At 32.5% G+C, this 70,012-nt stretch overlaps 1 protein-coding gene across 3 annotated transcripts; it reads left to right on the plus strand.

Annotated features, from left to right (window-relative positions):
- Positions 1 to 2,616: 2,616 nt before the first annotated feature.
- LOC142319380 (polypeptide N-acetylgalactosaminyltransferase 35A-like) lies at positions 2,617 to 53,881 on the plus strand. 3 transcript variants are annotated; one of them, XM_075356607.1, is made up of 12 exons: positions 2,617 to 2,691; positions 5,697 to 5,908; positions 13,037 to 13,256; positions 18,424 to 18,562; positions 22,826 to 22,998; positions 25,163 to 25,541; positions 28,309 to 28,426; positions 35,308 to 35,460; positions 37,856 to 38,098; positions 38,688 to 38,789; positions 42,014 to 42,145; positions 49,859 to 53,881. In XM_075356607.1, exons 2-12 carry the CDS (start codon positions 5,804 to 5,806, stop codon positions 50,003 to 50,005), a joined length of 1,911 nt encoding a protein of 636 aa, XP_075212722.1. In that variant the 5' UTR covers positions 2,617 to 2,691; positions 5,697 to 5,803; the 3' UTR covers positions 50,006 to 53,881. The 3 variants fall into 3 exon arrangements, with proteins under 3 accessions (XP_075212722.1, XP_075212720.1, XP_075212719.1); XM_075356605.1 differs by having other exon boundaries at positions 2,621 to 2,699; XM_075356604.1 differs by having other exon boundaries at positions 2,641 to 2,833.
- The last annotated feature ends 16,131 nt before the right edge of the window (positions 53,882 to 70,012 follow it).

The following is a 70,012-nucleotide window of genomic DNA, read 5'->3' on the forward strand; positions in this document are numbered from 1 at the left end:
TTTAGCTGAACCATTAAAAACTACCCAAAGTTTAGTTTGGGTACTATTTTGCTTAAAAACCGCATGATGAGGAAGGTAGAACTGTTGTTTACAATCATTACCTTGAAGAGGCACTGGCTTCATGTGATCGAGTTCCTTATATTCTTGAAGAAATTTTGAGTATTCCAGACGAAGTGAATGATTCCTTTGAAGCCTTTTCTCTAACGTTTGAAATCGCAAACTTGCTTGACCGAATGAGTCACCTAAAGGTAAATGATCTGGCTTTAGAGGAAGTCTGACGATAAGACGACCTGAAGAATCTCAGTTGTTGTGTTCCGATAATAATGTTCACACTGGTCTTGTTCCTTAGCCTTGAGTAGAACAACCAACTCTTCTAATTCCCAAAATTGTTTGAGCTGTTGTTGAAGCTGATCATTTGTTAATGTTAAACATGTGGTTTGAGGACTTGAAGAGGTATTTTCCTGATAGAACCCATCCTAATTCATTTTCAACGATAACTGGAAACCCACCTGGTCTTACCCTTTTATCACATTTCATAATTTCGAAATATAGCTCAGCGCCTATTAACATGTCAATATTTCCTGGTTTATAAAATTCTGGATCAGATAATTTTAAATTTGAAGGCAGATTCCATGATTTGTAGTTGATAACATCGCATGGCATATTGCTAGTTATTTGTGGTAACATTAAGCAAGAAATATTTGACTAAAAGCGTTATAAGTAGAAAATAATTTTATGTCTACAATATAATTTGTTTTAGTAGGAGTATTATTTATACCCATAATTGGAACTAACTGATGATTTTTTCTTAAACCTAAACGTTCAACACAGTTTTCAGTAATGAAGTTTGATTGGGTAGCTGAATCTAATAACAATCTACATGGTTGTAATCTTCCTTGACTATCTTGGACCTTAACAATTGCTGTAGAAAGAAGAATATTCGATTGCACTCTTGATTTGAGCGAACAATATGTGTTAGAAGAGCAATGATGTGAAGCTGGACTGTGTTGCGAACAACTAGAAATTTTCTGGTTTGAATCTGAATCATTATTGCTATTAGATTTAAACGAATTATTTTGTGAACTTATATGTCATGAGGTGTGATGTTTGCCCTTGCAAATTCGACAGCCTCTAGAGGAACAATTCCTTACTAAATAACCTAATCTAAGACAATTGTAACATAAATCCTTATCCTTAACAAACTTAGATTTATCAGAAACACTTAAATTACTAAACTTCAAACACTTGTATAAAGTGTGAGGTTGATTGCAACATTCACATACTTTGGACTCAGCAGCAACATACGAGTTAGAATGTCGAACAGGTTTATATTTTTGCCGTTCATCCACTGTTTTTTGTTTATTACTGCTTGAAGAGGCTAAAGCCTCCAAGGCTTGATATCTATTTTCCAAAAATATCTTTGAGAGATGGAAAATCGTGTGTAGAATTTTTTAATTCCCATTCTCGTTTGGTTTTTGCATCTAATCTATCTATATACAGTTGACTTAAAATTATTTCATGAATTGGTGTTTGAATATTTAAAACATTGAGAGCATTAAAATTACTAATCGCTGTATTGATGAACTGACGCAATTCGTTGGAGTCTTCCTTACTAACTAACTTAATATTAATTATTTCTCTAACATGAGCGGATGCAATCAATCTCTTGTTTTCGTATCGGTCTTGTAACAATTTCCAAGCAACGGGGTAATTAGCATCAGTAACAGCTAAGTTTTTTATTAATTGAGCTGCTTTATGTGTCAGTGTAGATTCAGATAGTAGAATTTCTGAATTGGACTAACGTCTTTATTGTCATGAACCAATACCTTGAATTATGCCTTATGCATCTGCATAAGGCATCCAATTTTCGTACGTACCGTTAAAACGAGGTAAATTGATCGTCGGTAATTTCACTGAAGGTGTTTCCCTTTTGCACAGGACTACTCAGTTGCATGTAGCTTTCCCCTAACTTCTAGCAAAATCCTGAATAGCTTTCCAGTCTTCCTCACCCTTCATCAGGATCTGCAGTTTCATCCAGTTTAAAGATGCAGCGGACTGACTGAAGGGGCATTACGCCGGGAGTACGAGGCTCAAAAAGCTTAGTCTCTCACGATCAGCTCTGATAAATCATTTCACGCTGGTCTAAAGGATAGGAACTCAAATCACCAAATCCGTCCATAAATAAAACATGAAAAATGTATAACCGCCACTAAATAACCAATAACCCAACCAATAAAAGAAAGACACGACAGAAACGGACTTTGTCCAGGTTCTGCAGTCTGTAGGGAGAAATAATAAACTCCTTCCACCCTTGCGTTCCGTTCCATTCGGAGTCATATTCAAGTCCTGTTCCAGTCTCCGACGATCATTAATTCAATAACGTATCATAACAGTTATGGATACAATAACTTATATAAAGATTCACATGCATATTAATAATATTTACAATTCACAATAAAAATAATTGCAATCGCAACTACATAAGAGTTAATTTATTTAAATGAATCGGCACCAATTTTCTACATAATGTTCTAAATGGTCGATAGTTACAATCGCGGAAAGCAGCAGAGGAAAATTCGATACTTATCGAAAAGTTAAATGATCGTAAAGAAACAATATCAACAGACGAGCGATTCGATACCTCAGGTTGTCACTTACAAAAAATTGCAAGGAGAAAGTGTAAATTACGAGGTTATAATGTAATAAGTTTAAAAAAATTTATTTAATTACTATTAACAGAAATATAGTTTTAGTTAAACAATACGTGATGTTGCTGTAGTTTATTGAAATCTGAAATTGATATTCTGATTTGTTCGTATTTGTGTAGACGGCGGTAATATTGCAATCCGTAATTTTAATTTAGAATATATTTTTAAGTTTTAGAAAAGGCCTAATATTTCTAAACTACGTTACAACAATTTACATACATAATTTTTCAATTTTTTATATCTGTCTTATTTATTTGGTTTAGTTTAATCAGGAGTATGTTATTTAGAATTTATTCATGTGTGGCTGAGTGTATCTTAGGGTTGGGCTTATTTAGGTTTCCATAAACTTTTCTTGGATTATGACAGTTTTAATTATCACATAAATGAGCTATTACCAAAAAGAAAAACAAATTGTATTTTTTTCGTTAAATTTTTTGCATAGCATGTTTTTTTAAACACAGTTTTTGTTTTAATTATAATTGATAGTTATTCATTTCTTTCGTTAGATTCACTTAAAATAAGTTGTGAAATATTGTGTTGAATAAATATTAGTGATATTGGTGAAAATAAGTAATGGTAATAAGTAAGTAAAAGCCATTTCTTTGCTGTTTTCACATAGATACTGACAAAGTTGGGATAAAATACAGGTGTTTATTATTGTTGGTGAATGCTGTCTGTTTCCTTAGATATTTATTTATTATTCCAGTAACTAATTTTAATTAATAGTGGATATCTAACATATTCAGTATATTTTAAGTAGATAAAACAAAATACTCACTTGTGAATACTTGTATGTTTTCAGTCTGTGTTGTCTACCTTTAAATTTCTTGTGTATCTGTTATGAATATTCATATAAAAATGTGTGTGCGAGGAATAAGTGCTGATTGATTATAATAAATGTAAGGGATTATTTGATTTTGAAAACAGTTTGTTGGATGATAGCACAGAATTTTTTCATGGTGGTAGTGAAATGAAGAGTGGTGAGTTTAAAATATAAATTTATACATACCTCAATGATTCAGGATTCTAAACTAGTATGGCCAAAAATTTTGAAGAAGACAGAATAACTTATTGTATGTAGAATTTTTTATTATGCATTATAGAAAATTAGTGAATGGTTTCAGATCAAAGACTTTTTCTTGAAAATAGGGAATAAATTATAGAATCACTAGTGAAATGATTGACATGTTTTAAAATCCTTTTTTTATTGGGACAATGGATAGTACACTTGGAAAAACTAAAACGATTTGGGGATTGTTATGTAAATGGAGAGGGGTATCCGATCACCACTAGTTATGCATTTTCCATGCTCTTAGGTAAAAATTCACGAGTGTCTCTATTGGCCTGGTAATCTGATCACAGTGATTGTATATAATTATAGTGTTATCAAACATCAATACATAAGAGATAATTAATTGCCCCTCTTAGGTAATAGCTGATATGGGATCACACCACTTTTCGTGTGCTCAATTGAATTTTTCCTTACATTCAGATAATAAATTCAAATCATTCCATTTCCAATTAATTAGAATATGAATATGGACAGAAACAAGAAGCATTGTATATTTTGTAAGAGTGTTTCTTGATATGTATTTCGTCTCATGATGTACCTATACAACTGTTGTTAATTTAGAAGATGAGTTTTTTGAAACTGCATCATCCAACAATTCATTTTCCTAATTCTGTAATTTAGCTGTTTTTGATGCCGTTGTACTTTTATTGTTTTCTGACTTAATTTATATCTTCGAAAGTGTGTATTATTAACATTTTTTTAAAGTTTCCATTACTTTTCTGCCTTGAAAAAAGACTTTTCAAACCTTAATTGAAGTTAAATTTTTTTCTTCAGTTGACGTGATTCTGGGTACCAATGATTGACCAAAATCATGCTGTAATCCTTTGGTCAGCCAAACATGATAAGCTGGTTTTTTTTTTAACCTCCGAGTCCACCGTTAGGTATTGCTTCAGAGGATGAGATGAATGATTTGTAGCATGTGCCATGCCCAATTGGGATTTGAACCTGAACCTCGGACCTCCAAATGAAAGGCCGAGGCGCTACCACTTGCATCACGGAGGCCGGCTTATTAAACCTATCCCATGGGAACTATTCACGCAAGCTTTTGAGAGCACCTAAAATTGAGTTTCTTCAACATTAGATATATCCCATTTATGTATGTTTACATTTTATGTAGTGGTTTGTGAGAACTGTAATATTTGAAATTTATTTTTAAATGTTCATAACATATATATTTCAGTTTATGAAAGAAATAATATTCATAAACTATATTAAGAAAACTTATTTAGATTCATCCAATGTAATAAATAAAAGTGTTAAGTGCTACTCTATGCTAAAACAATTAAGAACTGAATATAATTAGCATTTATGTAGTTCACTGTTATCTTGGTACAGTCACTCAGTTTCAGATTACCTAAAGATAGTTGCTGGTACTTGTATTATTGTTTGTCACAGACTCTTATTGCATCTAGAGAGTTGAAGACAGGAGCTATTTAATTTTTAATTTTACCCACCGGGTTGGTCAAGTGGTGAACTCGTCATTGCAAATCAGCTGATTTTGAAGTCGAGAGTTCTAAGGTTCAAATCCTAGTAAAGGCAATTACTTTTATACAGATTTGAATACTAGATCGTGGATATTGGTGTTCTTTGGTGATTGGGTTTTAATTAACCACACATCTCAGGAATGGTCAACCCCTGAGACTGTACAAGACTACACTTCATTTACTATATATATATATATACATATCAACCTCTGAAGTAATAGCTTAACAGTAGTTCCAGAGGCTAAACAGAAAAAGAACAAAAAATTAATTTGCTAGCAGTAGTTTGTGTGAATGATTTTCCCGTTCTGTTAAACATTATCAGTTATTAGAAAAAAAAAGTCAAAGTTTAAAATTTAAATAAAATGATTTGATGGTGTGGTCTTTGTTAGATTCAACAATATTATTTAACTAATATTTCAATTCTTGTTTTAGGATCATCTAATTTGTGCTGTCACAATGGTTTCTAAGAGGCTGCATTTAATATCTGTTTCATATTTCTAAAGTATCGATGTGTCATATACACTTTTGTATATCTGAATATGCTTCTATTATCGAATGTGCGTTATAAATCTTTTTTGTGGGGGATTGTATTTTCATCGCTAACGTGGGCTGTAAGCCTTTATTTGTACTGGCTACTGACACAGGTATTTATTTATCCATTTATTAAAACATTAAATCATTTTTATTTGTGTCTAATCATTTCAGTTACTAATAGATAATTGATGGTTATTCAATTTGACCATATTAATTTATGAACCCATAGCAAAAATGTCAGTTGTAGCTATTAATAATATTTTATACTAATCATATAATTAAAACCTTCCTTAACTATGTCTTTTTTTGGTTTTTTATGTTTACAAATTATTATTACCAAAGAAAAAGAAATCCTGAATTTACAGTTTTCATTGTCAGATATCATAACACCCAAAAAAATAAAAACATAATTTTTTATTAATCAGTGTTAAAATAGTAAGTATATCAGGTTATTGGTTACATGTCTTTGATTTAGTTAGATTTGAAGTCATAGTACAATTTTATTAGTTCTTCTCAGTAATTTGTTAAAAAAATAAGCGAAGAAGTTTCTCTAATGTTACGTTTTATATATTCATATGTATTTTTAAAAAATAGATGCAACCATATTAAATATGATAGAAGATCTGTTCCAAATGATGATTGCTAATTTTTATTATTAGCAAAAGAGAAATAGTTAAATGAACATTTCAGAATGAAAGATATTTGTATGATTACTAATTTCTTAGGTATAAATGTCAGACAAAATGTAGTGGAAGGTTAGTTAAGGAAATGTAAGGAAGGTCAGTTATTGAGTAAAGGAGTAAAGGCAATACTTGAAAAAGTTATTTCAAAAGTTAAATGTTGTAGGTTAATACTCCAGTTGATAAAAATGTTAAATATACAGTTTTTAATAATTTCATTGAAGGGGTGTGTTAAAAGTTGGCAGTAAAATTATGAATGACAAGGTTGTCAAGATCGTGATATATTGTTTGTTAAGGGTTGTTTGAGTTTATTATTGATATGTACAGTCAGTGCTTAACTCAGACCCAGGATGGGTCAAAAGTAACTTCTCAACTATTTTTTAAAATAAAATATTACAAATTCACTCAAAACTAATTTTTTGTCTTTAAATTAAATTTCAGTCAAAACATGATTTATTGAATTAGATTTTGAAAATAATGTCTTTTAAATGCTGACCTCTGAATTGTTCACAAATCTGGCCTCATTTTTAACATTTTGCACAGTTAAAACCTATGTTTCTCCCAGTTTTGCTATTTTGACTCAAATGTTGCTTATTAGCTCTTCCAAATTTTGTGGCTTATTGACATGAACTTTTTCTTTCAAATTATTAGAATTAAATTATCTTTCAAATTATTTAAAAAGTTAAAGAATTAAAAGATAATATTTTTTCATTATCTTTTTTAATTTATTTGTTAATCAGTTGAGTTGAGTTGAGTCCTTGTTTAATAACAATTTAATAAATATTGTTATACTAGTTTTGGTTTATTCTCAAAATATTCTTATAAATTAGCTTATTTATTTATTTAAAATTCATTATTTTATGTTTATTTTTAAAACTTAAATTATTTAGAAAAATAAATTATTATTTCCCTATCACAGGATCCCAAGAAGATTTTAAGAAATAGTTAACTTATTCATAAAGTAGTTAAAAATTTAAACAAGAGAGATAATAAGGAAGGAGATTTAGTCAAACTGCAATATTTGCTTCCTTTATAATGCAAAATACTTAACAACTAAAACTACTTCAAGAAGAAAATAAAATGCTAAAAGCCCTAATAAAATAAGTCAAGTAGCTGGAAACAGAATTCAACAAACTTTGACATAAATTTTAGAAAGATTTGGTAAAATTAAGGAATTGTTTAGGATTTTAAAAGGATTTAGAAAATCATCAATTACTTCTGCCAGAAGTTGTTGCAGTGGTTGAAGATAACCTGAAAATGCAGCTGCACAGTCATGATGTAAATTACATCTTCAAATTTGGTAAAGCAAAAATGGAAAATGCTAGGCAGTTTTGTTGTCCCTTACCTCATGCACCACTGAAAGGGAAATATTAAATAACTATTCAGGCTTTAAGAAGAGAGAGCTTTTTATAAGAGAGGACCTAGTCAGAGTAAAAAAAATACCACTACTACTAATACTGCTACTGCCGTTAATATACTGCTATTTATTAACACCATTTATTAAATACCTGTACCTAAAATAAAGAGGAATAATAGTTAAAGGGAAAGTTAAGGTAGATTGAAATTACTTTAAATTAAAAATGAATAAAAATGGTCAGAAGCTGTCAGTGTTAATGCAGTCACTTAATTCTATTAAATTATTTTGTAATAAAAATAAGAATTCTAATTCTAAAATAAAGCAACCTTACAAAAAAAGTAAAATGTGTACTTTTCGGGAAATTGCCTTTGATAAGTTTTTAGGTCTATGCTCCTGTGTTTTTTAACAGAATTACCTCAGAAGAATTAAATGGTAATGTAGAGAAGGAAATCAATATTAATTGCTCAAAAATTGTAATACTTACATTCATACCATAAGTATTATATGCTGGAATGTAAATAAGGACAGAAATAAAACTTTTTTGTATGATCTGCAAATCAGTTTATATGACAGCATGTTATTGTCTATCTTTGGAAATATTTGTTGAAAATATTAATGCATATTCAACTTCATTTCCAGTTTACTGAAAAAAAAAAAAGAAGTAGAACTAGCAAGGGCTTGTTTGCAAGAAAGAATAAGTATGTTTTAGCTAAGCTGTAAATAGTTTAAATTTGTGATTTCTAGTAAGAAGTAGTATAAATTGAGTCACCATTGTTGTTTGTAATAGTTTTTGGAAACCAAAGAAGTTGGTAGGTTGTTCTTTACTTTTGGGGAAACTTGTTAGCAGAATTAAATAAATTATCTCTTCTCGGCTGGCTCATTGTTGGAGATTTTAGTACTATAATTGGAAAACTTGAAAGTTGAGTGATCCCTTTAAGTAATGGTTGTTTTATTAGGGGAAAGAACCTTATATGAGAAACTTAAAATGAAATTGATGTGAGAGGGTGGTGGAGACAAGTAGACAATGTATGGAAAATAATATAAAACAATACACGTAGAGAATAATGTAGAAATATATAATAATGTGTTGAATGTCCGAACTGAAGGAGGCTGTTCAGTACAATATTCTAGCTTCAGACTGACTAGAAAAAAACAAAGTAAATGTAGTTTGGATCATTAAGTCAGTGGTGGAACTTGTAGCTAATATGGATTTGCTGCCAATTGTGGAGTTTTCAAATCACTTTGCCTGCGATTTGTAAATTTTTTACTTTATAGATTAGTACCAAACAGTAGAATAATAAACACCTAAAAAATTAAAAAAACACATATTTAGTTTGGACAGAGTTAAATTGTTTAAAGTGAAATTAATCCAGATGGCTGGTTTTTATTTCAGCAATGAAAATGTAAGTGATTTGTGGATAAATTAATTAATTATTTGCTGTGTCAACTGGCATTATAAAATTAAATATTTTCGAAAGGAAAATAAGTATCTAATGCAACAGTGATGCCTAGTAAAGGATATATTGTAGGAACAACATTTTTTCAGGAAATTAAGTTAAAATCTTTTCGAAGAAAATTTAATATCATTTGTGAATGGAAAAAATGATTACAAAAGAATGTTTTGAGAAGTAAAGAAAGAATGGATTCAAACTCCTTTGGATGGATTACCTAATGTAAAAAATTCAAAGCATTTTGGGAAGAAATCCTTTATCTATGAGGGTAAATCAAATATAAATGGGATTTTTGTTCCTGAGCATTTACGGTTGGTAGGATTGGGCTTGCTCTTCTAGTTCGCTTGGGTGGGGTCATTAGAAGTGTTGAGACCGGCCATTCCATACTCCCAACCAATTCGTCAGTAATGCTCACGATGTCAGAGCAACAGGTGCACCCCCTCCACTGCACAACGCATAATTATAAATTTCCTGCTCGTGAAGGAGTTCAAGCAACAGAAATTTTCTGGAGATTGACTGCACAGTTTGGGGACCAAACATTGTCATTATACTTGTGTGTTTGCGTGTCATAAAGAGTTCAAGGAAGGACGAGAACGAGTGGAAAATCAGGAACATGATCACCGTCCTGTGACCACTATTACAGACAAAAACATTCGCACAGTTCGAGACATTCTTGAAGACAAGATCAATGGGTGAGTATCCAGAATAGCACAACAGGTCAGAATAAGTTATGGGAGCTGTCAAGCAATCATCACAAATGATCTACAATTCCATAACGTGTGTGCCAGATGGGTCCCTCGCCTTTTGACCACAGATCAGAAGTTGAGACATTTGGAGGTCTGTCAGAGGCTTACAGCAAGGTTTGCAAAAGAAGGTGATGGATTTTTGAGTTGGATCATCACCTGTGATGAAACATGGGTCAACTATTACACTCCCCAGTCAAAACAAGTCAGTATGGAGTGGCGGGGGAAAGAGGAGGCAGCCTCTGTGAAAGCCAAGACTTGACTCTCAGCTGGCAAGGTTCTTTCAACTGTTTTTTTTTTTGGCCAGTGAGGCATTTTTCTCATTGATTTATTGCATGAGCAATGCACAATCAGTGCTGCATATCACCACAAAAGATGAGATCAACTGATTTGAGAGGCTATCCTCCACCATGACAACGCCAGGCCCTATACTGCAGCTCTAACGGTCTCAAAACTAGAAGAAATACACTGGACTCAATTTGATCATCCTCCCTACAGCCGGACCTATCGCCCTGCGATTTTCATTTATTTGGGCGCTTAAAGAAGTCCTAGGAGGGCAACGATTTGAAGATGATGAGGGCATGGAGGGATTCGTGCGCAATTGACTCCTGATGCAACGAGTTTCATTCTACGATACTGCAATGAAAAACCTTCCTGCTCACTGGAAAAAATGTATTTCTAAAGCAGGAAACTATGTAGAAAAATAAATTATATTTGCCTTTTATTTTTCAATAAATAGATTTTTTTTAAAAATTAAATCCCATTAATTTTTTATTTACGCTCATAGATCAAATACCAGTAGAGACGTATTAATTCTATTAAGTTAAGATTTTTCAAAGCATAGTAGGATAGAGTTAACATATTCAAGGTAGTAGGTGGAATGAGATTGTTTTTGTTTCAGTATACAATAGTTTTCTAGGCGAAATTGTAAGCAGCAATTAAAATGTGTAAGTAAAAATGCTGCAGGATTTGATAGAAATATGTATGCATTGTTCAAACTTGTGTTGGCAGAATAGTGAGAACATTATCTTTTACATATGTTAAACAAAGTTTTTACAACTAAAATGTTTACAATTATTTCAGCTACTATTTTTATAAATCCATAGCTCAAAAAAGATTACAAAAGGTTGAATTTAGATTTAAAAAGTGATAAACTTGATCCTTCAAACTACAGAAGAATGTGCTTATAAACATCATGGCCAGATTATTTTACTTTGATATTTATTAATGATTAGTTAACAAAGTGGGCAGAAGACTGTAGATTGATTTCAGATGAGCAAGCTTACTTTAGATTAAGTAAAAGAACAAGTCATCTTGTGCTCAGTTATAAACTCGTATATTAGATGAAAAATTACCTATCTATTTGCTGACTTCAGTCACATAATTGTTTTACATAATCAAGATAAAATATGGTAGAAACTTTATGAACTTGGAGTAAATGGAAAAGAATGGTAATAGGAAATTTAAAAGTTAGCAAAACAATATTAAATATTAAGAGGAAATGAAAGGGAATTATCAAGTGAAATTCCAGTTTTAGTCAGTTGCTTATTTTAAAGTAATTGAAATCTTAAAGTATTTAATGACATGGTTTACAAAAAGTGAAATTAATGACTGGGTAATTTTATTATTAGCAGATGGTGATATAAAATATTTACACATTTTTTTCTATGGGAACCACATTATTAAAATGCAAATTGGATATTTGTATCATGGAGTTTTGTCTAGTTCATCTAGCAAGTTTCACAAGGTTACATAACAGTTAATTCCAAAAACTTCTGTTAGAAGCAAGTTGTATAAAATATACTCATCAGAGCAAAATCAGATGCTTAAGAGATAGAATTTTTATTGTATAGAACCTAGATTGAAATTCTGTAATGTATAGAAATCTGGGCACCACACTTTAAAAAATATTAAATTCATAATATTGCATCACTCTAAAAAACTGTTCCATTTCCTACAAATACTCCCAGGCCCCTTTTGTAAGAACAGAAGTAGGAAGCTTTGGAATAAGATTGTTTAAAAGTGGTTGGTGTTACTAAAAATGTTGGACAGTGGGAGCCTTCCAAGAATTTACTTGTAAATGCTTATGTAATTAGGTCTGGCTAAAAAGGATGAGAAAGATGTAATATTAACTCAGTTTAAAGGTGTGGTTAAAACAGTCTCATCAGAATATATTTTGCAATTGGAGGCCCAGGAACTGATGGGAGTCTAAAATACCACTTGCAGAGTGAGCTGGAAGTTGGATACATTTCGAAGTCCTAATTGATAATCAATGATATATTGATCAGCTGAGAGTTTCAGATGAAAGGTTTCCAAAAATTTATTTCGAGAGAACAGAATTAGCTGGAAGGTGGAGAAAATTGCACAATCTGTAGTCTACAGGAACCAGAGAACATCAAGTATTTTATGCTGAATTGTTGACTGTATAGCCCTCTAAGAAACATCTCTTGTTTATAACAGGGCTAGTGCTGATGTGAACACCCTAGCTTAAGTCATTGAAATTAAAAGTCAAGAATATTTGGTTAAGTATAAAACTTTATTAAAGAAGCACCTAGACTGAGAAATCTTATAATGAATATTTGATTGCTATTAAGAAGAATTTGGATTTTGAGAACTAATTCAAGTGATTTCAAAAGAGGATTTATGTAAAATGAAGGAAGTGTATAATTTTTTTTTCTTAATATTGGAAAATGACCGTAGTTTGAACTCATTTTAAGTTCTAACCATTTATTCAATTTATATATATTTTTTTTATGTTGAGTTTAGATAAAGTAGTAATAATGACAATATAATTCCATAATATACTGTTATGTATTATACCAAAAAGAAAATAATGATTTATATAAATGTTATACGTGTTAATTATAAATTATTATATTCTATTTTTCCTTTTGCATTACTCTTCTTACTTAGTTCACCCAAGCGTTTTTCTGTTTGTAACAGCTTTCTGTATAGTGAAATTTACTGTGATATAATATTTTTAATTTTAATTTTTTTTAATCTACAGGATGACTCAATTCAAAATCCAACCAGAAGATCATTTACTCCTAGTAAGTTGAGTAAATCATTCAATAAGTTTGATTCAGTGAATGAAGTAGTAGTATTACCATATGAAGATAATGATTTACAAAGGATGCGTGCCAAGAGTAAATATTATAAAAATAGTAATTCTGTTATCAATCAATTGAAACCAAAATTAATAAAACCAAATGTACCACTTCCACAAGGTGAAATTTTTAAACTTTTTTATCAGTTTGTATTATTACTAATTTCTATATTACTACATTTATTTTTGAACTAGCTGTTGAAAAAATTAAGAATTATTATTTCTTTATATAGGGTAGCATGTTAAAAAAATTGACTTGTTAGATTGAAGTTTAACTAAATTTTATTAGGCTTTAATATTGTTAGTTTTCCAAAGAATATTTATTTAAATGGTATTTGATGAACAATGTCAATTGTTCATCAATTGACATTGTCAACAGTTCATTAAACTGTTTTATAAAAATAGTGGTTATATACTCAGAAGAACAGTGAATGTAAATTATAGCATTCCTTTTGACTTCATTGTCATAATCTGGTTTTGTCACCTTACATCATTAAGATGGAGAATTATTTTTCAATAAATTCAGCATTAAAGTTTTAACAAAAATTACTGCTAACCTAATATACATTAAGATCTATGGAAGATATTGGAGAAATTTTAATGCAGATTTTGTAGTGTTCTGTTAATGCATATCATGTGATGTTAAGATTTATATTGCTGCATTTAGAATAAAGTGTAAAATAAGTATATTGTTATACAATATTTATTTAAAAAACCTAAGTCATATCAACATGTGTTGTATTAAGTGTGCTGCTGCATTGCATTGGGTTTTAAGGAATTAACTTTTGTTTATTGTACGATTCTAATTCCCCTTATATTGAAGCCTGTTGATGTAAACTGTATTATCATCTTTACTTACAATTTTTGATGCATAATGATTGAAGACAATCTTTCTTTTGATGCATGAACCACATCCCAGTTTCAGTTTCTCGGAAATATTTATCAACATTGCCACTGTTAGTTAATTGGCAAAGGAAGAACCTGACCTGTTACATTAGTGACTATTGTTTACCAAAAAAGTACAAATATCATAAGTACAAAAGTACAATATCATTGGAGAGAGTCTCTAGATTATTTGAAGATATGGGTATGTTTGTGATAATTTTTACATTTGACAGATTTTAAAATCATTACTAAAATATTTTTTGTGATCAACTTCAGAGATCCTTTCCTTGCAGGAAGTAAGTTGACTTGGGGTAACTGCTTAAACCTTTTGGTGAATGATGTTTTTAATGGATGATTTCTCTGTTGTCAAGTTTTTCATCAACCAAACATAATTAATGAACTGAAGGAAAGGATTCACAAAGAAATTTGTGTGATTTATCTTGAAACTTTGCAAGATATTGGAAATTCATGTTAATTATTACCATAAACCTCCACATATATGAGAGTGGATAATTATTGCCATGAACCTCCACATATATGAGGGTGGATAAGCAAGTACCCATGTTAGGAATGAAAATGCAAGTTTTCCCAACATCCCTATCATTTTTTTAATCTCTCTAAATACGATTTGTCAAACTCTTCAAAATAGGTTTCTTTTTCGAAGTTGACCTCGTCGTTTGAGAAGATTTGGCTGAATTCATGCAATTTGGCTGCAATAATTCCAGATGAGTGAACCGATGCATTGTCGTGATGAAACGACAAGCATTTTTTCTTTGCCAAGTGGGGCCATGTCTGTTTCAATTTCTTGGTGAGTCAGTCGCGTAATTCACTGTAGTACTGCCCCATGATTGTGCTTCCCCTTTCTAGAAAGTCTATGAGGATTATTCCCTTCGCATCCCAAAAATCCTAGCCATGAATTTTTCTGACCAACAAGACCATCTTGGCCTTCTTTGGAACCGATTCACCTGGAAAAGCCCATTGCTCTGGTTGTCGTTTGTTCTCTGGCTTATAGTAATGGATCCAGATTTCATCAACAGTGATGACTTGATGTAAAAAACTTGCGAATTTCACTTAAAAACACTACTTCAAAAAAAAAATTGACAGCTGTGTCCACTTGTCCAAAGTGAGCAATCATGGCACCCATCGGGCCAACAGCTTTCTTCTTCTTTTCTTATGAAAAATGTTTATTGCCATTCCGTACGACACACCTACGGCCTCTTCTACTTTGTGCACTTTTGTACGGCGATCAGCAAGAATCACATCATGAACCTTTTCAAAAATTCCTCAGTTACCACATTTGCTGGGTGATCTGGGCGCTACTCACCAAAAACAGATGTATGGCCACGTTTAAATTCATTAAATCAATATCTCACAGTTGTCATAGATGGTGAAGAGTCGTTATAGACAGAATGCAATTTCACTTTTATTTCTTTGCACATCTTTCCATCCAAAAATAAAAAGCAGATTACAGATCGATATTGTTCTTTTTCCATTGTATTGAAAAACACCAAATACATTTAATACAAATGGCTGTCAAATAAAAACTAACCTATGAATCAGTGTAAATGTTTGTATGGCTTGTTTGATACATGGTAATATACTACATTAATGCCAACTTTCCTGAGCAACACCACCTGTCTTCAAACACAGGTACTTATTGATCCACCCTTGTACATTACATATATGTGGAAGGAAGTCCATCTTCAGGTTCTCTGTATAAAGAATTTATTGTATTTAATTCATAAATTGAATACTTTAAGCTTAAAAATGCTCAGTTTATTAATTTATTGCAAATAGTTTTTATTACTATTGCTTTGTAATTCTTTTGGAATTTAATATTCAATAAACAATTTTTTTGTTAAATCTTCTGTTCTATTTCACTATTGTGTATTATAAATCTGTTGTTGGCCACTTGTAGTTATTGTAAAAACTAACTGCTTAGCAGGGTAATTAAAGGAATGAATGGAGTACTATTAGTGTGAAATATACCAGTAATAAATATACATATATATATATATATATATATATATATATATATATATATAAATAAATATTTTATTACAATTCTTCAGATCTTGCTTTGATAGGTCAGTGAATAATCCTTATATTAGTCATAGTTTAAATCATAGTCTATACCCTTCTAAGGTATAAAAATTATAATATGTTTTGTGCAAGCCTAGTTACTGTATATTGCAAAGGAATGTAGTATATTATTAAGGTTTATCAGTAATGAATTGTATCTGTTGTTATCTTGATAAGCTTTGAGTAATTATTAGAGAGTTTTGAAGAGATTGAAAAATAATTTTATGTGGTTGTAATTATGAATAGGTTAGTAATGATAGAGGTAATTTTATTTGCTTTTCTTACTCCTGAATTAAATAGATATTCATTAATACTGAGACCGGATCATCTAACTATCACATGTGTACGAGCAATTCATCTATAATGAAATATTAGACAATTCTAGACAATTCAATTATGGGAACTCAACCGATATACAAGGTGTGTTCAAAAAGTAACGATAATTTTGAAATTTCACAGGTTGTATTAGTTTGATTCTTGTGATTTTTTAAGAATGGAATAAAGTGTAGCAATATTTAAAAATGTTAAATATTGCTTTTGGTGAGTCTTCTATGAGTAAAGCAAGGGTTTATGAATGGTATAAGTGTTTCCAAGATGGCTGTGAAGACGTTGAAGGTGACAAGCTCCCCGGATGCCCCAGCACATCAACAACCAACGAAAACGTGGAAAAAGTGAAAGAAGTGATTATGAATGATCGCCAAATCAAATCAGAAGAGTCGCTGATGATGTTAGGAAATCACTTGGTTCATTCCATGAAATTTGTTTAGATGTTTTGGTTATGAAATGTATGATAGCAAAATTTGTTGTAAAATTATTGAATTTCGAACAAAAACAGTGGCGAATGGAAGTTGCTCAGGTGTTGCTAAATGAAGTCAGCAACAATGCAGAACTACTGAAATGTGTCATAACAGGTGATGAAACATGGGTTTACGGATATGATGTCAAAACTGACTCAGTCGTCCCAGTGGAGGAATTCTGGATCACCAAGATCAAAAGAGCTCAACAAGTACGGTCAAATGTGAAGGTTATGCTCAGGTGTTCTTTGATTTTAACAGCATAGTCCATCATGAGTTCCTGCCACAAGGTCAAGTAATCAATAGAGAATATTATCTACAAGTTCAACATCGTTTGCATGAAGCATTCTGAATAAAATGTCCAGATTTGTGGCGAAACAATTCATGGCTTTTGCACCACAATAATGCGCCTGCTCACACTTCATTGCTTGTTCATCAATTTTTAGCCAAAAACAACACTGTAATGATACCCCAGCTGCCATATTCGCCAGACATGGTCCTGTGCAATTTTTTACTATTCCCAAAAATAAAGAAAACCTTAAAGGGTGTCATTTTACAAGCATAGATGAGATTAAAAACGAATAGCTGAAAGAGCTAAATACTATTCCAAATATCGAGTTCCAGAAGTGTTTTGGGGACTGGAAAAAGTACTGGTATAAGTGTATAATATCTAATGGGGACTACTTCGAAGGAGATAACATTAATGTAGACGAATAAATAAAATTCTTTCAAAAAAACAAAAATTCTCGTTACTTTTTGAACACGTCTCATATATGTTTACATTTCAGAAGACTGTCCACCATCATGCATTTGCTACAATGGGATTATGGGATCTTCGTTCAGCTTCTGGATAAGTTTTCTTTAAGTTGATAAATTTTAATAGTACTATTTCATTTTCTGGAATTTTTTTACATTCAGAACAGTTAAATCAGCTTCTGTGTTCTTTAAAACACTGCACAGAAAATCCCCCTTCTCCCTATGATATCCTTCAAGCTAACGTGTTATGATGTGTTCTCATAAATTTTGTGAAGTTATCACAACATGGGATCATCATTTGAACTCTATTGCTTCGAATTCCCAAATGTTTTATAATTTTATTCACTGTCTAAAGCCTATTATTTCTCACAGTTGCATCAATTTTTTTTATGATCAAGAGGATAATTAAAAAATGAGATATGTTTTGTTTATTTTTAATGAAACGAATTAAACTGTATTTTATTACTCTTTTGTTGCCGGCACCTATACATTCAACTTCACACATGGGTTAAGTATCAGGTGTTGAATTCTTTCTATCTAGAAATTTCACTCTGTAATGATGGAAATAAATATCACAATCAGCCATTTTAAGTGCCAGTAGTGTTAATAGGATCATAAAAATAACATTAAATGCTCTTACATAATTCTTTAGTACTAAATGGCCATGTCATATGGTAGTGTTCATTAATTTGAATAATATTTTTTGATTCTTAATTATTTTGTGAAATAATTATAATAATGTTATTCCTTCTTGTTATTGTTGATGTTTAGGTTTATCTGAATTAGGTTTAGTGAAAACAATTGAAGATTTAAAAGTGCGTGATGAGGGTTATAAATTATATGGTTTCAATGCACTAGCAAGTCGTAACCTTGGTTTTCATAGGGATTTACCAGATGTCCGTCATAAATTGTGAGTTTCGTAATAACTTTCATATATAAATTTTTAGTACTTTGTATTTGTAATGCCAGTTTATTCTGAATTATTGTACTCTCATACTTATTTATTTTATTATATGTGGCAATTTTATAATAGTTTGTGTGAACATTGGATTAATTTTAATGATCTATTTTTTTATTAAAAATATTATTAGTATGCTACCAGTATGATCATAATTAATTTTTATAAAATGATGACTAATTGTAAATAAAAAAATAGTAATATAGAAAAAAGTTTAGTATACATTGAAGATAGTGTCTGATTTACAATTTAGGAAATTCTTATTCTTATTAAATCCAATGTATGTTAAGATTTCTACTATTAGTACTAATATGGTTTTTTTTTAAGAATATCCATTCTTTAAAAAAAATCATCAAACTATTACAATTTATTTCTCCTGTTAATTTTTGTTTAAAACATTTATATGCAAGCATTTGTTTGTTTAATGCAAAATGAAGTATATGTGTGTGCTTATAGTGCAAGAAAATAATGAGGAACCAGGTCCTCATTACTTTTTGGACTAATATGAGATTGAAGATGTAATGTTTATGTTATTGTATGAATTTATGAACCTGAATTAATGAAAATCCGTGCATTTTAGAGCTATTTATGTTTAGAAAAAAATTCAGAATGTTACCATTAACACAAAAAATCATTTTTCTAGGTGAAGCTAAATATTTTTAATTAAGTATTTTAAACGATCAGAATATGTATTGCTTTTCTACAATGTATAAAAAACTTGATGACTAAATCTTTTGCAGTGTTGAAACCAAGCAGTTTCTTTTCTCTTCTTTCCCTATGTATGGTAATAGAACAGGTCTGTTTCGTTGACATTGATTTATTAAACGAGTTTAGTTTTCCCTTTCCTTAGCTAAGATGTTAAGGTAATCTTTAATGGCTGAAACACCAGTTCTTCCAGTTTTGTCTATTAATTTAATATTGTATAATTTTATTGAGCTTATAAAAATTTATTAAACTATCCTTGTTGTGTTAAATATTTTATTTATTTTCACATCTGACTCTTATTCTAGATTTGTATGTTTTTTTCTAAAATAATTTTCTTCGTCTGTGGATTTTTAACAAATTGCTGATTTCCTTTTTTCTGCGTTGTTACTTGACATGCGTGTAAAGATATATTTGTATGCTAATTATACCAGTAATGTATTCAATGAGTTAATAATTGTAACATAAAATAATGTAAAAAATAATGACTGCACACTACACAATAAAATACAAAAGCCTAGTTACATAAATCTTTGACTACACTGAGATTAAAAAAGGCTCTCTAAGCAGTATAAAAAAAACAACTGTTTTCAACATTCAAAATAGTAAAAACTACATTCAACTTGTCAGGGTAAAAAATATTATTAAAATGAAATTAGTTGATTCAGTCAAAAGGAAAGAGAGCAGATTTTTGTTCAACATTAGGATAAAATATTTTAACCTCATAAAGATATCTACTTAATATAGTAATTATTCTTTCTTTTTTTTGTGGCTCATTAATTACCTATTTTTAGAAGAATAAGGAAAATGATATAAAGTGGTTATTGAGCAGTCATAAATTAGGGGGTTATTAAAAAACTGTCTTTCCTGTTCAGATTATAAATAAATCTCTAATTCTGTATATTTTATTTGTATTACTTGCTATTTTATACATTTTACTCCATTGTAGATTGTTGAATGCCTTTTCAAGATCTACAGATACCATAAATATATCTTATATTTTCTCCAGTTTGATTTCTAAGATTAATCTGAGAGCTTAAATGAATACTTGTGTTTTATAGCAGATTTAGTTAAACATGAGCTGTAGGTAATTACATAAATACGTAATGCATAAGTTAGACTGCATAGAGAGATAAATTCATGTCTAATTTTCAGTTGATAAACATTTTATGCATTTAAATATCTTCCCTTGAAAAAATTTTGGTACATTTTTCATACATACAATTTTTTTAATAATTTGTATACAATAATTTAATGCTGTAGAAGTAGTGTGCATTAATTTTAAAATTATTTAGTGTTTAATTTCATTTACGACAAGTTCTGGTCTGGTTGAATAGAGAACTTATAACTTATATAATTTTCACAGGTTGTGAAAAATGTATGAATAGTTGCAATGACATCATTATTAAATATTAAATTATTTTCATTAAACATCTAGTGTCATTCTAAAAAAATGGATTTAATTTGATTTTTTTGGTATCCTTATATACAAGAATAATAATTTTATTTTTTTTACTACTTGTTTGCTAATATTCTCTTGAGATATCAAGAGATTAAGGAAAGTAAATGATATTAAAGTTCTTCAATTTTCTCTCACTCATTCAAGTTCCAACGCCCTGCACTCTTACTCTCCTGTTCTTTCGCATCCTCTCATTCCTTGAGCAACTTTGTTAATTTTACTTGCTACTGTAAGCATCTACACTTATTATAGAACCTTTAGCTCTGTTTTCTTTTACTTAATCAGGTTCTTTTTTTTTTAGTTTTCAGTTCTTTGCCTTAAAACTGGACATTAGGATATTTTGAAAATTACCAGTTTTGCCTTTTTTTTTAGTGTATTCCATTATGATGATAGAATTTTGAATTACTCTTTATTCTTTTGATTATTTAATTTTAACTAATCCCTGTTTTTATATGTTTGAAGTTCTTCATTTTCTTAAACGTTTGTCCCTTGAACTTCACATCTTGTAAGTCATCTTGTATTCCAATGATTGTTCTAGTACTTTTCTCTGTACTCAATCTCTACCCTATTTTTTATATCGCATCTTTGTATTTCAGATATTTTCTCTTTTAGGAAATTGCAATCATCTTAGAATCTGAAATCATCTTATATCCTCTGCCATTTAGTTTTTATCTGTTAAAAACAGACATTTGGTATTTTATCAGTGTAGGTAAAAGCAGATTGCTCTGTCTGCCTTTTATGGATTCATTCCAGTATGGATCTTTTGCTATCATCATTATGCAATTTTACTGTCTATTATTCAGATTAATGATATTTATGTAACCAGTTTTTAGTTGATTTCATTTTAAATGGTTCTATTTCTATTTTAAGTGGCTCAATCTTGTTAAAACAAGTTGAAAAAATACTAACATGAGAAAGCAAGTAAAATCTAGAATATTTATTCATGTATCATTCCCATGTAATCAGGACTGTTTCTCTATTTGTTTTCTCAAAAAAGTAAGTACCATTAAAAATATTTGTGGAAGGCGTAACATAATTGACAGTAAATTTTAAATCATGAAGGTTGATATGATCCAGAACTTTCCTGAGTCAGGTAATAACAGTTCTGTTTGTTTAGTACGTAAAGTAAAGGTTAGCCTTTTCATTCTGGACAGTTTAATTGTGGAATGTTATTTTATTACGTACAGTTTAATTATAATGAACTTTGGCATTCATCAATCTTATAATGATAGAAGTACAGTTAATAATAAGGTGACTGAAATTAGCTTTAGAAGCTTTACAGCTTCAGAAAGTGTGGAATAAAAGGCAAAATCCAAAAGTTTTGATAAGCCAACTGTAGACATGGAGGACAGTGGCCTAGAGATTGGCTGAAGAAAAAAATCAAATAAGAATTGATGTGAATGGATGAGAATTGATTAGCAGACCTTGCAGATGACTGGAATAATAATAGGGAAAAAACTTTATAAATATATCAAAATTTTCTCTCTGAAAATCTTTTCAATACTTAACACAAATTTCTTCCTTGATGGTCTAACAACAATGATATCTACTGTACCACTGAGGAAAAACTTTATTATATTTTTGAGAAGACTTCTGGAAGTGTACTTTAGATATTTAGATAGTAATTGTTATAAAATAAAGTGTTAACATTAAATTATATTAATAACAAAATAATTGTTATCATTATTAAGTGTGTTATAGTAATAACAATTTAGGCAAGTATCCTAATGTAAATTTTACTTGTTTCACGACTCCTGATAAAAAATTATAATCACAAAATAATTAAATGTGTGTGGTTGACTTCAGTGTTAGAATTATTTGTCAAAAAGAATCTTTTTTTTATTGACTTTTTGTGATTACTTCTATTCCTTTTATTAAGAATGGTGCTGAAATTGCTTTTAGATTTAAGATGATTAGAAAGAACAGATGTGATGTTCTTGATTGATTTTATATCATTTTAAAACTTAAATATGTCACTTTTACATTTAGTATACATAATAATATGTTGTCACTATAATAAATTAATATCAGTTTGCTTATTGTTTAATTTCCAGATGTGATAAACAGGAATATCCACCTTCATCTGTTCTTGGTTCTGCGAGCATTGTGATATGCTTTTACAATGAACATTTTGAGACATTACTGCGTTCAGTTCATAGTATATTGGATAGGACAAACCATGAGCTGTTAAAGGAAATAATTTTGGTTGATGATTTTAGTGATATAGGTTTGTTTATCTTTTAATTTTGTTTTAATCATATTTTAATTCATTTGTTGTGTGATTTGGCTGGAACCAGTTTAAAATCTTATTCAAGTTTTATGTTCTAATTTTTTTGTTTGAGGTATTTTGGTTGTTGTGCTCAATTAAAGTCACTGCCTCTGGAGTAATTGGTCCAAGATTTATTAGGATTCACTGTACAAATTCAGGATTATTCAAAACTGTCCATCTAATAAAAATGAATGTATACTTGAAGTCTAAGTCTTCATTTGTGAATTTTCTAATCTGTTAAAGCAAAAAATGTTCCCATTATGGCACATTCTTTTTGTAAATATCTTCCATTGGTTACATACATAGTAGTAAACTTTGTTTGATATACACTTGAGTTTGTCTGTTTTCACAGACTATAAAATAAGAATGAAATTTTGAATTCATCTAGGGTTTTGCAAAATATGTTTATCTAGCACCCTTAATGTACCCCTAAAAGAGTAGTTGTAGATATCTGACTGAAGTAGAATGCTGTATTCCTTACAGTCTGATTCCAAAAAGCACCTGGAATGAGTCACATTGTACAATTTTAAAAGTAAAAGGATGTGAAGGACTGTTGAATTTTATAATACTTAACTGCTAAATCCAGCGGTGTTACATAATAGAGGAATCAGGATTTTATAAAGGAAGCAAATAAATTATGAATTGCATAACTTTCCCAGCTACACTGTTAAATTATGCAATTCATTTTTCATTTGTCAGTTTCTTCATTACAGGCTTTATGAATATTCAAAAAGCTCAAAAATGTGAACTTCAGTAGCTGAGAAAGAAAAAATACAACCTGCGAATGTACTACAAAAATTAACTAAATACATACAATTTGCCAGCTTCAGTTATTTCATCCTCTGAAGTAATACCTTACAGTGACTCCAGAGGCTAAACAGGAAAAGAGAGATATTTCTTCGACATGTAAAAAAAAATATATATTGTAATAAATTTTAATGTTCTTATGTGTAAAACGTTTATTGTAACTTCTCTTTCTCACAAAAGTTACAAACTGTATGCTCCATTATTAAGAAGAAACATCTGAAAACATATTATGTAGTTGTTTAATATTCTTGTATCTCTGTTGGTCATCTTACATGGTCGTGTAGATACACTGATTCTTCACTCATTATCATGATAAATATTTTTTCCTGTGGTAATATACAAATATTTCTTGAACTACTGATACCATTGATGGATGGTCTGAGCTAGTTGATTAGTTTTTTATTAAGTTAGTACATGCTGGATTATCAATAGTAATTCATATAACATTAACTATGGCTTTCATAAAAGTGCCTTGGACTGAATCTGGTTGCTATTTTCTTACACAGATAAATATTGTGGAGGGTGAGGTAGATAATGGAGGTGTAAATGAATTTCATTAATCTTAGAGAGAATTACTATTTCTGATGCATTGCACATCACATGCATTGCAATCCTAAGAAATATTGGAACTGATAATGCAAAATTACAAATTAGTGTACTCTTTTTCTTAGAACAATGCTTATACACACTGTTTCAACCCAATAAGGGAAAACTTAGAGAATACGAATCAAACTTTAGTACCTGTGCTAAATATTAGATTAGACAAACTGGATGTACATACTCCACAGGTACGAAGCACAAATGTAAGTATTACACCTAGCAGAATCAATGTTTTTAAATTATCTTATAGAGATAAGATGACTAAAGATATTAACTAGTTTAGTGTAGAAATTTTACATTTACCTTATAAAAGCCATAATCTCAACACACTTGAAAAATGTGAAATTTACAAACATCTTAAATTGAATGAAAAAATATGCTTAAAGAACAAATGCAGACCAACTATACTGTTTGACTCAAAAAGAAATTTCCTAATCACTTGAAGAGCAGTCACTTAATAATTTTTATTGCTACAATGGTCTATACTTAAAAAATAATTATGTACATAATAATCTCCAAGGATGTTGATAAAGTAAAAAACTTGAAGAATAATATCACTGGACAGAGATTCCTTTTTCTCGAAGTGTTTGGAGTGAAACATTAACAAAGTAGATTATTAGATTATTGACTTAAGTTAGTGCTATTTCAATTTATTGGTGTATCAGTTAAATCTTTAAAATATTCATGTAACAGAATTGATCATTTATTTTTACAGAGGGCAGTCATGAAAAAGTTGAAAATTATATAAAAGATAAGACTTTTAATGGATTGGTAAAGCTTATGCGTACATCACAGCGTGAAGGTCTAATAAGAGCTCGTATGAAAGGTGCAGAAGTAGCTACAGGTCATGTTCTTGTATTTCTTGACAGTCACATTGAAGTTAATAAGCAGTGGTTAGAACCACTTCTTGCAAGAATTGCAAAAAATAGAACAATTGTTGTGACGCCGTTTATTGATATCATAAATGCTGACACACTAGAATATACTGCATCACCCATCGTTAGAGGTGGTTTTAATTGGGGTTTACACTTTAAATGGGAAAATTTACAGACTGGCAGTTTAATAACTGAAGATGATTTTGTGAAACCTATCAGGTACTTTTATTTTTTTCTTTAAGTATTTTTATTTAAAGTAATATTTTTTTAGTAATAAGTATATTGGTATATTTAATACATTGAGAAGAGTTTTTGTTAAACATGTACCATAGTTAACATTCTTGTTATGTTCACATTATCTATATTCCAGACAATGTTCACTTAGATGCTAAAGATACTGAATGCAATACAATGTTGATGAATCATCACTACTAAAGGCCTGGACATTGACCAATTGTTGACCCTTCAAGAACTGGTTTCTTCTGTATGCATCAATTACCAAAGTATCCATATGGCCTACTGCTTTGTATACTCATTTTCTAACTAGCTACTAGATAACTATCATTATATTGTAGTGACCAACTATTTTTTTTTTCAGTAATGTTTCAAAGTGACTTTAATACTTCTGTTAGCAATACGTTAAGTTTTATGATAAATGTAATGAGCTTCCATACCTACCTTTATGGTTGGTTTAGTTCATTAAAAATGAAATCTTATTAAATGCTGAATCAGATTAGAGTGTGACAATTGTGATAATTCATCTGAAAGTGATGTTCACTTGGGCATGGAATAGTGAGGTAAATTTTTATATACAAAAAATCACATTAATTTGGACTTCTAAATATTAAAATCATTTCTTGGAAAGTAGCTCATGTACCTATAATATTGTGAGTATCCATTCAATTTTATAAATATGTTGTAGTACTGAAAAGATTTATACATAACATTTTTATTTATTTTTTTTAGAATTATGTTTTAATAGATAAAAATTTGATAGTTTGGAAATTGTTGATTGTAACTATAATTAATTTTTTTATTTAAAAAAAGTTTGTTTCAGATCAGTATAAATTAAAAGATAGGTTAGGAAATTTGGGATTGGGAAATTCTTGATTTCCCCTTAAATTGCTCAACTTCTAATTTCTAACTGTTTGGGAAGCTGAAGTAACACTTTTTTAGGAAAACAGTTTTTAAAAAAATGAGAAATGGGAATATGAGGTCATAAACTAGTTGATAAATATTAGTCTGATAAGTATAAAAACTGATATCAGTTTCTATACCTGAAAAAATCATAAGACTAGTGCAAAATAGGGCAAAGTTTAACAGCCCTGCATATTATGCTGAAGAATAAATTTTATTGAATTACTGAAAGTAATAGCATGCTAATTTCAACTTGATCTTACTTTTGAAACTGGTCTTATAATTTTACTGGAATCTGGATGTAGCCGTGAGAATTATTCAGTTAAATGATTGAAAAATTTAAGGAGGGTCAATTCAGTAGTGAAAATGGATTATGGATTCTCTTGATTTGATGGATGATCAATATAAAACAATCAATTAATTTTTAAAGATATCCAGTAACAAATGCCATATTTTATATCACAGTATAGTTTTAAGTTTGAAATTTTTTTTTATTGTTCTCTTACACAGAGTGTCCCATATAAAGCGCAACCCATCAATCACTCATCCATGAAATTTCAAAAGTCAAGCTTACTCCCTTACTTGTTACTGAAATGGACTCGTCCAACATCTGAACATCGCGGCGATGCAGTAGAACACTACCGATAGTAACAACAATGCAATCATAACGTTTAGTGTATTGCTAGAGACAAGATGGTGTTTTCGCTAGATGAACGTGTTTTCATTGTTGAGTTGTACTTCAGTACGAAATCAGTGGTTGCAGTGCAAGATTTGTTTTGCCATAAGCACCCAGATAAACCAGCTCTTAACAAAACATCAGTATTTAAGGTTAGTTGCAAAATTTAGAGAGACTGGTTCTGTTAATAACAAGGAACACAAAAGATCTGCATCAGTGTTGAATACAGATACAGTCACTGAAATCAAAGATCGATTACTCGCCTCGCCAAATAAATCGATCAGACGTTTGTCTGCTGAAATTAATTTGTCTAAATCAACTGTTCATCAGGCGACCAAACAATTACAATTACGACCTTATCGCATTCAAACGGTTCATCAACTTCTTGAGCCCGACAAACAAAAACGGCTACAATATTGTCAGTAGTTCCGTCGATTTCTGCGTGAGGGAATTAATGTTATGGATTCGTTATTTTTCACAGATGAAGTACGGTTTCATTTGGATGGCTACGTAAACAGCCAAAACAGTAGAATTTTCAGCACAAAATAATCGGTCCTATTTTTTTCGAGTACACCATTAATGCAGAATGATATCAGGATATTTTATTTCAGTTCATCGCACTCTTGAAAGAGGAAGACAGACACTGCTGGCTACAACATGACGGTGCGACATCGCACTACGCAGGTTCAACTTCTGATTTCGTTGAGGAATTCTTTGGTAATCGTGTTATCGGTCGAGGCTTGTGGCCACCAAGATCTCCAGATTTGACTGTGGCGGATTTTTTTCTATGGGGTTACCTCAAAGAAAAAGCTCAAAGAAAAACAAACCACGAACACTTGAACGATTGCCAATATTGAACAAGCTGTATTAAATATCCAGCCACAAACTTTGAAAAAAGTTGCAAGAAACGCTGTAAAAAGAATTGAAGCTTGAATTCAAGAAGATGGCGACCACTTCCAACATTTACTCTAAATCTAAGGTAATGGATGGTAATAATAAAAATTACATTTACATTTACACATGCCTTTTTATTATTTCAATACCTACCAATATAAGGTTGGGTTGCGTTTTATATGGGACACCCTGTACTTATAGAAAAATAAAAACACTATCTATCAGTTACCCTTTATAGTATTTTTTTATTTATTAGAATTAACTTTTTGTTACTGATAGGTCACCAACAATGGCTGGTGGTTTATTTGCCATTGAAAGAAATTACTTCAATGAACTTGGAAAGTATGATCCTGGAATGAATATATGGGGTGGTGAAAATCTTGAAATATCATTCAGAGTGAGTTTCATATAATAGTAAGTTAATTAATTATCAAAATGTAGGATTAAAAAATTATTTACAAATTTATCTGTCACTTAAATGTGCAAAAATATGAAATAAATAGCAATCCTGTTTTTGTAATACAGTGAATTTTTCCCCCTGTTTTGCAGTAATAGTATCAAAATATACAAGGTGTTTGAGCTAAAGGTATTCAAAAATAACAGCTTATATTAAGAGAACCAGTTAATATAATTTAATAATTTTTTTAAAAAAATAAACACAGCAACACACCAGATTTTAATGTAGGTTAGTCAAGTTCAATGTGTGCATTGTTTGTAGCTTGGTAGATGTCTAGATGATAATTTAACTCTTTCCAGATGTCTTGGAGCATGTGCAGCATTATTAGACCAGCAGCTTCAATAATTTTTTGATTTTAATCGTCCAAACCTCAAAATTTTCTTTGGTACACACAATTTGTAATAAATCCTCAATCAAAAATATCCAAAGGAGTGATATCTGGATATTTAGGTGGCTATGCATTTGATATCCTTGTCCAATCCAACATCTAGGGAAAGTGTTGTTCAATAACATTATAACATCTCGATGAAAGTGTGGAACTGAAGCATGGAAGAATCTGAGGAATAGCAAAGTTCTCAAGCGTGTTGAGGTATATGTGTCCTGTCGCAGAGGGCTCCATGAAAAAAAAAACAGACCAATGATGCCATTTTTGTACAGTTCTAAAAAGACATTGATTTTTGGTCTGTCCCCTTCATTTTTGATTACTGTATAGGAATTATCAGTATCCCAAATTCAATAATGATGTTTGTTAACTTTCTCACATGTATAAATATTTGCCTCATCACTAAGTGACAACGTTTCAAGAAAATTAGGATTGTTTGCGACACAATGCATTACCTCTGCTGAAACTGATGTCATAGGTGGCAGTCGTTTGGTTTAATGTAATAGAGTTGTAACTTGTATGCTTGCATATGGAGCTGCTTATAAACAGTGTTGTTAGCAATGGGGCAAGGAATTTACAGTTCTAGCCTGGCTGATTGACTTTCCATGATTGGCAGTGAATGCATTGTGTACAAGATCCACAGTCACATATATATATATATATATGTGCCATTGAACACACGTAACTGATTGAAATTCTGCTAACCAAAGCACATACTGAACTTTCTGTTGTGCAGTCCACATCTCGAATGATTACAATTAGATTGTGAGTCAGCTTGTCTGTGCATGTATATTCTGCTAATCTTGAGAGTAAGCAAAAGAAATCTTGGAGATATTTCCTGTCAATTGAGCCTACGTTTAAGAGATTACAAAGATTACATAGGCCATTTCCTTTCGATACCTTTAGCCCAGACGCCTTGTATTTAATTTATTATTACTGGCTTGTAAATAGTAAATCTAATAAAAAACATATTTTAATCTAGGTACATTAATGCTAAATGAGTTGCTTGTTTATTCTTTTACAGTTGAACTGATTTTTTTTATAGAGGTAGTTCTAATAATTCTATTGTAAAATTTTCCACATAAAAAATGTTAAATGTATAATTAAATTGTGTACTTTAGATGATATAAAGATATTCATTTGTTATGTAATTATCATTGCTTAGTATCCGATTTTTATATTTAAAATGTTATGTTTATTATTTATTTGTGTGCCAACTACTCATATTTTAGAGTAGGAGCATTAGATTCAACACATGAATATAGGAAAATGTTTTTCCTTTTGATCAGACCAATTGGAAAAGGTCCCTAAGCATGCCTCAATTAACATACTAATAGTCGAGAGCCCCACTACCATTCCAACATTTGTTATAAACAAAATAAAATTTAAAAACAATGTTTTTTTCACTATTTTGGCTGTAGGTCGTTAAATGTTGATTTTACAGAAAAAATCATAATTGTAAAAAATATAGAGAGAAAAATTCTGCATTAAGTATATGGACACATTACTATCAGATTATAAATAAACAAGCTTACACAAGAAACAGTAGTGTTCTATATACTGCCTACGCAGAGATATATGAGATAGCTGGTAGCACCATTTCAACACGTGTGCATGATAAGCAAATGCCTATAACTTTTGATCTATGACATAGATAAAGCAAAAAATCAAAATGTCATTGATAATTGATACCTAAAGGAATAACTTTCAGTAAATTTAAAACAATTTGCTACATTAGGAATAAACATATGAATAAAGGTCAGGTATTTGTCAGTATTTTCAAATTTGTTTATCAAAGACCTAATAGAAACCAAATTCAAAAAATAAAAAAGCATGTGAATATATTCTTAAGTGATTATTTATGAATGTAATAAATAATGTAGCAAAATACATTGGCATGCTTTAAATATTAGAAATTTTAAAATCATATTTCAGAAAACATATTTTTAGATTTTCACTAAGTACAAAAAACCATTCTTACTAAAATTTTATGAAATTAAATATTAAACAACAGCAAATTAGGGAAAATATTTATTGTTAGATGATAATATGAGTTTTATATAAAATTTTAATTTTTCACTGAGTTTTGTGAGCATAATGTTTGTAAAATGCATCAGTGCCCACCAGAGAGTGAAAATAGCAATATAAATACATGTTTGTTAAAAGTTAACAAAAACAGATTTTTATTTTAAACTTGATAAAGTTATCCAGAGATATTTACTTTATTGAGTGTTAACCTTTAATTTCATTAGTTTTTAAAAATTTTCAAAAAATGTAATTGTATAAGATAAAAAGCAGGGTTTTTTTTGTTTTTGATGTTACACATCATTCTCACATTTATTTATGAACTTATTAAAATGTTACTAGAGGCTTTTTGTGTAAGATTTTCCATTCTACAACTTACATTTGAAATATTTTTTGATAAATTCAATATTTAACTACTTACAATCATAAAACAGGACTACAATGTTTACAATGATATAGAGCGAGTCATTTTACTAGATTCACCTAGATATCTCAAAATTGGTAATGAGGTGGAACAGTGGTGAGGCTCTTGACATATAGAATGTTAATTGAGACATGCTTAGGGATCTTTTCAACGTAGTCTGATCAACAGAGAAATTTTTCCCCTATATTCATGTTTTGAATCTAATGCTCCTATTCTATTTATTGTGACTGAATCTATTAATGGTTGAGTAGTAAATGTAATTTACATTTATATGCACAATATTGTATTGAAATAGTAATATTATGTACAGAAAATATTGAACTACAGATACAGTATAAAGAGTGAGTTAAGAATAATTACCAAAATAACTTTAAAAAGAGTTTTTTCATTGTAAAGGTTTTTATTAATAAATTGACCAAGTCTTACCATTAACTAAAATTTTTTATTACTAATATAGCTTTTAACCTTGGACACACTTGCTAAATCTAATTTTCTGATTTGCCTGATTCATGTTTTCTAATTTTTATCTTCTCTTACAGTTTTTCCTTTTTTCTTTCCTTTCATTTCCAACTTTGTAATTTACTGACTCTTATATGAACTAGTTCTTCACTTAGAAAAATCTTATCACTAACTTCACTTTTATTAATCCTTTCTGATTTTCATCATTTTCTTTTAACACTACATGAAAAGTTATTTTCCTTTCCTTTCTGATTCTTTTATAATTTATGCTTATCAGTCATAAAATGCTGCATTATTTCAAATGTTTTTGGGGAGTTTCTTTGTAATTCTTAAATCTTTGTTGTTTGACAGTTAGATTTTTCTTATAGTATTTTACATAGTAACTAAAAAGAAATACTCTCAAAATCTATTTTTTTCCCCCCATTATGGTTGGAGGTGATAATAAATTTAACAACATAAACTTCTTTACTGACAAACCAAACCAAATTTACTTAAAATGTTTTTAGTCATCTTTGCAACTGTCTTTAGTGATATTAGTGATTAACTGATATTACCTGCTGATTTTTTTTTATTAAACCATGAGTATATATAACTTATCTCAACATTTTTAATCTAGCTGCTGGTGTTCCTACCGAACTTCTTGCCTGGTGGCTGGGATATGAGGTGGATAAAGACTCAGTAAATTGTAGGATCTTTGAAAATATTGCATATTAAATCATATTTGAAACAAAAAACTGAATTGTTTTAATTATGGGAAACAGGAGAAATAAAATTACTGAACATCTAGAAAAATTTACTTTTTGGATAATGTAACATGCTGATGATGGTGGACAAGGATAAAATATTATTATAATAATAATAGTAAGATAAAATTTAATCCTTATCAAAAATTCAAAAAGTCAGATTATTGGTTAACTCTTTGATGCCTCTTATAATGATCTAAATATTGATATGGAAATAAAATGATCTTGTTTACCTAGTTAAAACATTTTTCTTTATCATACTACAAAATTTGAAATGGATTAAAGCTTAACATAATGAATAATGAAAAATAACAAGTTAATCTCAAGAGAATTCTTAAAACAATGAAGATTGGCTCACCAACATTGAGATTTTTTTTTGAGGTAAAAAATGTGATATATCTTTGTGTTATTTCGCTTCTAACATGCGTTACAGGCTTTTTACTTTGCATGTCAGGGTTTTTAGAAATTTTAATTAATTTTTAACTATCCAGTTTTTGTAGAACAAATATATCTTAGCAATGATAATATAAAAGTGTTTTTCATTTTGAAAAAAAAAAACAAATGAGATATTTACATTAGAAAATTTGAAAAAGTTAAACAAAGATTGAATAAAATCTTAAATTGAATTAAATGCAGTTTGATAGTGATAAGGCCCCAACTCTTCAGTATTTGTGATCCAATTTTCATCGTGCCCCCCTCTCATACAATAACAATGTATACAATAATAATGTATTTTGATACTAAAGCTACACTACAACCTTAATTATAAACCTTACAAATTACCAAGAAGAAGATTTATTGATATTTGGCAACATCGATCCACTGCATTGATAAATCAAGAATTGATGCCTCTCTAGTGCTCTCTGTCCTGTGTCCACCACATCAGACATTCTTACGGCTTCGCAAGAAGTTTTGATTTGTCTCAAACATTCTGGAACATCTGCACAAGTGTGTATAAATGCTGCACCTCATTGAATTCCAACCAGTCTCAGTCAAGTCGATCCTTCTGTCGCTGTCGAATGTATTTTGAATATGTATGTTGTAATTTGCGTGTTAACTACAATTTTCAATTCATGGTATTAATTTCCATGGCAGTAGATTCATAAATAAATTTTTAAGTGGACGTAAGTGAGCATTAGACAATAGTGAAGCACAATAAGTGCACAGACAAATGTGATTCCAAAAATAAAAGCAAGAAAATATTCTCAAGAATACTTAAATTTTGGATTTATGAGTACTAAAGTGTAAATGAAGAAGAGAAGAAAGGCCCCTGTGTGACATTTGCTGAAAAGTTTTGGCAGCAGATAACATATGAAACCTAGTAAACTTAAGAGACATTTGAAAACGCTTCATAGTGAGTACATTGACAAACCCTTAGAATTCTTTGAATTAAAATTAAAATCATGAAAAGCAAACATCATTTTTTAAAAATACTTTGTGAAGAAAATAAGTTTAACTTTCTTTCATAATCAAGAATCTTTTCTGCATTTGTAAAGACATGGGTGCAGTACATTCAGCGTTACTATTTTATTGTGAGGGAAGATGGTTATCACATGGGAAATTTTTATTTGTTTATGAATTAAGAGATGAAATCGTCATTTCTCTACAACAGGAAAACCGACCTGAAGCTGAGAAATTTTGAGATGGTTTATTTATGATGGAATTGAGCTACTTGGTTGACATATTTGAGAAATTAAATACCTTTAATCTTCAATTCCAGGAAGAAAATACTCTTATGTTGGATACAAGTGATAAAGTTAATGCTTTTTATAGAAAATTGGAATAATGGAGCAGAAATTTAAAGCAAAAAACCTAGAAATGTTTGCAAACGTGTTAAAACTTATAAGGTTGAAGAACAACATGTGAAAATTGTTTTTGTAGCCATTGAAATACATTTAGCAAAGAATTTTAAAAATATTTTCATGCTGACAACAACTTGGTAGCAAGTTGTCAGCAGCAAGAGACAGTTAATTAATAAATCACTCTTTGAATTTTGGACAGGAGTAGATGATGAGATTTCTGCGCTGAAAAACGAGCATTTCGTATGCTATACCATTTTCAACAACCTACCTTTGTAAAGTCAGATTTTCTGAGGTGGCTGCTTTAAAGACAAAATACAGATCTCAGCTAAATATAGAAAAAGAACCCAGAGTGTCTATTTCTCATATTAATCCTTCCTTCGAAAAACTTTGCTCTGCAAGACAGGTCCAAGGGAGTTACTAATAATTAATAAACTTGTTTTCAATTTAATATTGATAAGTTAGTTATCAAATACATTATGCAGTACTCATACAATCCTATTTATATGTGTATTATATCATTGTAAATGTGTAATTTATTATGTCAGAATGTATTTTGTTTTGCTTTTCTTTCGGTAAATTAATAAATTTTTTTAATAATATTTTCTTTTTGATATGCTCGCACTCCCCATTTAGTGTTTTCACAGTCCTGGGGGGAAGTGGGGTTCCACAGATTAAGAAACACTGTGATAAGGTGTAAAACTATATGCAGAAATGTGTTATTCATGTGTGTTGTTAAATAAATGAGACCAAGTAATATGATATATTTTTATTTAAGAAAAAGCATTGCCCTTCTTCTTAACTGAAGTTTAAAATATCGAAATAAAATCAAAATATAGGAAATCTTAGAAAAATGTTAATAAAGGACGGAAGACCAGCCAAAATGAGATGCTACAGCCTCACATAGTGAATTGGTATGCCAGGCATCCAGTTAATATTTTAGTAGTATCATTTTAATTTACAATTCTCTCTTCATATTTATTTTACAGATATGGATGTGTGGTGGATCTTTAGAAATAATACCATGTTCACGTATAGGTCATGTGTTTAGAAAACGAAGACCTTATACTGCTCCTGATGGTGAAGATACTATGACAAGAAATTCTTTACGTGTTGCTCATGTGTGGATGGATGAATTCAAGGTAATTAATTATGTTACGCATCATGCACATTAATATATTTATTTTTTATTTTTAGTACAGTAAAAATATAGTTAAATAAGTTTAATATTTTTCAGTATTTGATATGATTGCACTGGATACTTAGACCGTAACTGTTGTGAAACCTGCTCTATCCAATCCTGTCATCAGACTAATTGGATTATACTCTGCAGTGATATGTCAGCTGTTTAAAATAGAAACAGGCGATTTCATAATATCTGTCTTTGATTGTAACATGTGACATAAAATTGAAGAAAATGCTTTAGTATTCAGAAAAAATGTAATAAGATTTACTACACAAAAGAAAAACGGCAATCCACAGAAAACAATCACAGATGAGGGCTAACAATTCTTGAATTTTACACCACGATAACACACCTGCTCATACTTCACTACTAATTCGTGATTTTTTAGCAAAAAATAACACCATACTGATGTAGCCTCCTTATTATCCAATCATTATACCTTGAAAAAACAATGTTTGTGACAAATAAGTTAGATGAAATAAAGAAAACATCATTGAGTGAATTAAAGACCAGAGAATGCTTTCCACAAATGATTTTAAGGATTAGAAGAAATGCTAACAAGTGTGTCACATATCTGGGGGACTGTTTTGAAGGGGGGACAATATCGATATAGAAATAAGTATATTTTTTTTTTATAAAAATTAAAATTTTCATTATTTTTTTATCACACTTTGTATATTAATATATTTAATATTATATGAAATAAAAACCACCAAAAGATTAGATAAGATAAACTTACTATATTAATTTCCAAAAATTTTCTAATAAAGATTAATAATAGCTTATATCTAAAATACAGTTACACAAATAAAATAATAGAAAAAATTAACACATATGATAAAAATAAATATAAAAAACTATATAAACTAAATAATCACATTATAAAATATTTAAAAAATAATAATAAAAGTTAATAGAGAGGAATTAAGAGGAATACACAAAATTAAATACAAACAATGTATAATAATATTTTTATTGGTTAAACCAATAGATCATTTAAAAAAAATATTTACAGAACATTATATAGCAAAAATACAAAAATAAAAAAGAGGTATATCTAATGTAGCTGACCATCTGTTAGAATGCAAATATAGTATTACAGATTGCAAAAATAATTTAGAGATTTGTAATAATGATAAAAAATTAATATAATTGAGAAATAATGACCTTAGAACAAAGGAAAATACTACGTTTTAAAGATTAAATCATTTCAGTACTAGATAGTAAAATTTACATGTACGCTCGTAATATTATTCAAAATTTGAAAATATAAACCACAATTTTGAGTAAAATAACAAACAATTAAAACAATGTATATTTTTAATGTAAAAAGTATAGAATTTAATAGCAATGAAGATGTGGGGTACTGTGAAAAATAGTTATTGGAAATTAATATGGTAGGTTTAACTTATTTAATTATTGTATTTTGGTGGTTTATATTTCATATAATATTAGATTTTATTAACACATCGGTCAATATATTAATTAATTATTTGAATATTCAAAAATTATTAATATATTTATATATGATTATGTGTATATATATATAGTTATTATGATAAATAAATTTTTATTACAAAAACACTGAATCTGACCAAAAAAGTGTTTTTAAGCCATGATTTCACTATTGGCAGTAGATTACTAGACCTTGGTGTTAATCTTCAACTAATATTATTGACAGCTTCTGTAACAATTACTACTCAAGAGCTATATTTATTGCTACAGGTTTGAGCTTATCAACTGAAAGTCTAGTGAAGCACTTTAAGGTTTTATCTTGAGTCTATTGCAGTATACATTTACAGCAGACTCACAGCTAATTTTGCTACGCTACGTACACTACATAACAAAAGCAACTATACCGTGCTGTATATGAATTTGAGTGTGTTGCAGCTTATGAGGCCTCCAGGCAGTAAACCACAGCAATATGTCCGCATACCTTTTTTAATTTAATCTTTGAAATGTATGTGTTTCTTAATGCTTCATAAACACATCTATGATTTGGTTCATACATGTAAAAATATGTTCTCATTCAGGAAGATTTTGGGTTCAAATCCTGATCAGGCTTAGCATTTTTCATATCCTACAGTACTATCTATTCTTAAGAAACTATTATTAGTCTGCTATTTTAGAAATGAGTGGATATATAAATTAATCGTTTTTATTAAAATACTTATAAAACATGTCTCAGGTCATAACACTAAAGTAAATTCTTATATTTACTTTTTAATAATATTGGTAATTAAAATTTTATTATAACGTATAAAAAAAAACAAAAATTTGTTTTGATGTTTCAATAATATTTTTGCATGTTCAAAAAAATTAATATTTATTTAGATTTCTTTATGTTGTAGGAACATTTTTTTAAGCAACGTCCTGATGCAGCTAATGTAAACTATGGTGATATAAGTGATAGAATTAAGTTACGAGAGAGACTAAAATGTAACAAATTTTCTTGGTATTTAAACAATATTTATCCAGAACTTACATTACCTGGTGATGAAGGATATTTGCTGAAAGAAAAATGGAAAGATAAGGAAAAACAACCTTTCCAGCCTTGGCATTTAAGAAAACGTAATTATATCACTGAGTTCCAGGTAATCAGTTTTTCTTAAAAGTTGTTTAATGCATTTTTTTCGACTTTATACCTGTTTTTTTGCCTTTTATATTAGGCAGTGTAGACTTGACAATATTTTTATAGATTGATAATTTTAACCACCTCTACAAATTATGTTTGTAGAAGTGATGAGGTGAGTAAAAAAGTTGCTAAATCGCAAAGAAAGAAAACTTTAGTATTAAGAAAGGATTTCTATGTGACTGTTAAATTGAATTTAGAATTATTTTGTAGCTATTTCCTGTACTTAACATGTTGATGTATATTTTCATGTGTTTATGTTTTAATATGGATTCAAAATTACATCTATTTTTTATTTTGCAGTTAATTGTATATTCTGGGGAAGCTCCATTTTTTATTTATGGAGTAGCATATCTTCCCATTCTTAAGGTGAACTCTATTATGTATTATTATTTGCTGATCAGAATAAAAATGTATTTATGGTAGCAAACATCAGCACAGAGACAATTATTCCATACATACTAGTCCTGGGAATCTTGTTAATTTACAGGAAAATATTTTTAATATATTTTCTGATTGTTATTTATTAATTTATTTTTGTATCATTACAGATAAAACTAACAAACACAAGTTTGTGTGTGGCACCAGAGATGGATATAAAAACAAAAGGATCATTACTAATATTAAAATCTTGTCTTAGAACTAAAAATCAGGTATTATTTTAATATCAAATCTGTAACAATTACTAATTTAGAAACTATGATACTTATTCTTTTTCATTCTTAAGTTGTTATATCCTAAGTTTTTCATATAAATTTTAAATTCATTGTTTTCAATAAATTTCATTTATTGTAATTTCAAATTCAAATTATATATGAGATTACAGTTCGTAACAAGTGGAACTGATGAAGAGGTTTATCCCATATGCATCCTAACATCCAGTTACTTCATTTTTTTATAATGGGATAGAAAATTAATTTTATGGTAAGTGATAAATCACAGCCTGAAATTTTAACAATGAGGAAAGAAAAGGATGTAAATACCTTGTCAGAAAGGTTGGCATTTGCTGGAGCAATTGCATTGCTATATTTCAAGCTAGTTTTCAGGTTTATTATTTAATGTGTGTATTTTTAAATATTAGTTGTGTAAACAGTTACATTAATAAATGTAAAAAAGAAAAAAATATTAAACTTGAAATGATATAATTTATTTCAAACAGTTGAAATGTTTTATTTTTATCAATTTTTCTAAATTTCACTGTATTCATTGGTAAAGGGAAAATGAATAAGTAAAAATGTGATAGGATTCTACACATAGTATTATGAACGAAGTGCTACCAAAAAGGTATTGAAGTTCTGTAGTCTTTTCCACTTTTCACTGTCATCTTAGAAGCTCTTTAAACTTTTACTTTTAGCTTTTTGTACATTTTTAGAAGAAGTTCATTGTTTTGCAGTCTCCTTCTTTGTCCCATTCTTTTATGTTCAGAAGAAATAACAAAGGACCTAATTAAAAGTCAATTTACATTTACAAAGATACTAAAAGTCAATTTACATTTACTTTTATACTGGCATTGTCTTTGGGAGTATCTATTTGTTGCAGTAGTTTTGAGGGATTAACTTTTGAATTTCAGTGAGTGTTTCAGGCAGTCATCACATTTAAGGACATCTCTAATTTTCAATGTCAAACAACATGCTGTCATTTTTCAATTCTCTTGTAGCAGTTATACATATGCATGTAACACTAAAGCCTCATCCTGACCCCCCTTCCATCGTATGGAGAAGACACTCGCCTTATGGCAATCCTGATCACCACACCACCCCCTCCGTTCCTAGCCTGATGGTCTTTACCAAAGGATGTCGTTTAGACCCTCTAAACTTGAAAACTTAACACAGTCATCTGTTTGGTCTCTGTCAGGATGCCACTGATGCAAATGTCTCAGCAGACATTAGGCAGTGTATTTACATAACCTAGTATTGCCTTCATATGGCATTTTCCAACCATGACTACCTACCATAACGTACAACCCTCAACTATCAAATTAACTAATTCACAGAAACACAACCCCCGCGCCTTTCTCTGACACCGAAGGTTTTACTCAATGACTCTTCCTATATCTAACTTCAATTAGACTATGCACTCAGATCATTACTTGATTGAGTCTATAAATACCAAAAATACACTAACTTCATACCAACAAAACAAGTGATGATCCCAACAATGACAATTATGTCCTACAATTCAATTTACTCAAAGTCCTCTTGATTTACTTAAAAATCAAGAAACAAATCATAAATTTAATAAGCCTCTAATGAAAACATACCCTATCTCTCTCTCTCTCTCTCTCTCTCTCTCTCTCTCTCTCTCTGGTTTGCTTTCAGGAGTGAGGTCAATGCCTACACCCTGCTACGCTGCAGCTCTATAACAGAGTTCTCCACACATCCATCTCATCCTAACAGTGAATATCTAAGCCAACCAGGGCTTGATACCAAAATGCCTATCTTGGCAAAGTAAGCACCCAGGCTGGTCCCTAGCCATCTCTCTAGAGGTTGCTATCCTCAGCCATCCCTCACAGGGCTAAGAATCTAAGGAAGCCAGCAACTATGTTTCATTCTTTTACGGTTTTCCAATTAAATTACAGATGAAAACCACAATTGATCCTTGCAGGCTTTTTAGCTACTTTGGTACACATACAACTTCATACCTGGGCCAGATATATATGGCACACATCATCAATGGCCCTACTCTTTGGACACAAGCCTAGTTAATTAAACCCAATCTGACCAACCTGTCTTGAAAAGCACAATGTCAAGAAAGAAACTGTATAATACGGTGATTGGGGGAACTCCACCTAACTACCTGCATACTTCTCATATCAGGAAAAACTCCATGTGTATAACAGCCATCGGGCGATGCAGTCACCTGACCTGCCATGAATGGAAACCTTGATCGTTTATTTCTTTTATGCGCCAGAGGTTTATACTAAAGCCTCATCTCCAATGGTTGTTTAAGCATTTTTAGTTCGTTACTATTTCAACTTAGTGGCATACCCTATGGATTCTTACATTTCCCTTAATTGTTTATTGTGAAGAACAGATAAATTGTGAAAGTATTTCCATCCTGTGGTTTTCGTATCATAGTGCTTGTACTTAAAACAAAATCATACTAATTCATGAAATGCTCACTGACATGCTGGTTTGCATTGTAGCTAGCAACATCAGTACTGATTCTCATACCACAACATAATTTCCAAAAAATTTGTGTGTTTTTGTACAAGGACCAAAAAATAACAAGCATCATGAAATAATTTCATTGTCCAATGACGACACAAGTTGGCACCAATCATCACATTTGACTTTAATTTTGGGTTTGATTCTGATAAGTGTAGTTTGTGAACAGAAAAAACGGATAACTACTACATTCAGTATAATGCGGGATTTTTATTCTTAAAAATAATAACTCATACACAAAGAAATGGCAAATATGTTTGCTGTTAGTCAAAAACTTAAATCATTTTAAAAAAAATATGTTTTGGAGAGGATTTTGAAAATGTTGATTGAATAGAGTAATCCGTTCACCTAAAACCTGTTATACCATAACGTGTAGATCATATTTTATTTGTTTGAATTGCACTTTCTCATTTTTTACAGCTAAAGTAAGAAATGCTTAGCACTGTTTTTAGAATTTGTTGTCAATGATTGGGTTTTGAGAAAAATAAACTGCTTTTCTCTGTTAGTCTAGTAGTATACTTATAAATTTAATTTAAGTTAATTCGAATTCCATCAAATTAATTCAGGGCAAATAAATGAACTGAAATTAGCAGCTCAATTTAAAATGACTGCTGAAATTAGCAGTTGCGTAAAACCTATATTTTTATTTATTTAAAATTGTTTATTGTTTTTTTTAGTATTTAATTAATATTATCACTGCTTTGTTTTAGATGTGGTATGAGACAGATAAGAGTGAGTTTGTGTTAGCTAGATTGTTATGTCTTGATGCTGGTGATCGTCAGCCAAAATTATCAAAGTGTCATGAAATGGGAGGTAGTCAAGATTGGAGGCATCGTGGAATGGTCTGTTTACTATAATCTTAATTTTTCATATATTTAGTAAGATTAATTTTGATGAAAATCATAAATAATTTATTTTTTTTAAACTAATTTTAATATGTAACATCTCTGTTATACATATAACAGAGATGCTTTATAAGTTATATAACACAATGTTACAGTTGTGTACTTTATAATTTAATTAGATTTACCTTTATTACAGTCAAATTAACTTTGCTAGAGGAAAGAGAAGTATTAGTGTGGGTGGGTATTGCCTCATTGTTTTGATTTTGTCATCCTAAAGAAATAGTAAAACTTTATTGTTTTTAATAATAATACAGAAATTCTATTTAATATATCAAATGTTGTGGCAGAGACAATTTGAAATATAAATGTTTCAAATTTAATACTATAGATTTTGATTACTTATTATTTCTGCTTGAAGTTTTTAAAATAGAATGCAGAATAACTGAGATGCATTTTTGTCAAAATGACCAGTAATGATCGGTTGGAAGTATTATCGTTATGTATTTCAACAGAACATTATGTATCAGCTCAAACCCTAAAAGTTTTAAATGTTTGGTTATTTTTAAAGCAGATAGAAGCATTTGAATGAAATTTGTTTTATAAGGATGCAGAAAAAGGTTTTTCTTATTTGCCTTGAAAGTTAGTAGTTCTGTTTGGTTCCTAGTTAGTTTTGATAGTCTTGGTTGCTTTTATGTTTTTTCCTTTCATATTCATGGGCTTAGAAGTGAGAAATTATAAAAGAATTTTTATGATGAGCATCTTAAGTTGTTTTCTATTAAACTAATAAAATTTAACAAATTGAATTCTAAACAGAATACCCAAGATGAAATTTCTTATTTTAATGGTTTTAATGCAGTCATATTTAATTACATTTTTTAAACAATTAAAATATATTAGTTTCTATATTATAAAGTATTATCGATAATAATAATAAATTAACCAGTAAGTACAGTAATATCAATATGTATACAGAACTTGCCAATTAAGAAAAACATATCCTTTGATACATTTCAATTTAGATCTTTTTTTCATCATCCACAAAGATTGGATGTAAGATCTGTTAAGTTTTAAGAACAAATGTAAAATCTATCTTAATCCCCTTCCTGTATGTTTATAAAATTGACTTCTGGTACATTTCAGATTATCCCACACTACATTAGGCATGGGGGCATAAAATCTTAATATTTAATTCCTCACTATTGTCTTTCTGTCCCAGTTCATAATCTTTGTTTTACTCGGTTTATTTTTAAATTGATAACTTATAGCATGAATTCATGCCATCAGAATTTTTTAAACCAATTTTTGGTTTTTGAAATAAAAAAGTCCCATCAGTGAATCACTTTTTATCCTTTCTCCCTGAACAGTTACTTCAGACTCAAATTTAACCTTCAATTCAATATATCTTTTATTATAGTAGTTGAAACGAAATTGAGACAAATAACATCCTCGACTCATTTCTTTCTGAATGAGAGCAAGCCTTTCTTCACTTTTTACTCTTACTGATTCAGAATCAACATTTATTTAGTGACTATTTATGATTGTTTATTTGGATAGTTTCTTATTCACAACTATTATATACTAGTGGTTTTCCTCTAGCTGCAACTCTCAGGAACAACCCTGACACACACAGCTAGGTTCCTAATCCACTGAGTAGGATTAGATTTATTATCTAACTTTGCCAAATTCTGTCGTTGAAGATCTGAATATTCTATCAAAATATTAAAATATGTAATCAACCTGTATTATTACTGTAATAATACACATATGTAAATTGTAAAAAGAAAAATTAATTATTGAAGAATTAAAAGATACTTCTTATAGAGATGAAAAATTTTCTGTTCACACATTTCTATATTTGGTAGTTCATTTATTATTGTTAATGCTAAAAATAAAGTATTTTTAGCAATAAAATAAATTAAGTAATAAATTTGTAAGGTGTTGTTGGCAATAAGTAGATATTAATTTATACATAATAAATATACAGAATGTATCACAAAGTTCTCCCAGAACTTTCATAACCTATTCTACTTGTGAAAATATTGTAATACGTTCATATGTCCTATAAATGTCATATAAATATATGTGAATTATGGCTAGTGAAAAATTTAATTCAGATTTCAGCTACCCCAGTGAAATGAGGTTATACTGAAATTTTTAGATAATTAAGTGGCAGAATTAGTGATTTTGTATGGTGGTTTTAGACCTGAAAAATAAAAAAAAAGTAGGTCCCAGAATCGTATCTGCAATAATTTTTGTGAAATCTGGGGTGAACCCAATAAATTGGAAGAAAAAACGTTGTTTTTTTATATCTGATGTACAGTAACATTGTTATGGGCAATAAACACATAAAATGTTTAAACAAAACTTATAGGGAATTTAATTCTGAACAAAATGGTGTAAGGTAAGTTGAATGAAACAAACAAAAGTTAGAAATTCAGATTATATTCAGAAACAATACAGTAGACCAAAATGCCTTATACATACCAGTTAATAAATGTTCAGAAATGAGCGTATCATTTTCAAAATGCTTTTGTGTGTTGGTATGCTTCTGTACTGCTTTTGTTGCTTTTTTTGTAGTTGTTCAGGGCTATCTTAAGCTGCTCAGTCCCATCCATAATGTGGATAATTAATTCTTCACAAGAATGTCTTTTTGTTTTGTATGCAATATCTTTCAACCGTCCTCAAATGCAAAAATCTAATGTGTGTTAAATCAGGTAATCTAGGAGGCCTGGAATGTAAACCTCTATGACCAATCCAAGCGAATGGAGACAGCACAAGAGAATTGGGGAGGTGCGTCATCGTGCAGGTAGTATACTTTGTATCTTAGCGCTAGAGGAACATCTTCAAGCAGCTGCGGCACTTTTTCTTGAAGAAAGTGCAAATAGACCTCAGCATATAAGTGGCCGGGTAATATGAACAGTCCAAACAGCTGATTGTGAAGAAGGTTGCACCATACATTGATGCTAAATCTGTGTTGAAAATTGCCTTCCACTGTTTGATTAAGATGTACTTCTGCCCATGTATGTTCATTGCATAAGTTGTTGATGCTATCTCAAGTAAACTTTGCCTCAGTAAACAAAACATATTTGTAGAGTTGTCAGTTTGTATTCCACCAGTTGCAGAACTCGAAGTAAAGCGGAGCATCTCCTGGATGTAGATGTTTAACTGGCTTTTTATAAGGATAAAACTTCGTTTAAGTGTCCTCAAACCATCAAATGCAAAACTGCAATTTGCTTAAGAAGACATCATGTACTGATCGTGGACTGTGCTGAACTGCATTGATAATAATTTCATCAGTAATTATATCATCTTGGATAGATCATTCATAGCCGGTACAAATGCTAGGTAGTGAACCTATTTCCCAAAGATTGCAAAAAGTCACACTAATTGTTTTGGGATATGAATTTCTGCAATTTGGAAAACATATTTTATATTCTACTACAGCAGCTTGGTAATAACATTACACACCAAAATGAATACCATATCAGCATATTTCTGTGTAGTAAATAATAATGGCATTACTTCAATGGCAAACCAGTCACATTCAGACTTCACAGAAAATCTTCACTAACAACAGCACATTTCACAGTGTCCTATTATTATACTAATGTACCTTTCAGAATGATTTATATATTAATATAGTATTGTGCATTATTGATCAGTTGTTATTTTATTGCCAACTGTGAAATAATATTTTTTTGAATAATTTCTTCTATTTTATAATTGTTGTGTAATTCCAATATTTTAAAAAAAATTTATAACAGCAGTTTTTAATAGCAAATTTTGTTTTTACAGATTTTTGACATCACTAAAAAAGAATTTGTTTTTTATTTACATTAACCTCCTCTATGAATCATGAGACCTTGCCGTTGGTGAGGGGGCTTGAGTGCTCAGGGATACAGAGTAGCTGGACCGAAGGTGCAACCATATCGGAGAGGTATCTGTTGAGAGCCAGACTAAGGAATGATTCCTGAAAGAGGGCAGCAGCTCTTTCAGTAGTTGTTAGGGGCAGGAGTCACAATGACTTAAACGGCCGTATCAACATCACTCAGTCCTCTGAGTACTGCGCAGCTGAAAGCAATGGAAAACTACAGCTGCTTTTTTTTCCAAGAAAATGTGGCTCTCTGCATTTTCACATACCAATAATGGAGGCGCCTTCCTTGGTAAAATATTCTGGAGGTAAAATAGTCCCCCGTTCGGATCTCCGGGTGGGGACTACTAAGGAAGGGGTCACCAGAAAATTAAAAAATAACATTCTACGAGTCGGAGCGTGGAATGTTAGAAGCTTAAAAAAGGTTGGTAGGCTAGAAAATTTAAAAAGGGAAATGGATAGGGTGAATCTGGATATAGTAGGAATTAGTGAGGTTCGGTGGGAAGAGGAAGGCGACTTTTGGTCAGGTGATTTTAGAGTAATTAACTCAGTGTCAAATAATGGGCAGACAGGAGTAGGTTTTGTGATGAACAAGAAGATAGGGAGGAGAGTGGAGTATTTCAAAACGCATAGCGATAGAATCATTGTAATAAGGATAAAATCAAAACCTAAACCGACAACGATTGTTAACGTTTATATGCCTACAAGCGCCCATGATGATGATGAGGTAGAGTGTGTATACGAAGAGATTGATGAAGCAATTAAACACGTAAAAGGAGATGAAAATTTAATAATAGTTGGAGATTGGAATGTAAGCATTGGAAAAGGCAAGGAAGGAAATATAGTGGGTGAATACGGGCTGTGCAGAAGGAATGAAAGAGGGGACCGACTTATAGAGTTTTGCACGAAGTATAATTTAGTAATTGCCAACACCCAATTTAAAAATCATAATAGAAGAATATACACTTGGAAAAAGCCAGGCGATACTGCAAGGTATCAGATAGATTATATCATGGTTAAGCAAAGATTTAGAAATCAACTCGTTGACTGCAAAACTTACCCTGGAGCAGACATTGATAGCGACCATAATTTGGTGATAATGAAATGTAGATTGGGGTTTAAAAACCTGAAGAAAAGGTGTCAGATGAGTTGGTGGAATTTAGAGAAGCTTGATGAAGAGAAGGTAAAGAAGATTTTCGAAGAGGACATCGCAAGAGGTCTGAGTAAAAAAGATAAGGTAGAAAATGTAGAAGAAGAATGGGAGAATGTTAAAAAGGAAATTCTTAAATCAGCAGAAGCAAACTTAGGCGGAATAAAGAGAACTGGTAGAAAACCTTGGGTTTCAGACGATATATTGCAGCTGATGGATGAACGTAGAAAATATAAGAATGCTTATGATGAAGAAAGTAAAAGGAACTATCGGCAATTAAGAAATGCTATAAATAGGAAGTGCAAACTGGCGAAAGAAGAGTGGATTAAAGAAAAGTGTTCAGAAGTGGAAAGAGAAATGAATATTGGTAAAATAGACGGAGCATACAGGAAAGTTAAGGAAAATTTTGGGGTACATAAATTAAAATCTAATAATGTGTTAAACAAAGATGGTACACCAATATATAATACGAAAGGTAAAGTCGATAGATGGGTGGAATATATTGAAGAGTTATACGGAGGAAATGAATTAGAAAATGGTGTTATAGAGGAAGAAGAGGAAGTTGAGGAGGATGAAATGGGAGAAACAATACTGAGATCTGAATTTAAGAGAGCATTAAAAGATCTAAATGGCTGAAAGGCTCCTGGAATTGATGGAATACCTGTAGAATTACTGCGCAGTGCAGGTGAGGAAGCGATTGATAGATTATACAAACTGGTGTGTAATATTTATGAAAAAGGGGAATTTCCGTCAGACTTCAAAAAATGTGTTATAGTTATGATACCAAAGAAAGCAGGGGCAGATAAATGTGAAGAATATAGAACAATTAGTTTAACTAGTCATGCATCAAAAATCTTAACTAGAATTTTATACAGAAGAATTGAGAGGAGAGTGGAAGAAGTGTTAGGAGAAGACCAATTTGGTTTCAGGAAAAGTATAGGGACAAGGGAAGCAATTTTAGGCCTCAGATTAATAATAGAAGGAAGATTAAAGAAAAACAAACCAACATACTTGGCGTTTATAGACCTAGAAAAGGCTTTCGATAACGTAGATTGGAATAAAATGTTCAGCATTTTAAAAAAATTAGCGTTCAAATACAGAGATAGAAGAACAATTGCTAACATGTACAGGAACCAAACAGCAACAATAACAATTGAAGAACATAAGAAAGAAGCCCTAATAAGAAAGGGAGTCCGACAAGGATGTTCCCTATCTCCGTTACTTTTTAATCTTTACATGGAACTAGCAGTTAATGATGTTAAAGAACAATTTAGATTCGGAGTAACAGTACAAGGTGAAAAGATAAGGATGCTACAATTTGCTGATGATATAGTAATTCTAGCCGAGAGTAAAAAGGATTTAGAAGAAACAATGAATGGCATAGATGAAGTCCTACGCAAGAACTATCGCATGAAAATAAACAAGAACAAAACAAAAGTAATGAAATGTAGTAGAAATAACAAAGATGGACCACTGAATGTGAAAATAGGAGGAGAAAAGATTATGGAGGTAGAAGAATTTTGTTGTTTGGGAAGTAAAATTACTAAAGATGGACGAAGCAGGAGCGATATAAAATGCCGAATAGCACAAGCTAAACGAGCCTTCAGTAAGAAATATAATTTGTTTACATCAAAAATTAATTTAAATGTCAGGAAAAGATTTTTGAAAGTGTATGTTTGGAATGTCGCTTTATATGGAAGTGAAACTTGGACAATCGGAGTATCTGAGAAGAAAAGATTAGAAGCTTTTGAAATGTGGTGCTATAGGAGAATGTTAAAAATCAGATGGGTGGATAAAGTGACAAATGAAGAGGTATTGCGGCAAATAGATGAAGAAAGAAGCATTTGGAAAAATATAGTTAAAAGAAGAGACAGACTTATAGGCCACATACTAAGGCATCCTGGAATAGTCGCTTTAATATTGGAAGGACAGGTAGAAGGGAAAAATTGTGTAGGCAGGCCACGTTTGGAGTATGTAAAACAAATTGTTGGGGATGTAGGATGTAGAGGGTATACTGAAATGAAACGACTAGCACTAGATAGGGAATCTTGGAGAGCTGCATCAAACCAGTCAAATGACTGAAGACAAAAAAAAAAAAAAAAAAATTTACATTAAATAATATTTCTCTCCCAAATGTAGTAATGTCCATGTTTCTAAATAAAATTCAAATTTTTTTAACTTTTCTTTGTATTATTCAACTTATTTTAAAACATTTTGTTCAGAATTAAATTCTCTGCGAGCTTTGCTTAAAAGTTTTATGTGTTTACTACCCATTTACAAAGTTATTGCATAAAAAACAGGGTTTTTACCCAAATTTATTGGTTCTCACCCCTAGATTTTTCAAAAAATACTGTAGATATGATTCTGGGACCTATTTTATTAAATTTTTCAGATCAAAAGAAATAACTAATTCTGCCCCACAATTAACATCCTAAAAATTTTAATATGACCTTATTTCACCGGAGTAGCTGAAGTTTGAGTGAAATCTTCACTAGTTATAACTCATGAACTAAGTATTTTAGTATTTCATATGTTTATATGAAATTTTAACATTATTTTCAAGAATAGAATAGGTTATGAAAGATCGGGAGAACTTCGTGATACACTCTGTGTATGTAGTTTTTATAATTTGTTCCTTTCATTTTATTTCCTTCATACTTACATTTTTATTTTGTTGATTGTAACATAGAAACAGACACCTATATACAGTATGGCTGCTGGGACTTGTCTTGGTGTTGAGGGAAGAACAATTAATTCATATGTCACAATGGAGATCTGCAAAAATGAGCTACAGAATCAGTGGGATTTGGTACTTTCTGATATTTCCACCAGATAGTAAAATTAATGTGTCACAATAATAATTTAATTAATGCTGTTTACTGTGTAATGTGGGCATTATGCTAAGATCTGATTACTATGTATTTTAGTGTTTGTGTACTTGGCAAATTTTAATTATAAGGTTGTTCATGAACTTTGTAGCCAAACATCATTTGTAAATTTAATTAATTATTTTTGATCCTTTTGTTAATTTTTTTAATATTACAAAAAAATTCATGTCATCAAGGAACTTATGCCAGTAGAGTTAACTGTATATATGATTTTTCTTGATATGGTTTGTTGTATGTAGACTTACATTGCAGTACACATCTTGGCCCCGTATGGAAGACACCCTCTGCCAACCCCTTTGTTCCGAGCCCTTATGGGCTTTACTGGAGGTCATCTTTGAAACCTCGGCTTTTGACATATTCCAGTCCGCCTTGGCCAGGATGCCATCGATGTGAATGCCATGAGTGACATTCCCATCGGTGTACTACTAATTAATGAACTCAAAACAATCTCACACAGCTCACCAAGTCTTAAGCAAGACTGAAAATACCTAAATAACAAAGGAATTGAACTACCTACCCATAGAAGGCAAAAGTGAGCTCAACACCCGAAACATAAAAATATTACACGGAACAATAACAACACAGTAACATTGAAACAAAACAAAACAAGGATAAGAACAACAAAAACATAATTTATAAACAAAACATCAACAAAAGTAGAATAAAAGAAATTCAAGCAGAGCTCTAGATCCCCTCAGCAATCCTTTCCTTTGCTAAATAAACTTCAAAATTCTCCACTACTGCCCATTTGGCCTGGCTCCTCCAGTTTACATGGAGATCCAACACCGACCCAATAAGATCAATTCGATGGTCTCCGTACGCAATAACTCGTATTTCAAGCACTCTTAAAGAGTGCTTGGTAGGTAGAGTAGATGGTAGGTGTCGTCCAATTGTCCACACTGAGGGTACACCCCAGAATCTACCAGGCCGAATTTCTGCAGTCTGTTCCTAAAAGCACCATGGCCGGAAAAAAATTGCATCATATATTTATTAGGGTGCACCCATGAGGCGTCCCGCAAACCAACAACATTTGGAGAGAGATCATGCATATAACACCCACCATCTGGCCTGCCACAAGGCATTGCCATGTTGTTCAATTTCTCGAACTTTATCCAAAGTCAATTCACCAGACTTCTTAGCAACATTCCGCTGAACATTGCAGTACACATCTGCTATACTTAATTGTCAAATTTATTCAGAGTTTTTTATTATACTTTTTTTGCAACATAATTCTCGTCTAAAATTAGCATAGCCATTCTCAAGAATAAGAAGAATCTGTGTTTCGTAATGTTTTTTTTTTCGTAATGATTTCACCTCATAAGCTTGAAGCTTATGCATGGAGTATGGAAATGGAATTTTGTAGCATATGAAAGATGCCATGTCTGACTGGGATTTGAATCCAGGGCCTCCAAATGAAAGGCCAACTTTCTCTAATTTTCTCCACTGAGCTGAATATAATTTTAGAACCTATTTGTAAACCTATGTTTAGCATAAACTTTAAAGAAAAAAACAAAATTGTCTATTTTTATTCTGTTATGCTGCTAATGAAGATTTAAAATATTGGCTCATTTTGGTCAAAACCAGTTTCCAGTTAGCATGGTTTATTCCCACAGTTTTTACAAATCATTTTAAAATATATATATATAACAACTATAAAAAACAACAACTTTATAGTTGTTATATAAAAACTATATATATAGTTTTTAGAGAGAGGGGGGAAATTGTGTGTGTGTGTGTGTGTGTGTCTATGTAAATTTCAATCTTATCTATATGAGTATATATCAGAAATTGTATTTGTGGAAAATTTATGTAAAGAATGGAGTGGAAGTGATTATCAAACAAAAAACCGCATTTATTATTTATTATTAGTTCTTTATTTTTAATTAATTTCTATTTTGATAAAAGTTTATTATTTATTTTATATTTTTATGTACTACATTTATTTAAAAATGTTTAGTAGATAAGTATGTACCTGATAAAATTTAGTACATAGTTGCAAAATTTTCTATATTATTTCTGAGTGAATAAAATATTTACTTTTTGATCAAAATTAAAATTATTTTTTATAATAAAAAAATTTCACTGTTAATTTTTTTTTTGGAATTCTGCTGTATTAATTATTTTGTAAAATTTCATCATTTAGATAGTACCATGTTTATCACTATGGGCATATGTTTAATGGTCAAGAACTCAAATATTCTTGAATATATAAATGCTTTCTAGAGTGTGGGGATAGGTATTTTTATTGTACTAGTTAATAAGATAAAATATGAGTGATGACAAACTATTAAACATAATCTGATAACTTATCCTTTACTATCCAGTATATCAGTTAATTCCTCTACTTATGAAACTACAGCAATTGCATTTGTTACATTTTAATATGCAGTAGACCCCCCACTATAACGACTGAATGGGGTCCAGAAAATCCATCATAAATTGAGCAGTTGTAAATCAAAAATTCACCCAACTTGTGTAACATAGTCGTAATAAAATTTATTACACAAGTCTTCTAAACTATTTTTTTTTATCACTTTTCTGAAAAAAGCCTTGTAATTTAAAACATGCAATGAGAGACCCTCTCATTGTAAAAATTACCCTCAAGTTGTAAAATTCTCTGTTTAGTCTTAATGTTGTTGCCTTCCTTGTAATTTTAAGTGCTATGCTTGCATCTTTGTTTCTTTTTCGTTTATCTGACATTTTTAACCGAGTACAGGGATGTCATAGTACTCAAAGAAAAACAAAACACTGTTACAGTATTGACACCTGGAAATGAATACAGTATACTACATAAGACTGAATAGAAAGACCATAAACAGGAAACAAGAACATACACATGTGAGAAACATTCACTAATGTACTGCCACCAAGTTGAAATGCGAGTGATCTCCTGATCACTCCCTTTTGTGTGTTATTTGTGTGTGTCTAGAAAGCTACACACATAGATGGACTTATAGAATTGCTATGTGGTCCTACTGTCCACATACAGTTGTCAGGAGATGCGGAGTCTTCAGAAGGGAGGTTGAACGCAACCTTGAGACATATAATCTTGTATTATGTACAGTAGCTACAAAAGCTAACATCACATGAATTCAGCGAAACGACTGTGTTCCTTTGCCTCTGCTTCTCCTTAGTACATTATTGTACACAACTGTAGGCCACTCGTATGGTCAGTCATTATAGCAAGCTGTTGTAAATCGGGGGTCTACTGTAATTAAGTTTTGAAAGGTTGGTAATTATGCAGTTGTAATTAATTTAAAGATTTAAAAGTTTACTTTTCTTAATTTGTGGATCTGAAGTATTTCTTGTGGTAATAATCATTATTTATTACATAATATTAATCTGTTATTGTTCTCAAAATTTAACAGAAATATTTAAAATAAAAATACATGTTGATATATTTACAAAAGTTTTATTAAGTTGGTCAGATCAAGGTTCATGTCTTCTACAACACCTTTTCACAATATTTTGGTACCTAAAACCCATACAGCTCTCATTATTTTAGCTGTAGCACACTTTCTATTCTAAAATTATAGATCTTGCAGTTTAGAATATTTGATTTTAAGTATTATAAATTAAAAATTTTTTGGTTGTTTCTTTTCTATTAATTTTTTTATCTCGTAAACATGACCAATAAAATTCTTCTCTTTTATGCATTTTTATTACGTAGTGATGTCAGTAATATTGTTTTAAATGTAATTTTAATAATTTTATATTGTATGAGTTTTGTTAAAGTTTTATAAATCAATATTTTTTTAAAGATTTTTATTTGATAACTTGTTATTAGTTGTATTATGTTTTTATTAAAATAATTCTGAAAAATATCTATTTTTTTTTTTTTGTATAAATTATTTATATACACAGTATGTCTGTGAAGTTCCTGAACTAAATTAAATAAAAATACAGGTTTAAAGATAAATGAATTTACTCACATCAGCTCTCTACATAGAACCCTTCTCAATGGGTTGTTCACGCATTGGAGCACTAATAGAGCCCATCAAACACTCTGGAAAAATCACTTTGTGAGATTGCTTTAAACTGCCTGGTGCAAGCCACTTGGATGGCTGGAATGTTGTCGAAAATTCAGCCTTTCATCTTTAACTTGAGTTTCGGGAACAGAAAATAGTCTGCTGGAGCCAAATTGGGTGGGATAATACGGTGATTTGATTTGTGGCGTAATAACATGTTAAAACTGTTATCATGTGTGCCAGTGCATTGTCATGCAAGAGTCCATCTGCCTGGATCCTGGTATTCAGGCCAGATTCAATGAATGCGATGCCTCAGGCGCTTTATTACTTCCAAATAGAATTTAGAATTCACAGTTTAACCAGTTGGGAACCCACCGGGTTGGTCTAGTGGTTAACGCGTCTGCCCATATCAGCTGATTTGGAAGTCGAGAGTTACAGTGTTCAAGTCCTAGTAAAGCCAGTTATTTTTACACGGATTTGAATACTAGATCGTGGATACCGGTGTTCTTTGGTGGTTGGGTTTCAATTAACCACACATCTCAGGAATGGTCAAACTGAGAATGTACAAGACTACACTTCATTTACACTCATACATATCATTCTCTGAAGAATTATCTAAACAGTAGTTACCAGAGGCTAAACAGGAAAAAGAAAAAGAAAGTTTAACCAGTTGGGACAAATTCATGATGAATCAAGCCCTTTGAGTTGAATACAATCAACATCGTTTTCAATCTTGATTTTTGCTGCTTGACTTTTACCAGTATTTGTGCTCCAGGACTCAACCAAGCTGCAGATTGATGCTTCATTTGCAGATCATACATGAAGCACCAGCTTTCATCCCCAGTTACAATTGTTGCAAAAAATTCAGACCACTGTCGACAGTTTCAACTAAGTCTTGAGCACATGAAAGCTGTTCTTGTTCCTGTTTTTGTTCTTGGTTAAGAAATATGGAACGAAACAAGAGCACACCTTTCAGCAGTTCATTTTTCTGTTAGAACTTTACATACTGCGTCTTTACAGATATTTAGCTCTTCTGCTATGGCCCGAAGGGTAAGATGAGGTTGTTCAAGCAGGAGCGCACGCGCTTTTGCAATGTTTTCAGTTCAATGACTCTCTTCCATCTTTAACTGCTTCCACCATGTTATGTTGTAATACAAGTTGCGGCTTCACACCGAATGCTTGCTGTATCGTAGAATAAGTTTCAACAAAAGATTTTTGAAGTTGAACACAAAATTTTATCGTGTTTCTCTGTTCCATGTCATGAGCTCACACAAGGTCACATGAACACAACATACACAGCCAAATATAACTTAAGACTAGAGTGACAAAACATGATGGAATTTTGTACACACACTCATCAGACATCGTACTACATAGTTCCTTGGTTGTCCAAGAGATGGCACTACTTGTATAGACTACAGCAATTTAGTTCGGGAACTTTTCAGACCTACTGTGTAGAGTTCATTTATTGTCACTTCAATATGATAAAATGTATTAACACTTTAAAACTAATTAAATATTATAAGCTACTTATTTTTAAATTACTTATAAATAGTATTCTTCTAAAGAATTTATGGTATCACTTTTTTTAGCATAGTTACTGCTAAAATTTTACAAATATCACATAAAAACTAGGTTTATTTATAAGTTTGACAAAGAAAAATAACATATAAGCCAACACAATGTAGACAACATTGTGCCAACACAATGTTTGTTTATATTGAAGAAAGCAAATTAATTTGCTTTTATTTGTTTAAGCAGCAAATTTGTTATGCTTAAACTTCAAGTACAATATAATTACAATTAATGCAATACAAGTTGCATGTACAATTTCTAGTTATCATAATTTTAAAGCAGTTTTTTTGTACTTTATTTTAAAATGTGCTCAAATTGTAAATTACTTGCTGTAGAGCATTAAATTCATTTCTTTACACAATTTGCATTTGCATCTAAACATTTTATCAATGAACTAATAATACTTTAATTCTAGTTGTGTTAAATTGGATAGTGCTTATCTAAAGATTATGTTCAAAAATTATTGTCACTTGAATACTATTGTCCTCCTAACACTCCTTCAGCAATACAAACTTATACTTGATAATTACTTTGTAACTAATACAATCTATATGGAAGGTTTTCAACGGTGGTCAAATTTCTTTTAACAGTAGTATAAACTATATTAAATATTGCATAAAGAAGCAACACACTGCAAATCATGACCCTCCCCACAAATGTTTTGGACCACACAAGCTGCTTTAACCTTGTCAATTTGTTACAGTTAGGATGTGGTATTAGTTTTCCTTTGTTAAAGGAGAAAAAAATTACTATAGATTTTATTAAGATTCCTCAGTGATTGGTGTATGTGTAACTGTAAAATGGATGATAATCTTTATATATAAATCAGAACATCCTCATGTGTATGTGCATCAATGTTGGTTGTAATTATACTATTAACAAACAGCAGAAGGTGATAGATCTATTTGGCCTTTCAGGTCAATTGTTATGTTCAACCCTGGGAGTTCCATATTTTAAAAAGATTTGTTGATGGTTTTCTAAGGTCTGAGTCAAATCATATTGCAGAATTTAATTTTCTTAAGTACAACAGACTTGAGATGTTCTGCTATGAGTGAGTATTTTGCTTTTGTATAAATATAAATTAGTATTTCTTATATAAATAGCTTTGATGTGAAATTTCACATCGAAGCTATGTTTGGCTGTAAAACGTCATTACATTTTCTAACATTGAAGTTATTTGTTTCTATAATCAATTTTCTATACTACAATTTTCTTGATTTAAGTAACTTTCATTACATTTCTTAATTACTCCCATCCCCCAAAAAAAGATTGGTTTTACTGGTTAAAAGTCTGTTGTAATTTTTGAGTATTTATGTTGTTTTAAGGAATGGATGTGAAATTTTTCATGATTTAATAATAATGCTTATGCAAATATTGCAGTTAAGTATATAAAATTGTAAACTGGTGTTATCTCCATCTTCTTTTTATCAATTTTCAGGCAGTTAAATTTTCTGCTTTTGGGGTACTACATTTAGATTGTAAGTTGCTTCATTTTGTCTTGTATATTTACTTTCATTTACTTTTAATTTCAAATTGAGTTCATAGTATTTTTTTAACTGTCAATCTTAGTGTGAATTTTGGTCCCAGTTACTTGTGAATTGTCATGATATATTGAAATAAGAATTCCAATGTAAAATAGTATTGTGTGCTTCTTTTTTAGCTCATCTTCACAAAAATTTTTTTTCCTTGCTCGAGGAGTAAATGAAAAAAATTACAGTTTGAAAATTTGAACCTACTAGAAATATGTTTCGTCTGTATAACAATCTACATTGAGTTCACTTTGTGAAATATTTCACTTTTTTTTCATGATCATTATTACCCCTGTAAAAATTATGTAATATTTGCTTTGTTGCAAGATCAATATGGTTTGTTAAGTATCGGTCTAAGCTGCCAATTTTTAACAGTTTACCAACCAGCACAAGAAAACAGTCAAAAATGAGCTTTTATCTTCAATTATTTTTGTTTACAGTCTGTGTATGTGAATGAATAAGATAACAGGAACAATATGAGGTTCATTCAAAAAGACCAAACTTTTTAAATTCTGCACCTTCTGGAGATGGCATGCTTCAGCCACTGTGCGCACTTAGTGGCATATCTTATAGTAACATATCACCTGTTACTGGGTTCCTATTTATGCGTTAGTTGTCTAACTGCCGATTAAGTGAGGTTGTGCATAAGCTGCTCGTCAGATTAGTGAAAAAGCAAAATTGAAGGCCAATTGAAGCAAAATTGACCTGGAGAAGGTGAAATTTTGTGTAAAACTGAGGAAAACTTTCACAGAAATAATCCACATGCTTACCAAAGCATACAAAGATAACTGCATGAACCAAATGCAGTGCTATGATTGGTTTAAGCAACCGAACTTTTACCTTCAGGAAGGCAGAAGTTTGATTGCTGAAGATCCAAGGACTGGACAACCTTCCATGTCAACACATGATCAACAGTGTATGCACTGTAATTAGTCAAAATTGTCATTTAATTGTCCAGTAGGTTGCTGAAGAAGTTGGCATAAATGTAGAATCTTTCCTTCAAATCCTGGCTGAAAAACCTGCAATGTATCACGTTAGTGCAAAATTCATGTGATGATTGTTGACAGATAACCAGAAGCAGAATCGATTTGAAATCTTTAGGAAAAACTTAAAAATGCAAAATTTCACTAATCCGATGAGCAGCTTATGCATGACTTCACTCAATGAGTTGTTACTCAACAACTAATGCATAAATCACAACCCGTCTATGGCAATATGTAACTAAGGTGATATGCCACTAAGTGTGCACAGTGACACCATCTGCAGACTTGGTGCACAATTTAATAAGTTTGATCTTTTTTTGAACAAACCTCGTGTAGTTGCTCAGAGAACAGAAAATTTACTAAAATATAAAAACTTAATTGAATTAAGTATTCTTTAGATGGTAATAAAAAAGATTACTTAAAAAAATAGTTTGTGCACCTTATGTATTGCTCAGCACGTATTTTTTAATGATACATTTGAACTTTATTTAAAATTAAAGCAAATTAACCTTTATTTCAGTTTTATACCTGTCTCTCTGTCTAGGCATCATGTAAAAATGGCCTGATTGATTTAACATGATTTGTAGGATGAACTTATCGTATGATAAATACCATCATAAGATAATATCATCTGAAAAGATGATAGAAATGTTATTTAGGTATTAATATAAAATACTGTCTGTGAGGGAAGCCTGATATTTCTTCCACTACTTCTCCTCATGGATGCTGAAAGCCATACATCTCAAGAGTATACATCTAAGAACCTTTACTAATAATAAAATAAGTATAGGGCACCAGTTCATTATATACAGAAACTCAATCAATGTTGGTTTTTAAATTATGATGTTAGAGGTTGGATGTGAACAATCAAGTCCTAGTCAAATCATGCGTCTGCAGTCCTCATATTTTTAAAAGTGATTGTACCACATACATTGAATGAGACTAAAATTACTTATTAAATAACCCTGGCAAAAGCCCTTTGTTAGATGGCTTAGTAGGGCCTTCAAATATCACTGAATAGCAAAATTGATTATTTTGTTTGTTACTAATATGTTAATAGCTGAATCATACAGTATTTTTTTTCTGATTTCAAATTTTTTCAGTGGTTTGTTTATATCAGGCACAGATTTTTTATAATTATCATTTTTTGTTGTAAGAAAGAAGCATTGTGATGGTAGTATAACAAAATTTTGTATACAATATTTGCATGCCTAAATGTGCTTATTTTGTATTTTCTGATGTAGTCTGCTGTATGTACATCAGTCTTAAGATTCCAGCAGTAGTCAGCTGGCATTCTTCATTTCATCAACCAAAGAGCCAAGATTGGTAGAGAAGAAAATCTAGATGAGAATCTAAGTAGATCTTTAGTGAAATATTTCATCTAAGTGCATTAGAGTTTTTAAGAAACTAGTTAAAAGTTTTTTTGTAATCTGCTTTATGATTTTCAAGTAAGTTGTTTTACAACCTTTTCAAAAGATTATCACGCAGCAACCTCACAGTCATTTAATTATCTTCATATTCAATATCATTCATTAGTTTTCATATTTGGGGTCCAACAAGTGACCTTCCTTTGTCGTAGCATCCACTCTTATCACTATCCATTGCTTTAATGAACTTTTTCAATAAACTTAGTTTAATGTATAGCAGTGGAATTCCATGTATAGTGCTGAACTCGCACTGTTCTTCTCTCTTACAGTAAATGTTTCTCTTTTTGTCCACTTTTTTTAACATAAAGATTCTTACTATCTCTGGTGTCCCACTCGCACAAGAAGTGACAGAATTTAATATACCCGAGTTGTAAACCAAATAACAGTGCTATCACTTTCAGATTTCCACAAAGGTTTCTCATAGAATCATACCCAACACAAATTCAATATTTTGATATGACTTCACTTGGGTTGCATGAGCTAAAGGGATTGATAGGACATTATTTCTAATATGAAGAAGGACTTTCAAACTATGCTTTGAGGAGTCTATAAAAAGAGAACATTCTTATGGAAGTGTACCATGTCTCAAAGTTTCTAGTAAGGATTCCAAATCATTACAGTAAAAAAAGTCCTTAAACCGGAAGAAGAGACATTCTAATTCACACTACCTGTCATGGAAAGCACTTATTTTAATATTGTTTTGTAAAAGATTCTATACTTTGAATCATGATGTGAGAATTTATGCTTGATTCTTAGATAAATTTAGATCATAACAAAATCATTTAATTCTGACTGATTAATTAAGTGTGGTTCAACATTTATTCTCTAAAATACCTGGATTTCTCTTTGTTCATCATTGATATAGCTGCACAACCATCAACTTCAGCAGCTTCATCTTCGTCAAATTCCCATGTTTTTGGTGTACTGGAACTGGAAACTGTGAGGACTGTGATCTTTTATTAGAGGTAATATCAGAATATTTAACAGTATATCTAGTCTTAGCTGTTATCCTGAAATTTCATTTTGCAAAAATATCAGTCCATGAACTGATCCTTCAGTTCTGTCCAAACCATTTGAACTGTAAATGTCATGTGATCAGATCTATTCAGCCAACCAGTCAACAGTGTTTCACATGAATTGTAGCAAATATGAGGAGCCCAGGAGCTGTTGTGATTACCTCTTAACATCTAAAATACAGTCTATATGATTTGTTTATCTTTGGAATTATATTTCTCCTCTGAGACTAATGTTACGTGCCTCAAATGTAACAGAAATTGTTCTGGATAAATGCAGCTGTGTGGCATTTTTATTAATAGGTTCACTGCAATATATTCACAAACACATTTTACAAAACTTTACTGCAAACTCTTTATACCACGTTAATGTAGTATATGAGTGATTATACACTAACTTTACAGGAAAAATAGAATCACAAATCGGTAGGAAAAGTGGTTAAATAGTAAATAAAAGTAAAAATACCACTAAATATTACAAACACGAGAGCTTGCACTTGATTTATGTAGCTGAGATTTTTCTTAGCTAGTATGATACATTGTTTATCATTTACAGTATTACATCCAGCACTGAGTCACCAAAACAAAATTCATATACACTGCACAGTGGGTGATAATGTCACCCATTGAGAGGTTATCTCTAAAGTAAAGACAGTTTCATTAAAAAAATTTATTCTGAAAACTTTATAAATATTTTTTTATTTCTCTTAAACTACATACCTTATACTACTTCTCTAAATAATCGTCACATGAATTAAGACATAGCGATACACCAGCTTCAATGTAACCTCATTGTATTCTGCTGCCAGTACATTTAACTACTGATTAGCACCATACATCATCACCCGCGAATTGCTTACCACTCAAAAATTCTTTCAATTTCACAAAAAAACGGTAATCAGAAGGAGTTCAAGTACGGACAATATGATTGTGGGTAAATGTAAATGAACCATCCAAATAATCTCAGTAAATCACACATTGGACCCGCAACTTGTAGACATTTAGCAGGACGATGCCGTTTGTCAGCTGCCCAAGTCACTGATTTAGAAGTGTGCACCATAATTTATGTAGAGTTTCACAGAAGGTTTCTGCATTTATAGTCATTCCACATGGCATAAAATCAATCAGCAATATGCCAAACCGGTCCCAAAAGACTGGCCATCAGTTTGCGTCTAAATGGCTGTGACTTGACCTTTGTTGGTCTTGTTAGTGATCAAGGATGACTCCAATCACTTGACTGCTGTTTTCTCTCTGGTGTGTAATACAAAATCCATGTTTCATTGCCAGTAACAATTAAATTTAGAAACTAATCACCTTTTTCTGTGAAGCGCATCAAAAATTCCAGAGCAGATCCCATTTGAATTTTTTTGTAACATTTCTTTAAGATGTGTGGCACAAACCTTTATGAAGCCTAAATGGTCATGAACAATGTGACAAATAACAGCTCTTGAGACATCAGTAAAAGAAAGGGCAGGTTGGAAATCATTGAGCGACAATCTTTTCTGATTTCATCATTAACACGTTTCAACAAGTCCTTGTTGATAATCAAGGGCCTCCCCAAACGTTCTTCATCATGCACATTAATTCTGTTATTTCTAAACCTTTCACACCATTTTTGAATGTTTCTTTCATTCATTACATTATCACCATACACAGCACCAGCTACCTATGAATTTCAGCCAACTTAACATATTGATGGTTTAAAAAACATACGACTCCATGTATTTCACAGTCGGCGGCAACATCAAGTTTCCTATTAATTTTATAACGTAATAACTCACACGTAATCAAAGCTACAACAATGCAGTGTGTACATTACTAGCGCAGCCATGAACGACACAGGTTCACCAACCTTAAGGAGAAATTTCCCAGCAGTCTTTAGTTTAGAAATATCCCTCGGTACATTTAGAAAAAAATATGACAGGAATCAAAAATGTATCATTTGTGATCGTTTTAATTATTGTGTGAATAAAAATAATACTTATTTTTCATGGCTTTTTATTAACTCAAATAAATTATACTTCATTTAGAAACTTAACTGTTACACTAAATAAAATAGATAAATAAATGATTTACTGTATTTGCATTGTTCATGCATGTGTACTTGCTGAAAAATAGAAAGGACAATTACAAAAAATTTGAGGCCAGAAGGAAATTTTGACTTCATATTTGAAATCAGCACCTAAAAATAGATTCAGCAAGTATTGACCATGTAACCTAATCATTGTTGATCAGTATATTTGAATTGTAACTCGAGCCATCATTGTATCACTAAGAGTATTTGGTTAGCTGGCATCTCTCCCGCCACCACCCCATTCGGTCGCCCTAGAGCATAGACAAAATGTTACGTGCCAAAAAACGGCTACTGTGCCTCAAAACAGCGACCTCGTTATTCCTAGTGAGCTCCTATCTTGCGTGAGCGGTTAAGCTGGGTGCCGTATAGCACCCGCTTATGTGTCCCTACCGCTCACTTGTCAAATTAAAACTAGATCGGGGAGGCGCACTCCTTGTTACAAATTAAAACTAAAAACGTTACAAGTTAAAAAGACGGCAATTTAAGCCGCCACGCCTCGGTCGCTGTCAGCCAGCTAGTGCCTGTCCACCATTTAAAGCGCTTGGAGCTTTTACTGGCTGGTGGCCATTACTTCGGATAAGGACTTCCCACAGCTCCGCTAAAGGAATCAATAAATCCCATTTAAATTTAAAATCTAACGATGACGGTTGAACATCGCAACCTCATCGAGGAACCCCCACACGGTCCGACAATGCGGCTCACGCCGTTTATGAGCGGCCAGTTTTTCCCCTGACCTCTAAGTTCCAGGGTGGCCCGGTCTCTGGCCCCCCCCAAGAACAGGGCAGTCGAACATAAGATGTTCGTTCGACTGGACCTCCCTGCAGACACACAACTCATCAGCCGCTAGCCGAAACCTAAACAGATATTGCATCAAATTCACAAGGTTGGTGAGCACTTGGGCACCCGACGCCCTTAAAAATGAATTCGAGGCATATCATCCCCCCAGATCCTGTATAAATCTATACAGGGATCTTCCCTTATTCGTGGCGTGCCATGCATCCATCGCGAGGCTCCATAGCCTCTTCCGCAGGCGGGAAATGGGCAACTGAACGAAATTTGGACCCGGTGCATTGTGATAGTCGTTCCGCTCCGGTTCTAGCCCGGCTCGAAACCGCATCCCAAATACCTCGGTTTCCCGACCTCTTCGCAACTTCCACATGGCTGCTCGAACTTTCACCACTAAATCGATTGGGAGAGCCTTTCCCAATACGGTGGTAACCTCGTAGGAGGTTGTTTTAAAAACACCAGTGCATACTATTAAGGCTCTGCGCTGCGCACTCCTTAAATTTTGAAGCAGTGCTCTATTTCTATCCAATCTATGCGCCCAGACTGGCGCCGCGTATGCGATCATACTCTCGAAGACACCTCAGTACACCAAGTACATTTGGCGACCCGACAGCCCGTAGTCTTTCCGAGCAATCCTTCTAAGTTTGTGCATCACAGAGACAGCGTCCGCCGCAACTTGCTTAATGTGGTTGCTAAAAAGCAACTTATCATCAAACAAAACACCTAGGTACTTATGAACCCTTACTCGGCTGATTACACAGCCTTTATATTTAATGTGGGGGTTTCGACTGCTTGATAATTTGTCTGCACCCTTCAGAAACATAAACTTTGTCTTGGGCACAGAAATCTTTAAATTTTGCATGTCCATCCACCCCTCGGCGGTTGACAAAGCCGCCTGCGCTCTACTTTCTGGCTGCGGTCGTGAATTACCACGAACTAAAAGGAGACAGTCATCGGCGAAAGCCTGGGCCGTGACCCCTTCTGGGAATATCAACCCCAGAAATCCATCAAACACCAGGTTCCACAGCAGGGGACCGAGAACGGAACCCTGCGGGCTTCCCCTGGTGACGGAGTTTTCCACAACTAGGTGCGCATCTTTAAACAGTGCCGTACGGCTAGACAAATAGACTCTTACCACGGCCTGCAGGGCTCTGGGAACATTGCGGCCTTCCAAAGCATAGAGGACAGAACTCCAACACAAGGAAGGAAATGCTGCCTCTATATCAATAAAAATAGCCAAAACATATTTGCAGTCGGCGCTTTCCACCTCGGTAAGAGCATTTAAGATGCAATCCTCGGTGCCAACCCCTTTCATGAAGCCATATTGGCCTCGATTTAGAATACAGCTCATATCAATGCTTTCCTCGAGCCATTCCACAACCAGCCTTTCAAGCAACTTGCCGAGAACCGGCAAGAGGCTGATGGGTCGATAACTGCCGACCTCACCAGGATCCTTTCCAGGTTACAGGAGTACCCTTACCAAGGCCACCTTCCAGCAAGCCGGAAAGCAGCCCCAGCTTAGGCATCCCGTGAACAGTCTGCCAAGCGGCTCTCTTATGACAAGCAATAGATGGTAAAAAATATCCGAGTCGTTGGTCAATCCCCGGTGCCTTCTTCAATGCCATTCGAGAAACCACTCGGTCTATATCATCGGGTTCCAGGGTCTGAACGCCAGGGAATGGTTTCACCCGCCCTAACGCCGATTTCCGCTTCACCCTCCGGAGCATCTGGAAACAGAGTATCCAGGAACGCCCGGTAAGTCGCCACAGATGTTAAAGTGTGGTCAACGACCACCTAACTCGCACCGGACGCTGGACAACACGTGCAATGACCTTGGCTTGTAACAAGTCTTTGCGAGCTGCCAAGGATCGCGTAGCAACTCGCGCATGAAATCTTTCCAAAACTTGAGTTTGGCTTCCTTGATGGCGTGAACATATGTATTACGGGCACGCCGGTAGATCCGAAGACGCTCAGCGCCCACGTGGTTAACGATATTCCCCGTTAGGGGGCAGCGCTGGTACCTTATCCGCGCGGACCTCACTCTTGCGCGCAGCACGCTAAGGTCAGAGGACCACCATTTCTTGCCGGGCCTCCGTCTGCCTTCCACAGACGACCCCCCGGAAAATGGGGTCATGACGGCTCCAGGCACGCTCAGATCAGCGGACTGGCTGCTTATGACGGGTCCGTCCATTGGCCTAGGCCGCCGTAGGACCTCGTCACAGCCAGTCTTGATGGCCCGGCCGATTAGCTCCGCTATCAATTCCACTTCCTCCCTACACTCCATGCGCCACTGCAATCCCTGCAGGGCAGCATCGCACACACGCCTCAGCCTGCGTTGATCCAGGCCCCTTAGGTTGTAGCGACCTGGATTTGGTGCCCTAGGACCGCCTCCGTAAGCAGTATCATAGGTTATAAGCCTATGATCGCTCACACTGGCCTCGAGCCAGACAGTCCATCTACCTGTATCCCGAAGCAAGTCACTGGTCACCAAAGTGACGTCTATATAACTCTCTCCCAGTTCGCTGGAGAAAGTTGGTGGCTGCTCCGCATCATTAATCAGGTAGAGGTTCCTGGCTTCTGCGAACTGTTCGAGACCAGCGCCTCTGGGGTTTGTGAGTGGTGAACCCCAGGCGGTAGACTTGGCGTTTGCGTCCAGTGCAACCAACACTCTGGTGCCCGGGAGACCGTCCAGAATCCTCCCCAACTTCGCCAGCAAGTCATCGATACTCCATCCAAGCTGGAAGTATCCCGACACAAGTACGACATCGAGCGTACCCCTCGTGATCCGCACGACGGTGAATTGCTCATCAGACCACTGAGGCATCCAGAAGACACCCAAAGAGTCAGAGCTCACCACGACCGCAGAGAGCGGCCGTCCCCCACGAGTATGAATAACTTTCACCCCGTGGAAGCCGACCACCCTATCCGCGACCGCGTACGGCTCCTGGACCAAGAGGACCTCGAGGTTGTACTCCTCAAGGAGCCTCATGGCCTCACTCGTGGCCGCCCGGGAATGGTGCCGATTAATCTGCCCAGGCGCAGGCGTTCGAACTGGTGAAAGATGTCCCCAAGGGCTTCTGACCGTTCAGGCGTCGCCATAAGCTGTGTTGTTAACAGCTCTCGCCCGGGCTATATCGTACGCCTTACATTGCCTACCTTGTGTCCAGTATTGCTACCTTTCACCTGGCAGCAGGCGGCACACTTTGGTGGCGACGACTTGGCAGGGCAGTTGGTTGCCCTGTGCCCCGGAGCGGCACAGTGGCCACACATCTCCTTCTGCGCTCTGCATCGGAGAGCGGTGTGCCCAAAGCCCTGACATTTAAAGCACTGGGCTACCTGAATATGGTCGACAACCCTACAGGCCGTCCACCCAAAGAACAATCTTCCCCCGGCCACTAAGACCTGCCGGATCTTTGGCGAGGTCTCGAGAACCCAGTGACTCTTTAGGGATTCCTTCCTCCCCAACTGTCGAATCACCTTGGTTTCCCTAAGGAAGTCCTCGACGGCCATATCCAACACAGGATTTTGGCCGTGGATCGCTTTGAGGATTTCGGGCTCCTCTACCCGCGTTGCCCTCGGCAAATCATAAACCAATATCTGAGGCCTACGCTCGGCTAGCAGCTGAGCCTTCAGCCCGTTCTTGCCTGCTGCTCGTTAACTACCTCCAGTACAATGCCATGATCCCTGGTTTTAGTGACCCGGAAAACTTGGAACCTTTCTTTCCGCGGGTCCAGGATCTTCTTTAGGGTTAGCTCCGTCATAGCAGACGAAGCCCCCTGACCAGGCTTAACAGGGACCACTTTTACAGTGGCCTGCTTACTTTTGGTCGGCGCCTGTGCTGGCGGCGGCGGACCTACCCGTTTAGGCACAGGCGCGGCAGTTATAGAGGCAAAGGAGACAGGTTTCTTAACCTTCTCCTCCACTCTCTTAATTGATTTGTGGAGCTCGCCCAAAGCTTCACCCGTTACGGGTTTGAAGCCCCGAACTCCCTCCACTACCTGGTCTACTTTGCCTGATAGTCGAGTTACGACCGAGTCAAGCACAAGGTTTGCACCCTGGAGGCCTTCACATTTTAAAGCCAGCCCGGAAACCATCAAACTACTTTGGCTCAGATATGAGTCCACCAATTGGCGCAACTCTAGAGCCACTCTAGATTCCTTCTTTGAGGAAATTCTGGCCCATTCGGCCCTCATCTCCTCAATCTGCCCCAAGCTATCCGCTCCGGAGGTCACCTGCTTTGACGCAGGTGTCCCCCCAGAAACATCCCGCTCAGGGACAGAATCGGCTTTGCTGCTTTCAGTCCTCCCCGAGTTCGCAGCGAGGCGTCCTTCGGACTTGGCGCCCCCTCCTATGCCGTGTCCTCGTTGTACGAATCCAGCTTTCGCCTTTACCGCACCGCTCGAGACAGAGGTGTCCCGCAGGATTTGTGTGCAAGCCGCAACACTCGGGCGCTCCACTACCCGAGCGGCTTCCGTGTCTTCCTTATCGGAAGACGGGAGCCGCGGCGGCGACCTACCGATTGACCTCCTCGGCATGAAGGGGTCACCGGAAACCAGGTCCTTGGCCAAACCGACCAAGTCCTCCAAACAACCTCCCCCGGGTTGCTCCATCGCTGAACAATTTAGCAATACACCAGCTGTGTTGCCAGGCACTACAATTCACAGCTTGAACGAATCTAACACCTACCACAATACCAGGTGAGCGTCTAACCTCTCACACCCCGAACGGACCGTCTGTTCCGCAGTCCACCCGAGGAGTCAAAAAGCTAAAAGCTCCTTCCACCGGCTAGGTCGGAGCGGAAACCGCTTCTCGAACATGCCAGAGGATCTAAATATATTTAGGCCTCACCAACTACGTATGGGGACAGGATGTTACAAAGGAAACGTCCTTATTTGGCCGACAGCAGCACTACTGCAACACACTACGTCGCCGCTTTGTCAAAACTCCACAGCAACGCAGGTTGACTGACCGCTGCTGATCGTTGTCAACCCCGACGACGAGAACGTAGAACGCTGTACTTGCAAAATCAAATTATGCACCGGTTGCAAAAAACACAAGTTTTACAGCACGGGGCCAGAGGCCGAGAAGCGATCCAACTATAATGATATGCATATACTCACTGAGTATATGCATGTTGTTCTTTTTTGATAAGATAATTGTATTTTTGCTTGCTGACATAACCTGCTTGACATGATGTTAAATTTTTTGTCTGGCAGTTTATCAAGGTACTTTTAGGCTATGAATTGTGAGTAATATTTAAAAAAATGGTTTGGGAAGAATACTACTTTTTTTACCAATAATTGTTGATTGTGCTATTATTTTGATGCATTCATTTTATAAACTGAATAAAAGACAATATAAATAAAAGTTAAACATTTTTCATGAAAATTTTCAAAAATTTAATTAATCTACAATGAATAAACTCACTTTCCAAGTATGAATTGCTTTAACAGTAGTTGTTTTATGAAGAATCATTATTTAATACAGACCATTTATTATCTCATGTCAATCAACACTTGCTTTGGAGGTTGCTCAATTCGAGGTTGCTCATAAATTACTATGTCCATATTTTTTCAGTTTGGTATCACCTTTAAGAAGAGAGTCTTGCTTTATTTCCTGGAGAAAGTAACACCAAACACATTTTGTGATATTGTGATCAATTAATAAACATGCATAGTGGCACCACCTTATCCATTATCCTGTACACATAACACCGATTAATATCATCAAAATGACAACTTTATGTAAAAGTTATTATATTATAAGTTACTTTTTTCAATTCATGTTATACAACAACGATTGGGTGTATTGTCATTTCTGATCTCCATTCATGCTCGATTTTTGTTATTTAGCAAATAAATAACATTTAATATTATTATTTTTATCATAATAGTATGGTATGGAGAATGTATATTTGAATACCTACCTATACTACAAAAGTACTGCTTTTATTCAGGTACTAAGAAAAAATATTGTAATATAACCCTACCTCCTATTTGCCCAACATGACACAAAATGTGAAGCTCACACAGCCTGTTGTTAAAGTTTGTCCATTTAATTATGACTAAAATCACTGAATTGTTTTATTAGCATGTATTTTATTATTTAATCCATCACTCTATATTAAAAGTTTGCTGCTGATACATACTAGAAAATAATTTCCTAGATCTTGTAAGGTTAAATTATTTTTACATTCTCACTTTATTTTTAATCAGCTGACTTTAGTAAATTGTTTGCTTCTATTATAACAAGATGTCTTAAAAAAAGTATTAATTAATGAAAACAAAACAATATTTGTTTACATCATATTACATTACTTCAAATACAACTGGCTACAGCAATTATTAAATTCTAAAAAATAGTAAGTTTTTACTTGTAACATTTATTTACATTTACTGTTAAAAATGATGAACATATCAGCACATGTAATACCATTTATCAAAACTTAGGTTATTAAGATTAGAGAGTAGTCACTCAGATTTGTTTACCTTCTTTTTAAACAAAGAAAGAAAGTGATGTAATTTCTTATATTATGATTCTTTTATACTTAATATTAATTATTACAAAATTACTATTACCTAAACTAATATTTATAAATAC

Source organism: Lycorma delicatula, chromosome 2 (genome assembly GCF_047948215.1).
Source record: "Lycorma delicatula isolate Av1 chromosome 2, ASM4794821v1, whole genome shotgun sequence".
NCBI classification, from domain to species: domain Eukaryota; kingdom Metazoa; phylum Arthropoda; class Insecta; order Hemiptera; family Fulgoridae; genus Lycorma; species Lycorma delicatula.

Coding starts and splice junctions, on each gene's coding strand:
- LOC142319380 (XM_075356607.1), top strand. CDS start 5,804: ATGCTTCTATTATCGAATGTGCGTTATAAATCTTTTTTGTGGGGGATT. Junction 18,563..22,825: donor CCAGATGTCCGTCATAAATT/GTGAGTTTCGTA, acceptor TTTAATTTCCAG/ATGTGATAAACAGGAATATC. Junction 25,542..28,308: donor GATTTTGTGAAACCTATCAG/GTACTTTTATTT, acceptor TGTTACTGATAG/GTCACCAACAATGGCTGGTG.